At 33.5% G+C, this 72,089-nt stretch overlaps 1 protein-coding gene, 1 long non-coding RNA gene and 8 other non-coding genes across 10 annotated transcripts; all 10 read left to right on the top strand.

Annotated features, from left to right (window-relative positions):
- Nucleotides 1–144: 144 nt before the first annotated feature.
- LOC143237099 (uncharacterized) lies at nucleotides 145–10,573 on the top strand. Its single transcript, XR_013019868.1, has 3 exons — nucleotides 145–412; nucleotides 866–1,004; nucleotides 10,476–10,573. It is a non-coding gene; the product is annotated as an uncharacterized LOC143237099 (long non-coding RNA).
- A 685-nt stretch (nucleotides 10,574–11,258) lies between these two features.
- Nucleotides 11,259–12,944, top strand: LOC143240439 (uncharacterized). Its single transcript, XM_076482876.1, has 2 exons — nucleotides 11,259–11,445; nucleotides 12,562–12,944. The coding sequence occupies exons 1-2, from the start codon at nucleotides 11,274–11,276 to the stop codon at nucleotides 12,942–12,944; spliced, it is 555 nt and encodes a 184-aa protein (XP_076338991.1). The 5' UTR covers nucleotides 11,259–11,273.
- A 7,874-nt stretch (nucleotides 12,945–20,818) lies between these two features.
- TRNAS-GCU (transfer RNA serine (anticodon GCU)) lies at nucleotides 20,819–20,900 on the top strand. The gene has a single exon. It is a non-coding gene; the product is annotated as a tRNA-Ser (tRNA).
- Nucleotides 20,901–24,626: 3,726 nt separating this feature from the next.
- On the top strand, nucleotides 24,627–24,708 carry TRNAS-GCU (transfer RNA serine (anticodon GCU)). The gene has a single exon. It is a non-coding gene; the product is annotated as a tRNA-Ser (tRNA).
- A 3,744-nt stretch (nucleotides 24,709–28,452) lies between these two features.
- TRNAS-GCU (transfer RNA serine (anticodon GCU)) lies at nucleotides 28,453–28,534 on the top strand. The gene has a single exon. It is a non-coding gene; the product is annotated as a tRNA-Ser (tRNA).
- A 3,734-nt stretch (nucleotides 28,535–32,268) lies between these two features.
- Nucleotides 32,269–32,350, top strand: TRNAS-GCU (transfer RNA serine (anticodon GCU)). Its single transcript has one exon. It is a non-coding gene; the product is annotated as a tRNA-Ser (tRNA).
- Nucleotides 32,351–36,094: 3,744 nt separating this feature from the next.
- TRNAS-GCU (transfer RNA serine (anticodon GCU)) lies at nucleotides 36,095–36,176 on the top strand. The gene has a single exon. It is a non-coding gene; the product is annotated as a tRNA-Ser (tRNA).
- Nucleotides 36,177–39,928: 3,752 nt separating this feature from the next.
- On the top strand, nucleotides 39,929–40,010 carry TRNAS-GCU (transfer RNA serine (anticodon GCU)). The gene has a single exon. It is a non-coding gene; the product is annotated as a tRNA-Ser (tRNA).
- Nucleotides 40,011–43,753: 3,743 nt separating this feature from the next.
- On the top strand, nucleotides 43,754–43,835 carry TRNAS-GCU (transfer RNA serine (anticodon GCU)). Its single transcript has one exon. It is a non-coding gene; the product is annotated as a tRNA-Ser (tRNA).
- Nucleotides 43,836–47,573: 3,738 nt separating this feature from the next.
- On the top strand, nucleotides 47,574–47,655 carry TRNAS-GCU (transfer RNA serine (anticodon GCU)). Its single transcript has one exon. It is a non-coding gene; the product is annotated as a tRNA-Ser (tRNA).
- Nucleotides 47,656–72,089: the final 24,434 nt, after the last annotated feature.

The raw sequence follows: 72,089 nt of genomic DNA, 5'->3' as shown, positions 1-72,089 counted from the left end.
TGTAACAGGAATTACTATAGTTGATGTGTGGAATCATTAATCCATACAAAGTTCTTGCTTGATTTGACAACAAGAACCAAATGTAACAAAATTTTGTTAAAACAACTGAATGCAAACAGGAGAGAAACATCTTGTGAAAAAATGGAAAGACAAAATAGCACAATCATAAATAGTAGATACAAACAAGTTGTGCCAATCTAGAAAGTGAGGATTGAGTGCTAATAGCAGAAAGGAGTATAAGTGCTGAAGCTGGTGTCATGATAGCATTGGTGGTTAGTAGTTAAATGATATGTACATGATCAGTAGTAGAATCAAATTGGTGAAGTATATTGACTGGTGCACTGAGCACAAAATGTCTTTCAACAGTGCTTAGAGGGTAGAAAGAGATTCAGATTGCTTTGTGTATGGGAAGGTAGGACTGTGTTGGAATATTTGACAAAGTTTATTATTGTTTACTTTATCTTTCTACTCATGTGAAACACAAAACAGTTGATATATGTGCAGTGTTTATATTCATCATTAAAATACTTAATAAAATTTATACTATCTTTACAAGGTCTATATTATTGTTTATTTACATTATCTGTTTTGTAAAATATGTATATATAGTGGGGTAAAACCTACTGCTAGTCATGTTTAAACTACGTGAAACTTGGAAAAGATTGTCATGGTTTGTTTCTAAATATTTTGTTTTAAAAACAGTGTCAGATAAAGAGAACTTGTAACAGTTTAAAAGTAAAGTAGTTTATTAATTTACATAAAAACTATGAAGATAATGTGAATTTTTAAGTGAGTATTTAATTAAAACTGTAATATTTGTGAAGAATGTAAGTACTAATTCCTACTTGTTTTTTGTTTAAATTAGGTTTTGACAAGAATATAAAGATATAACCATGGAAGTATTAAAGATAAAAACTGAACCATTTTGTAGGATGATAAGCAGGATGCTTTGTTAGCTGTCAAACTGATGAGAAATGAAGATGAAACATTTACATTATCAAGTAGTAAGTATGTATCTTTAATAGTTAAATGTTTAGTGTGTTTTACAACACAGCCATTTTACTGATTCTATTGTGTGTCTAAATTTTTCATTTTATTGACTGTAAATAAACTATTTCATACATTTATGTTGTCCCAGAGATTTATTCAAGGTTGGGTAGTATTTTAGTCTTGATATCAGAAACTTAAACACAATGAAATTGTCATAATTATTGGCAAGGATAAACCTCAAAATGATAAGTGAGTGTTGCACTAACTAAGCTAAAAGATTAACCAGTTATCTACTGCTGGTAAAGCACTTTGTATAAACTGAAAGTGAAACATTTATTCCATGATATTTGTGTAGTTATCATAATTTCTTACCAATTACAATGTTGTTGTCAACAAGCAATTTCTGATTCAGTCAGAAAATATGACAGTCTTGATCGATATCTGGAAATCTGTAAGCCTAAGGTGAGGAATGTGGGTTACGATCCAAGGATAATTTTGCTGTTTTTTTTCTATTAGTTATTAAGATGTTTTTATACTACCAAAATGAGCCACCCCTTCATGTTATGGTCATGCTGTTCCACATTATTTTAGTATTTCTCTCTCATTTTTCCCTTGGTGTGGATTCCTGTACATGGTGAGGGGACATACCAGGAAGGTTCTGTTCTTTCAGTTTAACTCCTCTTGGATTTAAACATCCACCCACATGTTTGCTGTGTGTGGTGACATGTGAAGGGGAGGAGAGAATCCTGATAGTTGAGGGTTCAACTTTAACACCACTTTCATTTTGAATTCCTGTAGAAGGGCAGCTTTGGGGTGACCGCCATGGGTCAATTGGCTGGTCCATTTGGGCAAGGATCAACCAAGCACCAGTGTTGGATGTTCTCAACAGGTGTTGTGTACATTGTATCTGATGCTGGTGTTTTGGTATAGTGCTCATGAAATCCTGGCATTGCTGCAGTGTCCTTGTTTGGCATTGTAGTGTGTCCCCTTGTAGGGCTCCATGGTGGATGGGGTCAGTGGGCACTGAAATGTTCTTTTTATTATGGATCCTCCAAATAAAAACTTAAATAAAATGGTGAAAAACAGTCCATAGCTAAATGACCACGTCTTGAAGATTCTGAGCAGCAATCTTCAAAATCTGTAACACGTGTATCTCATTTTCTTACACTATATTCTCTTTCAGACAAACCTTTAGGCAGATGTCTCTTTTTCTCCTTCAGAAGGGACTAGAGGAACTTGCTGGCTCTCCAAAGTCAGTCAAAAAGCTTCTCTCTGGTGACATATTGGTGGAAATATCCACATCTCAACACAGTGAACTCCTTTTGCATTCATAGTCTATTGAAGATACACCTATTGAGATTACACCGCATGCTACTTTGAATTCATCATGATGAGTTATTGTTGAAAAGGATTTGAAGAACATTTCTGAGTCAGAGATTCTTGCTGGTTTCTCCACCCAAGGAGTTTCTGCAGTGAGGTGTATATCTCTAATCTCAAAGATAGAATTATGATGCCGACTAATGACCTCATTCTGACATTTACATCACCATATCCACCTGCCAGGTTATCTTAATTGCAAGGTACAACCATACATTCCAAACCCTCTCAGATGTTTCCAGTTTCAGCAGTTTGGTCACTCAAAGACATCATATTGTGGTTCCTTGAAGTGTGCTTGTTGTGGCAAGGACCATGATGCCTACAGGTGTGAAACAGACCCTCATTGTGTCAATTGCAGAAGCTCTCACCAATCCTACTTTCATTCTTGCCTTAAATGGTTGGAAGAAAAAAAGGTGCAGCATTTCAAAACAATTCAAAACATTACTTACACTGAGGCTCAAAAGTTGCTGTCCAAGATGGGAGTGCAGACACATCTCTCTGTGCCTCCAAATGAATCATTCTCAAATCAAATGAAAAGTCTTTGGACCTCCATGATTAAAAAAGTTGATGAACCAACATTAACACTCATCTCTGTCCCTAAGATACCTTCCAACAAACCCCAAGATTCACATTTTTTGGTTCCGGTACAGGCATTTCCTTGGTACATCTTCTTTTCCAACCCCAAGATGTGAAACGATCATTCTTTCATGTCCTCAGTCCCTGGAGTTCCTTTCCAACAACAAAGACATGCTCAATCAATCCAGGGCAGGATCCATGGAGGTTGATAGACCTCTCACGAATGAAGACAATAAAGATAAAAGACGTGGTTGTAAACAGAAGGGCTTTCCACTGAATTGGCCTACACATAAATAAATATGGCCACCTTGATACAATGAAACTGTTGAGGTTTATGTTGTATTCTGGATGACCTCAAAGCACTGATTGTTTCTTACCATCCTGTATGTCTCTCCTTACAGGAAACATTTCTGAAACCTGCCAGTACAGGCACTTTCTGCAGTTTTCTTTGTATAGAATTGACAGGCTGTGTGATGAACAAGTGCATGAAGGGTGGGTGGCACTGCTGGTTGATCAGCATGTGCCCACCCTTTTTTTGCCACTTGTCACACCTTTGGAGGCCATAGCCATCTGTGTTTCCTTGGGTCATATCATCACTGCTTGTTCTCTTTACCTGTTGCCTGGAGAGGAGAAACCTATGATCAATCATCCTTGATGCTCTCATTGAACAGTTGCCCTCTCCCTCTATAATCCTGGGAAGTGCTGATACTGATGGGAGGGGTCACTCCATACAGTGCATACTCTCTCTGATCACAACATTTCTCTTCTCAATAGTGGTTTTATACTTATTTTCATGCACCTAGTCTGTTCTTTACTGCTGTTGATCTCTCAGTTTGCTCCCCTTCACTATTATCCCACTTTTCATTGGAGGGTTGACAATAACCCATAAGGCAGTGATCATTTTCCTATAATTCTGAGAGAGGCTGGCTGTTGTAGATGCCACCCACCATGTGTGCCCCAGTGGAAACTGGATCAAGCAAACTGGTCCTCTTTCACTGCTCTCGCAGAACTTGATCCTGTCATCATCTGTAATCCATCAATAGACAACTGTGCAGCAGCAGTAACTGACTGTATTATACAGGCAGCTGCTCATTGTATTACTAAAACCTTGACACATTTTCCACGATATCCTTGTCCATGGTGAAATCCTGTCTGCCACATGGCATGGAAGGCTCAAAACGGGCCTGGGATACTTTTGTAAGTATCCCACACTCTCGCACCGCAATACTTTCCAGCAGGCCTGTGGATATGCTTGGTGGGTAAGACGTCAAAGCCAGAAGGACTCTTGAATTTTGTTCACAACCAGCATATTTTCTACCACCAGTTCCAAAGTGATATGGGACAAGATTCGAAATGTTACTGGGCAATATAATTTTGTCCCCCTCGCTATCTTGATATCTGATTGCCAGGAAGTAGCTGATACCCAGAGCATTGCTGATAATCTAGGTGAAAGCTTTGCCAGGTATCTAGAACTTCTGCTTCTTCCTCCACCTTCTTAGCCATCAAGACTCGGGCACCTCTTTCCTTTCGAAGTGATTGCCTCTATGACTATAATTGCCCCTTTAAGTACATTCATAAGTTTACCAAACCTGTACCCACAGACACATTTTTGCATACTATTTGTGGCACCTCTGCCACTGAAGACTCTTTATCTTTGGTAACATTTGTCTTTTTGAGCAGCAGTTGTGCTTTTGTAATTCCAAAGAACAGACACTTGGAAGTTGTAGCTTTAATGATGTCAAGAAAACCCACTTGTAGAGAAAAATATATATGTAAAAACGGCTCGTTTGAGTTCAGAAAATATTTTACGAGAAGAGCAACAACATTTGACCTTCTTCGGTCATCGCCAGGTTCACACAGAATGATGATGACCGAAGGAGTTGTGGCTTATTATTTTAGTAGTTTTTGTAGGTTCATAAGAATTGTGAGTGTTCTGTAGATGATGATCTGTGGCAATATTGCAAATGTTGTCTGAAAATATGTGATATAAAATATATCATATGCTGTAACAAAAGTCTCAAATCTGCTATACTTTAACCCTTTCAAACAGATCAAGGCTCAAAGGCCATGTCATCATGTTTGTTGACTTGCATTGAAAATTTTATTGAACTACTACTTTATAAACTTGTGTCAATAAGTTTTGTATGAAATTGTGCCTTATCACTCAGACTTTAATATTACAAGAGTTAATTTCTCAATTTAAAAGTAAATATTAAAAGAACTTAAATATACACTCAGTGGCCAAGTTATTAGGTACACCTATCTGGTACCAATTAGGACTCCCTTTGCTCCCAGAATAACAAGGATTCAAAAGGTGCTGGAAATATTCTGTAGTGATTTTGGTCAATGCTGCTTTGACAGTATCATGCAGTTCATGTAAATTTGTTGGCCGTATGTTCATGCTTTGAGCCTCCCATTCCATCTCATCCCAAAGGTGCTCTATTGGATTGAGACCTGGGGACTGTTCAGGCCATTGGAGAACACTGAAGTCAGTGTCATGAAAGTGGAACCATCTTTGGTTGAGGCATGCTCTGTGACATGATGCTTTATCCTACTGGAAGTAACCAATGGAAAACAGGTAGATTGTGGCCATACAAGGAACACGTGGTCAGCAAAATGCTAAAGTACACTGTGGTACAGTTACGACAGAAAATGTTTGTACCCCCGTCGTGAGTAGTTTTTTCTTCATAACTTAAAAGTATCACAATTAGGATAATGAAAGTATGGTATATTATAAATATTATACTAACACACATCTACATAACTTTTTATGAAAATTGAACAACAAATAAACTGTTTATAAACAAATAACCAAACATAGGAGGGGTAGAAAGTGTTCATGCATCTACTTTAATGGTCAGTTGTGTAGCCTTTCAGGTGAATTACTTGGTGCAATCTCTCCTCATAGCCCTCCATGATCGTTTGACAGTACTCGACTGGTATTTTTTTACCATTCTTCTTTACAGAAGGCCTCCAACTCTTGCATGTTTTTCAGATGACACTGATGAACCCTGGTCTTCAACTCATGCCAAACGTTTTCAATTGGGTTGAGATCAGGTGACTGCAATGGCCACTCCAGAATGCTTATATGGTTCCTCTGCAACCAGGATTGCACATATTTCGATGTGTGCTTAGAGTCATTGTCGTGCTGGAAAATCCAACGATGCACAAACTGCAAGTTCTGAGCATCATTCTTGATATAAGTGCCTAGTATATCAATGTACTCCTCTTTCTTCATGATTCCATTGATGCGGTGAAGGCTGCCTACACCAGAAGAGCTGAAGGAACCCCATAGCATGATGGAGCCACCTCCGTGTTTAACTGTAGGGATGGTGTTCTTTGAAGATTTCGCTTTCCCTTCCTACGGAAAATATTGCAAACATCATTGTGGCCAAAAGCTAGATTTTAGTCTCGTCTGACCAAAGAATACTCTTCTAATAGGTAAAGGGTTTATCTCCATGCTTTCTTGCATACCTCAATCGTGCTTCTAAATGAATAGGCTTTAAATATGGAGTTCTAAGAGGATGGCATGCTTTGAACCAAGAAGAGCGTAACATGTTCATAACTGTAGGTGCTTCTCTGAGTTAAGCTGTTAGAGTCTGTTCTATTAAGTTAAACGAAGCTTCCTACTAACTTCTTTGAGAACCTTCCTCTTGGTTCTCTTTTGGTGGGGCATCCGAATGAGGGAGGTTAGCAGTTGATCCTGTAAGCTTAAACTTTTCAGTTATGCTTTGAACAGTAGATTTTGGCACATTAAGTTGTGTAACAATACCGGAAAGAGACACACAAGACTTGTATTTTACAATAATTTGGTTTTTAAATCACTGGACAGTTGTTTCCTGTTTGCCATGATGACCAAACAGATAATGACGGACGGCATTAAATTGACGGAAGTACATTTTTTGCTGGCTAAATTCCAATAACTATGAACCCAATGTCTAGTTCTGGAATGGTATAATGTAGTTTATTCACCAAACTAAACAAAATTTTACAGGAATATCAGTTTTTCACATGTTCTTAAATGTATGAACACTTTCTGCTCCTCCTATTTTTGGTTATTTGTTTATAAACAGTTTATTTGTTTAATTTACATAAAATTTATGTAGATGTGAGTTAGTATAATATTTATAATATATGTCTATTAGCCTAATCATGATAATTTTAAGTTATAAAAAAAACTACTTGGAGCGTAGGGGTATGAACACTTTCTGTTGTAACTGTATGCAAATGAGGCTCAGTTGATATTAAGGGATCTAATTAATATGTGCCAAGACAAATCCTCCCAACACTATTACACCATCAGCCTATACCATTGAAATGAGGCAGGATTGACTCATGGATTCATGCTATTTATGCCAAATTCTGACTCTACCATCTGCAGGTCATTGCAGAAATCGAGATTTCAAACCAGGTAATGTTTTTTTGCAGTTGTAAATTGTCCAGTTTTGGTGTTCTCATGTCCACTGTAGCCTCATTTTAGCTGACAGAAATGGAATCTGACATGGTCTTCTTGTTGTAACCCATCCACTTCAAGGTTCAATGTGTTGTGCATTCAGAGATATCCTGCTGCATGTAACTGTTGTAAAAAAGTGGTTATTTAAGTATCTGGGGCCTTTCTGTTAGCTGTAATGAGACTGGCTAGTCTTCTCTGACCCTCTCATTAACAACCCCAATAAACTGCTGCTCATTGAATGTTTTTTTTTTTTGCACCATTCTCTGTGAACTCTAGAGATTATACTGCATGAAAATCCCAGTAGGTCAGCAGCTTTTGAGATACTGGAACCACCATGTCTGGTACTACGGTTAAAGTCACTTAGATCACACATCTTTCCCATTCTAATGTTTGGTCAAACAACAACTGAACCTCTTGACCAAGTCTACATTCTTTGTGTATTGAGTTGCAGCCACATGATTCACTGTTTGGCTACTGACATTAAAGAGCTGATGTACCTTATAAAGTGGCCACTGAGTGTAGATATTGGTGAGTTAAATAGTATGTTGAATGCAGTATTGTTTAAAATTAGAGTTTGTGATGTCAAAATACAAAGTCTGTAGGTTCATAGAAATTAGAAACTCAAAATACTAATATTAACAATCTAGTATATAAAATAATAACACCATATCTTTTTTATTTTGCTGAGATATGGCTTATGTACTGAATCAAATAAGATGGCCCTGTTCAACTCTTTCTGTTTTTTAAATGGTTCCTTACGTACACTTACTTCAATATGTGACATGTGAATAAGCAATTAACAGTTTAGAATGTACCCAGAGTGTTGTTTTGTCAAGAAAGTAGGTTGTGTCTTTAGTTGCTGAAAGTTTCATATTTTTTAAATCTAAAATCTTAGTTAATAAGCTTAATAAATTATAGTGAAATTCTTTGATATCAGTGTAGTTATTTATGACTTTGAAATTTATATACAGTGGAAAATCTGAGCTTTCAGTTGATAATAAATATGTAATAGAAAGCAATGGGTGTATTGTAAACAAGTATTTCCAAAAAGTGGAATGGCCACAGTGGTTGATTCTCTAAATATAATTATATATCAGCAAATGGAAAAGATGAGAAGTTCTTGTTTTATTTTATAGCTTGCAATATATGTAAACTGAGTTTCTAACTTGTAAGAAACTTTAGACATATTATAGGTATCATAAAATGTAATCTCATGAATCATACCATGTGATACACAAAATTTGATATTTAGAGTATTTGACTAATTGTAATACTAAAAGTGAATGCTAATCTGTAATTTGATGGTGAACAAAATAAAATAACAAAATGAGAACCTTCTCCTACCAACAATCCTTTTTTTACTAATGGTTATTCCTAACATTTAATACTATGTTATTTATAATCAATAGAACATAAAGTTCTAACCTACCAAATAATATTTTTTTATTGTGCTGTTTTCTGTACAAAGAATTATCTATTTTACTTCCAATTCAAACTTTATTCCCACAGGAAAAATGTTGATGCGCTTAGCTGAATTTCAACTGGCTCTTGTGTCAAAGTTAAAATGCTAGAAAAAATTGTTAATTACTGGTAATTGTCTGCATTGTTTTTTGCATTTTATTATTTTGTGTTCTTGGTGCATTATGTATTTAAATAAAAAATTATTTAGTGCAGTAGTACCATTACTATGAAAAAACATCATGATTGTGTTTTCTCAAAAGTCGATTGAGGAAATAAAAAATACCTGGGTAAGTATTATATATATACTTTTTTTTCATATGCATTCTGTATTTATTATTATGAAAGTAACTAAAATGTAAAAATTAGGTTAGGTAAAGTTACATTATGTTAAATAAAGAATAATTTTTCACAAGGTATGCTTGCAAGCAAACTACTTGTAGCATGGAGTTGCATAATTCAGTAAGGTTACATGAACTACACATTTGCCAAATGATTTGCAACTTGTATGGTAGGATTATTAGTTAGATACAGATTAAAGAGTAATAAAACAATAAAATGTAACTATTAATAGATGTATACTGTTAATAATTTATATTTATTTAGAATAAAGTAAAGCAATTTCAAGTTACAAAGATAAAAGGTTTAGATTTTCTCTTCGTGGTTATTGAAAATGATCAACCTTGTGTAGATTCATGATGAAAGAGCACTGTTGCCCTGAGGACAATTTTTGGTCATTTCACATCTTGTCAAAATTTACTATTAAAATTAATTTGAAAAAGGTACTTTCACACCCTCTCCTTCACAATGGCATCATGACATAAAACAAAATCTGGTTTATGGCAGGAAAAGTTGTGTATGTATCCTCTGCTGATAGAACTTATGCTGTGGAGAAAGTGGTAAAGTAGAGAACTTTGAGAAATATGATGGCACAAATTCCAGATCATTCAAATCAAACATCTTGTAGTTGTTAATAGAAGACAACTCAGTAATGTTATAAAAGGGTTACAATATTCTATCAGAAAGTATCACTTAAATTTAGACTTTTTAAAATGTACTTTAATATCTATCCTATGATGTGTCTCTCTCTGTTCGAGCAGAAAGTTAACCTTCGGCTGCAGCTGTCACATTTACAAGTCAGACTTTTTTTTATCTGTACACCATGGTTGTGTCTTATGGTATATCATTTTAAATTTTGAACGTAAACTCGTGTTCATGAGTGTTGAGGTGCTTCTCATCCACCCAAGCATTGTTGTCAATCAGTGATTTAATCATTTGTCTTTTCTCACCAATACTCCTTATAAACAAAATCTTGCATATGACACAGCTGAAGTGCACAGAATAAAAAGTACAACTTGTATGTATTATAGTAGATTGAATGATGTAAAGTTCCACTGTAAATATATACATCTTAGTTAATAAAACTTAGTGTGTATGAATAAAGACTGAATATTGATTTACTTGTGTTTCTTGTTTCATTGTATGTTTAGAATTATTCTCTGCACTTTGATGTTAATTAGTACTTACTGGTGGATGTTAGAGTATGTATAAACCACATCCAGTGAAGGATGATTTATATCCACACTTGTTGTGGATAAATGTACATTATTTATACCAACAGAAGAAGCTGGTTCCTTACAAGAAAGATCTTTAACTACCAATTTGAAGTCTGGTCTGGTAAAAGAAGAACAAGAAGACAAGTATGGAGTAACAGAAAAACTGAGGTAGTTTGTAGACTAAAGACTTTACAGTTTTATTATTGAAGTGATTGTTTAGCTGTAATGATGTATTTTAATTTGACTAGACCTGTATCATTGTTCAGATGTTTGTTGTTATAGTCTTAAGAAATTCATTAGAAATTTAGTAAACTGTTCAGTAGAGTTATCTTAGTGTCATTAATGATGGAAGTACACAGACAGTACTGTTCTTATTGTAACATTAATGTTAGCTGTCTACAGATGTTACACTGTTCTCATTGTAACAGTAATGTTAGTTGTTCACAGATGTTACACAGTTATCATTGTAACATTAATGTTAGCTATCCACAGATGTTACACTGTTCTTATTGTATCATTAATGTTAGTTGTTCACAGATGTTACACTGTTCTCATTGTAGCAGTAATGTTAGTTGTTCGCAAATGTTACAATGTTCTTATTGCAACTTTAATGTTGGTTATCTACAGATGTTTCACTCTTCTTATTAAAGTCGACTTATCCTAGATTTTTGATATGTTACTATGTCTTAATCTAAAACTATATATATTTTTAATACACACATAACTAATAATGAAGTCATAGTTTTATATCATTATATTTTACAGTAATATACTGGATATATGTACTTGTTAACCTTAATTATGCCACTAGTTGTTATTAACATGTTGAATGTATTGTTTGGATTTAGAACATATTTGTCACAATGAAAACAGAACAGTCTGATGATCTAACACAAAGTGAGGTTATATCAAAGTTCAGTAAAAGTACTGATGATGATTTGGATAGTTCAAAATGTGGTGTTATCAATGTGAAGATAGAAACTGAATTACAAGAAGATGTGCAGTGTGTTGATTCTAGATTGGAAAGTACATCTGGTAAGTAGAAACATCTAAAACTATATATTGATTGACACTGTCTTAATAGAAGTGTTTGATTTGTTGAAGTTGTTAACCTACATAAGACTGTTAATTATAGGTGTATCACATTTTTATATCTTGTGTTTTATACCTTTATTTATACTATGAGGAATATTTTGAAGTGAAAAGTAAAAGGAAAAAAATTTAAAATACACCAAAATTAAGATTGTCTGGAGAAGGACTTTACTATATAATGATGAAACAAACAGAAGAATGTTAACATTACATTTGAATGGAAATGGATGGAGAGAACAGTCATTGTTACTATAAAATGAAACAACCTTTTAACTTAGCAATTTGTCTGATGTTTATAGTTCTTTATGTATACACTTTGTGTGAGTAATGGTTGGAACCAGTTTATGTAGATTAGTATTTTAACATGTACAGAGGATTTACTGCTGTGATTGCTTTTTGTGTATTTCATTTTTTTAAACACTCGCACCTGAGAATTTGATGGTGATGAATCCAAAGTTTTCGTAATTTTCCATACTGAAGCAAATACTTACACTGTTTATAGTAAAAGTGATCCTAAACTTGATAGCAGAATAAAAAAACATTGATAAACAACTTCATTATGTGAAGGATTTGGAATTTCTAGGTAATTAACTTGCATATAGATCTCTTGAAGAGAAACATTAGGACATTGATGTCACTCAAAATGTTGAGGACAAAACATTAGGATATATTGTGATATTTATCTAGCTAAAGTAATAAGGTATTTATTAAATTTAAGTTGGTTCCATTATATATACAGTTTATTTTACACTTTGTCCATTATAAACCTTTTTGTTCAACAATTTGTTATACCCACGTTTCCATTACTGAATTGTACTACAGAGGTAATTATTTATTGTGTGTGGGACTATGAAAATTTCTTTATAATTGTTTTTAATATTGTCCTATTGATATTTTTTACTATATTAAACTTTTGAAATGAATTATGTATTATACATCTTTTGTTTCATGATTCTTCATGCTGAAAGTTGTAATAGATCAAATTAATTAAAAAACCTATGAAATAAATATATGTATTGTACTATTTTAACTTTGTTGTATCTTCTGTTTTGACCTTAGATGTAAAGAGCAGTGTGAACATCTGTTGTGGAAGTCAGTTTCCTGAAAATTATGTTTTAAAACAAGATGTTCATGGAAAAACAAACTTAAATGGAAACAACATAAAACAATCTGTTATACCTCAGGATGGTGATAAACCCCACAGTTATATAACATGTGGAAGAGAATCTGTAACAGTTTATAACCTAAAAGAACACAAGAGAACACCTACAAGAGAGAATCTGTATAATAGTGAATTGAATAAACAAATACATACTGGGGAGAAACCTTACAGTTGTGTGGTTTGTGGAAAACACTGTAGAACAAATACTGAATTAAATATACATCAAAGAATACACCTTGGAGAGAAATTACAGTTGTGCAGATTGTGGAAAAGAGTTTAAAACAAACAGTGGGTTAAAAAAGCATGAAAAAATTCACAATGATGTGAAACCTTACTGTTGTGCAATGTGTGAAAAACACTTTAGAACAAATACTGAATTAAAAATACATCAAAGAATACATACTGGGAGAAACCTTACAGTTGTGTTTGTGGAAAACAGTTTGGGAATAACTGTAACTTAAAGAAACATGAACGAGTACATACTGGGGAGAGACCTTACACTTGTGTTGTATGTAATAAACAGTTCACGACAACTAGTGCACTAAAGTATCATAAAAGAATACATACTGGGGAGAAACCTTACAGTTGTGGTATCTGTGGAAAAGACTTTAAAAGGAACGGGGAATTAAAAATGCACCAGAGAATACACACTGGTGAGAAACCTTACAGTTGTACTATTTGTGGAAAAAACTTTAGAACAAATGGTGATTTAAAAATACATCAGATGATACATACTGGTGAGAAACCTTACAGTTGTGATTTTTGTGGAAGACAGTTTGGAAGTAACTGTAACTTAAAAAAACATGAACGAATACATACTGGTGTGAAACCTTATATGTGTGTAGTATGTAATAAACAGTTTACAACAAATAGTGCATTAAAATATCATAAAAGAATACATGCTGAAGAGAAATCTTAGAATTGTGAAGTATGTGGAAAACATTTTCAAACAAAAATGGGTTTAAAATGCATGAAAACATTCACAGTGAGTGAAATTTTATAATTGTGTTGTACGTGGAAAAGACTTAAGAACAAATATTGTATTAAAAATACATCATAGTATACATAATGAAGAGAATCCTTACAACTGTGGCATTTGTGGAAAGGAATTTTGAAATAACTTGAAGATCAACAAATATATATATGCAGGAGTGACCTTGTGTTTATATAGTAAGTAATAAGTAGTTTAGAGCAAACAGTGCATTAAGATATCTAATAATAAAAAAAGAACATTCTATATTGTGACTTTCTGTAAATACACACCAACAGATTATAGTAAGAAACTGACACTCAATAGTAACTTGCATTATCTATAGAATCATAACCCAATTATTTGAGATAGACCTTTACTTTGCAGAAATTACCAGATTTTTAAAAATATATGGTAGTAGTTTTTATAGTAATGCCATGGAATTTAGATTAACAGTTTCTTATCATTACCCCATGCAGTAGGTAAAGCCCTGTCAAGCATCATTATGTGTGCTAATTGATTAAGCTAATATCTTGTTGTGTTAAAAGGTCTTTAATTAGGATAATTTCAAAATATTTTGTAAATTTGTGCTGAAAATTTGGTAATGAATAATCAAGAAAAATCATTCACCTGTATGACTTTTGACTCCAGTGTAGCACATGTACCAAAAATATTTGAAGTGTGGATTGCCACAGTCAAAATACAGAGGGTGAAAATTGCTAAACTATCGACATTAATAACGACAATGTGCCGTGTAGTAGTTTGTTTTGGTCACCCAACAAACTACCATGCATTTTGATAAAGGAATACATACTTGAGAAATACTACACAGTTTTGTAGTTTGTGATAAACTGTTTAGAACTAATAAGGAATTTAAACAATTTTCAGGTAACATACACCTGGGATATAAAACATACTGTTATTGTTTATGTTAAGAATTTGCAGTGACTGTTACAAAATGTTGTAGTTGCTTAAAAGTTGTTGATGCACAAGAAACAGGACCAAAATATATCGATCTTTGATGTATTTATGATGTTTGTAATTGTGAATTATTCTTTGTGTTTGACATGATAGAGTGACAAAAGAAAATTAAAAGATGTTAAAATTAAATTTGAGTGGAAATTGGCGGAAGTAACTTATTTTCTGATAACGGTGTTTTACCTCTTCCCACAGAAATAGCTATTGTAATATAGTGCAGTGCTATATATGGAAAATAATTTTTAACTGCCTTGAGCTCCCACATACTTCATGATTAACATGGGTCAACCAAGTTGATCATGTAAATCAACTTAATGATTTTTTTACATTTTCTTTCATGTTGATTCTGCTGTTTAGTTATTGCTTCTGAAGTGGAATTATTATTCAAATTTTTCATGAATATAAGATAACCTTTTTCTCTTAGTTTTCTTTTATTGTGTATTATGTGTGGTTATTAATCTTCAACAATGATTTCTGAAGTCCAAGTTACTACTGTGAAGATAATACCACCTACCAGCACACTTACTCAGGCTGCACATGTATTCAAGGTGTCTCTGTTTCCTCACTCAGTTGGACTCATTCACTGCTACCATGCTGTGATTGTTGGGGATAAACATGCAAGTTACTGTGGTTCTTTATCTTGTGCTATCCCTTGAGGATATTCATATACCAAGGATGTGCTGCAATATTTCCTATTTGATTGATTTTGAGTAGGATATTTCACCATACAATGACATCTTTCTTCTTATTGTTTGATGGTGGGTTCCTGGATCAATAGTTTTATCACTTTACTGTTATCACAGATTGGCAGGTGTGATATATTCCTCCAGTCTGTTGTACCCTTCCTACTTGCACCAGATGGCTTTGTTTTGGTTTGCAGTTAACTTGATACTAGTATGATACTGTTTCTGCATGGATGTCAGTTTTATATTATATGTGACTTGCAAATGGTATGATCCTAGTTCTACTCTTATATGGATTTTGGTTCCCAATGAATTGAATGAAGTTGACTTGCTGTGTATGGTACCTTGATACATATCCTTTTACTCTTACCCATATTACTGTCATCATATGGATTTAGTGTTCGATCACTACCCACCCATTGTTTTCTCTCATATAGATGTTCTTATTTTTCCCATTTCTTGGCACATCTTTCCACACCTGGTATAAAGTGAAGTTTCCAATGTATAATTGTTTACTGTGAGGATCTACCTTTTTCAGGTGTTATTTGGATGCTTTCAAAATATGCTTTTTCTTTCCCACACATGCTATTGCTTCTATGTGTGGATTCCAGCTATTTTTGTAAGAAGAGGTAAGGTACTATGTCAGAAGTTATAACTGAAAATGTGTTTCTGATAGATACTTAACTCTTTCCACCCTTCCATTGAAAACTGGTGCTTCCATTTTCTTCCAGTATCCAAAGTGATAACTTGATAGAATCAGTTAGAAGAAATCACATGCTTCAGGAGGGTGTGTAGCATTCCTGTTGCTGGAGGGTTATCCTGTTATGATCTTCATGCAAGACAGAATTGAACCACGCTAATCATTGGGTATGTGGGGCTGAAGGCCTGCAGCATGGAAAAATAGCATATAGAGGGTGGCACTATAAGACAATGGCTACTTCTATGAAAGGAGGCAAGTTCCTACTGGAAATACGTTTACAGTAAAGGAATATTAATATTTCCACTAACAAAAAAGAAACTATAGCTGACAGTTTCTCTTTCCTCCCTTTTTCATGTATTGATGGTGAGTATTGATTAGAACAAGTTTCCTTACATTAACATTTAAACATGGCTTTATGTACAGCTATGAATAACTTCTATGAATTTGATTTTCTGAACAGTTATAGACTTGGATTTAAAACTTAATGATTTAAAATTATACATCTCAACTTTTCATTCTGAAGAAAAATTGTACAATTTCTAGTAAAATTATTGTAAAGACTAAATAAAATATCACTACACTTTCATTTTGTTTAATGTTTGGTATTTGTGGATATTTAACCAGCATATTTATTTTTTGAGTAAAAAATGTAAAGTATTGATATGAGTTAACATATAAAGAGGACAAAGCATTAGAAGATTTTGTGGTAGTCACTCACTGAAACTAAAACCATAGAGTATTTCTTAAAATTAATAAATGAAATAGTGGTTGAAAGTAAAGTTTGTTGTTGCAATATTATACTTTCGTATTTACACAGTTGAATTTATCTATTCTTAACCCTTAAGTAAGGAGAACTTTGATAGCTCCCTTTATGTTTTAATACCTCTTTTGAACTAGGGAGAGAAGTTTAAAGTATGAATCTGTGTAAAATTTTGTTGTTGTTATTTTTACTGATAAATCTTGAATTTTCTTAAACTGATTTAATTCAAAAATGATTTAGAACTGTTTAACGAAGCATGATGCATAAAATGCACTGAATATAAGAAGGAATCAGAAACTAGGAAGGAAATTCAAATTTTTTAAGTTTGGAGTACCAGTAGAACTTCACTTAGATTAGGGATGGAACTTTGAACTTTTGGGTTAAAGGTTTCAGATACTTTGATCAAAAGACCATGTTCTGATAAGATAGTTGAAGGATGTGAGTGAACACTTATATCAGTTGATTATTTATGTGGATGAAGATAAGTGTAAGATCAAGTTTTTGTACTGTTACTAACAAGTGTGTACAGCAGTAAGTGAAGGTAACAACTAAGTAACTTAAAAGGAGAATTTGACAACTGAAAGTTGACTTCTTGAAGCCCATTGTTTGTGTTGAGAGCCCTTCCAGAGGATTAATAAAAATAGCCACTAAATTCCACTGACAACTTATCTAGAGAATATTAACATGTCATTAAATAAAAATATGAGAGGCCATCTCATCTCCATGACATAATCCAAAGAAAAGACACGTTAAGACTTGTTGCAATGAAATTTTACTTAAAGATTATTAAGGACTGTTCAAATTTAAGATTAATTTTGAGTATTTCTATAGCTTGTTTATAGCTGCAAAGTATTCAGAAACAAGAATAGTTAAAGTATTTTGAAATAACAAATGAGTATTGATTGAGTGACAATATTTTCTTGTATTCAGTTGGTAAGTTGTGTTTGAACTATCTTTAGTTATTTGTAAAATGTTTAAAATACATTGTACAAAATTGTGAAACAAGACTGTATACATTACAGAAAAATATAAACGAACATTACAATACAATAAGGTATAAAAACAGAACAAACAACTGTAGATACAATTGAATATCTTCAAGCATGTATACAAACATTCACGAACATTCATTCACTGTCTACTTTGATAATAGCTTCTACTATGAAAGTCACTAGTGTAACTGCACCAAATTAGGAATTCAGATCTTGCTACTGTACAAAGTATTATGACAAGTATTTACAGATCAGCAGTTAAAGTACACTATGACAAGTACTATCACCAGACTTTCAGTTTTTATTTCCTATGTATCACACTTGACACTTCAATTTGTAACAGTCCAATGCTCAAGAATATGGACTAACACGCTGCTATTTACATAATTAAATTAGAGCAGCTTACAATATTTATATTCACAGAAATGAAAACAAAATAATCACATATCTTTGGAAGACATCTCAAGCAATAAAACAAAATAAAAAAATTAAATTAGAAGAGAGTGCATCACAAATTGGAATCAAATCATCTGGCATTTGAATAAATGACCTAGACAACTCACATTACCCATCTGTGCTCCGAGCATTATTCCTAATTCATGATGAACACAATTTAGGTACTACAAAAGTGTTTCTATGAACTAATTGAAAACAAAACTGATCATTGATGTTTATACACTGAAAACACTTTGGTGTTTACACCTAATTTTGTTTCATATACATTCCTACGTGAACACCTGTTGCCTTTTACACATTACAAAAATTTGTCCAATTTAACTCTTCATGATGTCTCTTTCCTCTTGTTAAAATAACCTTAAGAATTATTTCTGAAAATTTGAATTCAAGCCTTCTCTAATCATTATCTTGTACCAAGCAAAAGTTTAATAAGCTTTAACTCAGAATACTTAATGTTTTCTGTCTTTTGATTTACACCATACACAAACTGTCAACAAAGGAAAAAGTCCAACATAACAATCTCAGTTCTGGTCTCTAATAAAATTCAAAACGTCATGAAAGGAGACGTTGTTTCTAGTTAAATAAAAACGTTTTCAAAACTCTTCTCATGACCTGAGAGCGTTGTTTGTAGTTAGCATAATCAGAAACGTTAGCTTTCAAAACTCTTCTCATGACCTGGAGAGCGTTGTTTGTAGTTAGCATGATCAGAAACGTTTTTCAACATATTTCTTTTCATACCAATCGCCGGTATATAATATTTTTCATATATTTTGTGAATATACATCACACTTCTCCTTACTGTGTAAATTTCCACTATGATTTAGCATCTACATATTTTAAATAATACGTATTCTTTCTATAAGAAAAGAAGAAAGTTTGACAGAGAAAATATTTAATTACATATTTTAATTTCTAAATTAATCACTTTTACGAACAATGAAACACTTTACTTTGAGATTAATAAGTCTAAGTTGCAACTGTGGTTTATGGAAAACTAAAAATTTAACTTAATGTTTAAAAATACTTACTAAAATATTAATTAACTATCAGTTTAGTTTTCACTAAATCACTTATAGTAAGCCAACATTTTAAGTTAATCCCCATTCTACATAATGACAATATATTAAGTAAGAATACATTAAGAGAAAGGAGGTTCTCTCTTTCATTGTTATTGGGATTAGTGTTTAACATCCAAGGGTCAGGTTTGTCAACCTGTTTCTTCCTTGTTTTAGCAACTGTCAAGTGTACTTATACATTGTAACTTTTAAGAGATACTTAATAAATTTCATGTACTATCTACATTGACTTGGTGCAAATAAATCATATCTCTTAATAGTAGCATAAATATTTGATTCTTAGATGTGGAGTGATGACAAAAAAATATAAATTTCTAACGGTATTAGAAACTATTAGTAAGCATGTTGAAAATATATATTTACTATGGAAAGGTTTTAGGAATCTTCATCATGTTTGTAGTATCTGTCTGTTCGCTTATAGTTCGTTGCCAATTTAAATAACATGTGTTGCTAGGAGTATATCTGTTATTTTTTTATTGTGTTTGTTTATGATGAACTCACAAAAAAAGTCGGGTATTTATAATTGATAAACACTTTATGTGTGAAATAATACCATCAAGAAACACCCAAAAGCGATTTAATTTGGACGAAAATTATGAACTCAAAATTTCGGCAAAACTGTAACCAACATTTAAATCACTGATAAGAAAATTTCGTCACATATTCAGTCCTTTGGTAGAGCCGCGTGTTTAGTGTTTACAAACGGAGCCTGATAAATGTATTTCCGTATTTCGGTGTAGTTAACTAATATTTATTTTGTTTGAAAGATACTCTATTAAATAATATTATTTCAGGTTTCAACATATGTGTGTAGTTGGTCACTGTTATATTTCAAATTGTTGACTATCATAGGAAAGTGTATATAGAAATATGATTATGTGATAATTACTTAAAAACAGTGAGCCCTTATGAACTAGAATTAAATTTATCTTGATTTCTATTTGGACAATGAGTGAACCCGTTTGATTCAGCTGATTCTAAATCGTCATTTGTAAACGCGTCTCTCTCTAAGTGTATTTAAAGTTGTTAAAAGGAGAGGCTTTAGCTCTCTCAATGCTCCTACGAGGAAGTGATTTGTTGTGGTGAAACGTCTACGACATGAGTATTGGAAGACACGTAACGAGTTATGTTTGTTAGTGAGTTTTTCTACAAATCGAGAATGTTTCTCTTTTCTAAATGCACTTTAATTAAAGAACGATCTGGAATTCTTAACGACGAGGTACACGAAATGAAATGAATATTGAATAGAAGCTTTAATGCGTAGCGGTAGTAACATACTCTTAATGTTTTAATTAAAGTCTCCGAGTAAAACGTTCCTAGTGATTATTTGAAAATTTCCTCAGCGAGAAAGTATGAGAACATGAGCTTCGTTTGCTGCACGTAGTTAAGGATGAATAGAAACTTTGTTTGTTATTATTCACTTACTTATTATCTCTTTCACAAATACAAAAACATCACATTTTAAGAAAGTGTAAAATACTTGACATGAGAAGGAAGGTGAATAATAAGTAACAGTTACTAAAAAAAGCTATGAAGGTGGACGAGGTGGCCGAGAGGTTAAGGCGATGGACTGCTAATCCATTGGGCAATGCCCGCGTGGGTTCGAATCCCATCCTCGTCGTACGTTGGAAGATAATTTTATAGAAAAATGTAGGTGATAAACGAAAAGGGAGTTCTTTGACCATTCACTGTTAATTTCCAAACAGAAATACACGTTAAGCAAGATGCAACGAAAAGTGCGAAAGAGAATAACACTGTCAAATTCAACATTACCTTTTGACCATATTTCGTCGGTTGTGTTATTACTCAAATACCAAAATATGTCTAGTTATCGTGTTGTTTTAATAACGATTAACGTACAATTGAGTTACACATATTTCTGTATTAGTTGGTGCTTTAGTTTGAAACGATATCTTTAGTTCACTACTAAAAAAGTGTAGGAATGGGGCGGATATACAAAACTTGCAACACAAACTCTTATACACATTAAAGAACCAAATATCAAATCTTCAAGCGGATTTGAGATACACCAGAAGGTGATAAAGACACACGAACCAAACAACAAGTCAGAAAGCCAATTGAAAACATCAAGGGAGCATATACTAAAAATTCACGAAAAACATTTCTCAGTCTCATTGACTGTCTCACTTTGATAAGAGCTTCTAGCGATGAAACTCACTGAAGTCATAACTGCACCAAATAGAGGAATTACATGATAATGCTACCGTAAAAAAGTTTATGAAATTATTTATCAACCACTGGTAGTTAACAAACCACAACGAAAATACATCATCCATTGACTTTTCACTCTTTCCATCCCATGCATAGCACACGTGCACACTTCAAATTTGCACACACGCCATAAGCGAAGAATATGTACTCAAACACGCTGCTATTTACACGTAACGTAAAATTACGACGCACATCCACAATAATGTTATACGTACAGTATATGAAAACAAATCATTGAAGGACGCATAAATCTTTGGAAGACAGCTCAAGACAATGAGAACAAAATATGTAAAGAAATTGAAAGTGTAGGACTGAGTGCATCAGAAATTGAGGAATCAAGTGGGAAAAGGCATTTTGTAATAAATCTTTCTATGTACAACCTCACACGTGACCCCTCTGTGCCTCCTTCGCTTTTCTGGGTTCATGATGTTACACAATTTATGGGTACGTACAAAAGTGTTTCTATGATATTTCTAATTTTGAAAGGACAGTAACTAATCAACGATGTTTATGCACTGAAAACACTTTGGGTGTTTTTCACCGCATTTTGATTCACCTACAAAGCTAAAGTACGAAATCCTGTTGCCTTTTCACGCCATTACAAGAGAAGTGACCAGAAGTTACGACTCTTCACGAATGTCTCGTTCTTCAAGCGTCGTATAAATATACCTTATAGTACATGTATTGCCTCTAAAATTTCGAATTCAAGGAGTCTCTAATCATTATATGACAAGCAAAAGAACGTTTAATAAGTTTAATTCATCTGACTTAATGTTTTCACAACTGGTAAAATAAACGAAAATAGGCAAAAACACGATGTTGGACACGTTCCACCGTTAGGTTGTACAAAGAAACTTTAATTACACCATGCTTATTCCTTCCTTTTAAAAAACACGTTTTATGTAACCATTCGTACACTTTCATATCTTTTAAACATCTTTTCCACTTTTGATAAATGTAGCTGATTCTGTGCGTAAATTCAAGCCGAACAAAGATATTAAAAGGTATTCACAAAATCTAATAAATTATACAATTTTGCAATATTCATTCGAACAGAAAGTCCAGTGCTGTAAGTAAAATGAAGCTCAGATATGTAGTACGGCCAAATCAACCTTCTGCACGCGCAGTTTGTTGGTAACTCGAGCCATAGATAAGCTTTATTTCACTTCTCTTTTTGAACGTACGTTAAAACAATCTGTCACACATTTTCTGTGAATGTACGATGCCCGAGTGTTTGTGAACGCAATAAATTTCCAGGCAACTGATTTATGGCATCTCCATATTTTTAGAGTTTCTTGCGCTTTCTTTCTGTATGAAAGAAAAGAACTGAAACTGTGTTTGACAGAGAAACATATTTAACCTTTACATTTTTTAAATTTCTTTTCAAATTAATTACACTTTCTCTTTAATCAATGAATGAGCTTCACTTTGTGTTAATATTAGTCTCAGGTGCAAAGTTGTATTAGGAAAACGAACAAATTTGAAGATAATGTTTGAAAAAGGCTTACTCAAATATTAATGTGAACTATCGGTCTTACGTTTTCACTACAACTCGACGTAGGAGTAAGCGCGAACATTTTAAGTTAATCCCCATTCTGACATAAGGACAGCTGATTTTAAGTAACAAAACTATTAAGAGAAAAGACTTGCCGTTTCATCAGTATTGGTTAGTCTAAGCAAACAACACTTGAAGTTTCTAGCTGGAGTTTTAAAACAATCGTAAGAGCGGACGGTTTTTCTTTGCAAACTTTTCAAGAGATATTTAATAAATTTCATGAAAATATCCTAATTGAAGAGCGTTTAAATTCTCGTCATATCAACTTAAGCTACTGGCATAAATATCGATTCTTGATGTCGGAGTGATGACAAAAAAATATAAATTTCGTGACGGTATTAGAAAGCAAGTAGTAAGCACTGTATGAGAAAGAAATATCTACCATTATACATTTTAACGAATCTTGTTAGTATTGTAAAGTCAGGTGTGTTCGGTATAATATCGTTGCGAATTTAAAGCTAACGTGTGTTGCTAGCGAGTATCACTCTCTTATTTTTTATTGTGATTTGTTGGTGATAACTGACAAAAAAAGTCGAGATATATAATCGAAAACACCTTATGTGTGAAATAAGTACCGATCAAGAAACACCCAAAAGCGATTTAATGTGGGACGTATAGCTATGAACTCAAAATTTCGGCAAAACTGTAACCAACATTTAAATCACTGATAAGAAAATTTCGTCACATATTCAGTCCTTTGGTAGAGAGGCCGCGTGTTTAGTGTTTACAAACGGAGCCTGATAAATGTATTTCCGTATTTTGGTGTAGTTAACTAATATCTATTTTGTTTGAAAGATACTCTATTAAATAATATTATTTCAGGTTCAACATATGTGTGTAGTTGGTCACTGTTATATTTCAAATTGTTGACTATCATAGGAAAGTGTATATAGAAATATGATTATGTGATAATTACTTAAAACAGTGAGCCCTTATGAACGAATTAAATTTATCTTGATTTCTATTTGGACAATGAGTGAACCCGTTGGATTCAGCTGATTCTAAATCGTCATTTGTAAACGCGTCTCTCTCTAAGTGTATTTAAAGCGTTAAAAGGAGAGGCTTTAGCTCTCTCAGTGCTCCTACGAGGAAGTGATTTGCTGTGGTGAAACGTCTACGACATGAGTATTGGAAGACACGTAACGAGTTATGTTTGTTAGTGAGTTTTTCTCTACAAATCGAGAATGTTTCTCTTCTAAATGCACTTTAATTAAAGAACGATCTGGAATTCTTAACGACGAGGTACACGAAATGAAATGAATATTGAATAGAAGCTTTAATGCGTAGGGGTAGTAACATACTCTTAATGTTTTAATAAAGTCTCCGAGTAAAACGTTCCTAGTGATTATTTGAAAATTTCCTCAGCGAGAAAGTATGAGAACATGAGCTTCGTTTGCTGCACGTAGTTAAGGATGAATAGAAACTTTGTTTGTTATTATTCACTTACTTATTATCTCTTTCACAAATACAAAAACATCACATTTTAAGAAAGTGTAAAATACTTGACATGAGAAGGAAGGTGAATAATAAGTAACAGTTACTAAAAAAACTATGAAGGTGGACGAGGTGGCCGAGAGGTTAAGGCGATGGACTGCTAATCCATTGGGCAATGCCCGCGTGGGTTCGAATCCCATCCTCGTCGGACGTTGGAAAATAATTTTATAGAAAAAGTAGGTGATCAACGAAAAGGGATGTTCTTTGACCATTTACTGTTAATTTCCAAACAGAAATACACGTTAAGCAAGATGCAACGAAAAAGTGCGAAAGAGAATAACACTTTCAAATTCATCATTACCTTTTTGACCATATTTCTTCGGTTGTGTTATTACTCAAATACCAAAATATGTCTAGTTATCGTGTTGTTTTAATAACGATTAACGTACAATTGAGTTACACATATTTCTGTATTAGTTGGTCCTTTGGTTTGAAACGATATCTTTAGTTCACTACTAAAAGTGTAGGAATGGGGCGGATATACAAAACTTGCAACACAAACTCTTATACACATTAAAGAACCAAATATCAAATCTTCAAGCGGATTTGAGATACACCAGAAGGTGATAAAGACACACGAACCAAACAACAAGTCAGAAAGCCAATTGAAAACATCAAGGGAGCATATACTAAAAATTCACGAAAAAACATTTCTCAGTCTCATTGACTGTCTCACTTTGATAAGAGCTTCTAGCGATGAAACTCACTGAAGTCATAACTGCACCAAATAGAGGAATTACATGATAATGCTACCGTAAAAAAGTTTATGAAATTATTTATCAACCACTGGTAGTTAACAAACCACAACGAAAATACATCATCCATTGACTTTTCACTCTTTTCATCCCATGCATAGCACACGTGCACACTTCAAATTTGCACACACGCCATAAGCGAAGAATATGTACTCAAACACGCTGCTATTTACACGTAACGTAAAATTACGACGCACATCCACAATAATGTTATACGTACAGTATATGAAAACAAATCATTGAAGGACGCATAAATGTTTGGAAGACAGCTCAAGACAATGAGAACAAAATATGTAAAGAAATTGAAAGTGTAGGACTGAGTGCATCAGAAATTGAGGAATCCAAGTGGGAAAAGGCATTTTGTAATAAATCTTCCTATGTACAACCTCACACGTGAATACGTCCAATAGCCGCTCTGTGCCTCCTTCGCTTTTCTGGGTTCATGATGTTACACAATTTATGGGTACGTACAAAAGTGTTTCTATGATATTTCTAATTTTGAAAGGACAGTAACTAATCAACGATGTTTATGCACTGAAAACACTTTGGGTGTTTTTCACCGCATTTTGATTCACCTACAATGCTAACGTTCGAAATCCTGTTGCCTTTTCACGCCATTACAAGAGAAGTGACCAGAAGTTACGACTCTTCACGAATGTCTCGTTCTTCAAGCGTCGTATAAATATACCTTATAGTACATGTACTGCCTCTAAAATTTCGAATTCAAGGAGTCTCTAATCATTATATGACAAGCAAAAGAACGTTTAATAAGTTTAATTCATCTGACTTAATGTTTTCACAACTGGTAAAATAAACGAAAATAGGCAAAAACACGATGTTGGACACGTTCCACCGTCAGGTTCTACAAAGAAACTTTAATTACACCATGCTTATTCCTTCCTTTTAAAACACGTTTTATGTAACCATTCGTACACTTTCATATCTTTTAAACATCTTTTCCACTTTTGATAAATGTAGCTGACTCTGTGCGTAAATTCAAGCCGAACAAAGATATTAAAGGTATTCACAAAATCTAATAAATTATACAATTTTTCAATATTCATTCGAACAGAAAGACCAGTGCTGTAAGTAAAATGAAGCTCAGATATGTAGTACGGCCAAATCAACCTTCTGCACGCGCAGTTTGTTGGTAACTCGAGCCATAGATAAGCTTTATTTCACTTCTCTTTTTGAACGTACGTTAAAACAATCTGTCACACATTTCCTGTGAATGTACGATGCCCGAGTGTTTGTGAACGCAATAAATTTCCAGGCAACTGATTTATGTCATCTCCATATTTTTAGAGTTTCTTGCGCTTTCTTTCTGTATGAAAGAAAAGAACTGAAACTGTGTTTGACAGAGAAACATATTTAACCTTTACATTTTTTAAAATTCCTTTTCAAATTAATTACACTTTCTCTTTTAATCAATGAATGAGCTTCACTTTGTGTTAATATTAGTCTCAGGTGCAAAGTTGTATTAGGAAAACGAACAAATTTGAAGATAATGTTTGAAAAAGGCTTACTCAAATATTAATGTGAACTATCGGTCTTACGTTTTCACTACAACTCGACGTAGGAGTAAGCGCGAACATTTTAAGTTAATCCCCATTCTGACATAAGGACAACTGATTTTAAGTAACAAAACTATTAAGAGAAAAGACTTGCCGTTTCATCAGTATTGGTTAGTCTAAGCAAACAACACTTGAAGTTTCTAGCTGGAGTTTTAAAACAATCGTAAGAGCGGACGGTTTTCTTTGCAAACTTTTCAAGAGATATTTAATAAATTTCATGAAAATATCCTAATTGAAGAGCGTTTAAATTCTCGTCATATCAACTTAAGCTACTGGCATAAATATAGATTCTTGATGTCGGAGTGATGCCAAAAAAATATATAAATTTCGTGACGGTATTAGAAAGCAAGTAGTAAGCACTGTATGAGAAAGAAATATCTACCATTATACATTTTAACGAATCTTGTTAGTATTGTAAAGTCAGGTGTGTTCGGTATAATATCGTTGCGAATTTAAAGCTAACGTGTGTTGCTAGCGAGTATCACTCTCTTATTTTTTTATTGTGATTTCTTGGTGATAACTGACAAAAAAAGTCGAGATATATAATCGAAAACACTTTATGTGTGAAATAAGTACCGATCAAGAAACACCCAAAAGCGATTCAATGTGGGACGTATAGCTGTGAACTCAAAATTTCGGCAAAACTGTAACCAACATTTAAATCACTGATAAGAAAATTTCGTCACATATTCAGTCCTTTGGTAGAGAGGCCGCGTGTTTAGTGTTTACAAACGGAGCCTGATAAATGTATTTCCGTATTTTGGTGTAGTTAACTAATATCTATTTTGTTTGAAAGATACTCTATTAAATAATATTATTTCAGGTTCAACATATGTGTGTAGTTGGTCACTGTTATATTTCAAATTGTTGACTATCATAGGAAAGTGTATATAGAAATATGATTATGTGATAATTACTTAAAAACAGTGAGCCCTTATGAACGAATTAAATTTATCTTGATTTCTATTTGGACAATGAGTGAACCCGTTGGATTCAGCTGATTCTAAATCGTCATTTGTAAACGCGTCTCTCTCTAAGTGTATTTAAAGCGTTAAAAGGAGAGGCTTTAGCTCTCTCAGTGCTCCTACGAGGAAGTGATTTGCTGTGGTGAAACGTCTACGACATGAGTATTGGAAGACACGTAACGAGTTATGTTTGTTAGTGAGTTTTTCTCTACAAATCGAGAATGTTTCTCTTCTAAATGCACTTTAATTAAAGAACGATCTGGAATTCTTAACGACGAGGTACACGAAATGAAATGAATATTGAATAGAAGCTTTAATGCGTAGGGGTAGTAACATACTCTTAATGTTTTTAATAAAGTCTCCGAGTAAAACGTTCCTAGTGATTATTTGAAAATTTCCTCAGCGAGAAAGTATGAGAACATGAGCTTCGTTTGCTGCACGTAGTTAAGGATGAATAGAAACTTTGTTTGTTATTATTCACTTACTTATTATCTCTTTCACAAATACAAAAACATCACATTTTAAGAAAGTGTAAAATACTTGACATGAGAAGGAAGGTGAATAATAAGTAACAGTTACTAAAAAAACAATGAAGGTGGACGAGGTGGCCGAGAGGTTAAGGCGATGGACTGCTAATCCATTGGGCAATGCCCGCGTGGGTTCGAATCCCATCCTCGTCGGACGTTGGAAAATAATTTTATAGAAAAAGTAGGTGATAAACGAAAGGGGAGTTCTTTGACCATTTACTGTTAATTTCCAAACAGAAATACACGTTAAGCAAGATGCAACGAAAAAGTGCGAAAGAGAATAACACTTTCAAATTCATCATTACCTTTTTGACCATATTTCTTCGGTTGTGTTATTACTCAAATACCAAAATATGTCTAGTTATCGTGTTGTTTTAATAACGATTAACGTACAATTGAGTTACACATATTTCTGTATTAGTTGGTCCTTTGGTTTGAAACGATATCTTTAGTTCACTACTAAAAGTGTAGGAATGGGGCGGATATACAAAACTTGCAACACAAACTCTTATACACATTAAAGAACCAAATATCAAATCTTCAAGCGGATTTGAGATACACCAGAAGGTGATAAAGACACACGAACCAAACAACAAGTCAGAAAGCCAATTGAAAACATCAAGGGAGCATATACTAAAATTGACGAAAAAACATTTCTCAGTCTCATTGACTGTCTCACTTTGATAAGAGCTTCTAGGGATGAAACTCACTGAAGTCATAACTGCACCAAATAGAGGAATTACATGATAATGCTACCGTAAAAAAGTTTATGAAATTATTTATCAACCACTGGTAGTTAACAAACCACAACGAAAATACATCATCCATTGACTTTTCACTCTTTTCATCCCATGCATAGCACACGTGCACACTTCAAATTTGCACACACGCCATAAGCGAAGAATATGTACTCAAACACGCTGCTATTTACACGTAACGTAAAATTACGACGCACATCCACAATAATGTTATACGTACAGTATATGAAAACAAATCATTTAAGGACGCATAAATGTTTGGAAGACAGCTCAAGACAATGAGAACAAAATATGTAAAGAAATTGAAAGTGTAGGACTGAGTGCATCAGAAATTGAGGAATCCAAGTGGGAAAAGGCATTTTGTAATAAATCTTCCTATGTACAACCTCACACGTGAATACGTCCAATAGCCGCTCTGTGCCTCCTTCGCTTTTCTGGGTTCATGATGTTACACAATTTATGGGTACGTACAAAAGTGTTTCTATGATATTTCTAATTTTGAAAGGACAGTAACTAATCAACGATGTTTATGCACTGAAAACACTTTGGGTGTTTTCACCGCATTTTGATTCACCTACAATGCTAACGTTCGAAATCCTATTGCCTTTTCACGCCATTACAAGAGAAGTGACCAGAAGTTACGACTCTTCACGAATGTCTCGTTCTTCAAGCGTCGTATAAATATACCTTATAGTACATGTACTGCCTCTAAAATTTCGAATTCAAGGAGTCTCTAATCATTATATGACAAGCAAAAGAACGTTTAATAAGCTTAATTCATCTGACTTAATGTTTTCACAACTGGTAAAATAAACGAAAATAGGCAAAAACACGATGTTGGACACGTTCCACCGTCAGGTTCTACAAAGAAACTTTAATTACACCATGCTTATTCCTTCCTTTTAAAAACACGTTTTATGTAACCATTCGTACACTTTCATATCTTTTTAAACATCTTTTCCACTTTTGATAAATGTAGCTGACTCTGTGCGTAAATTCAAGCCGAACAAAGATATTAAAAGGTATTCACAAAATCTAATATATTTTACAATTTTGCAATATTCATTCGAACAGAAAGACCAGTGCTGTAAGTAAAATGAAGCTCAGATATGTAGTACGGCCAAATCAACCTTCTGCACGCGCAGTTTGTTGGTAACTCGAGCCATAGATAAGCTTTATTTCACTTCTCTTTTTGAACGTACGTTAAAACAATCTGTCACACATTTCCTGTGAATGTACGATGCCCGAGTGTTTGTGAACGCAATAAATTTCCAGGCAACTGATTTATGTCATCTCCATATTTTTAGAGTTTCTTGCGCTTTCTTTCTGTATGAAAGAAAAGAACTGAAACTGTGTTTGACAGAGAAACATATTTAACCTTTACATTTTTTAAATTCCTTTTCAAATTAATTACACTTTCTCTTTTAATCAATGAATGAGCTTCACTTTGTGTTAATATTAGTCTCAGGTGCAAAGTTGTATTAGGAAAACGAACAAATTTGAAGATAATGTTTGAAAAAGGCTTACTCAAATATTAATGTGAACTATCGATCTTACGTTTTCACTACAACTAGGGAGTAAGCGCGAACATTTTAAGTTAATCCCCATTCTGACATAAGGACAACTGATTTTAAGTAACAAAACTATTAAGAGAAAAGACTTGCCGTTTCATCAGTATTGGTTAGTCTAAGCAAAAACACTTGAAGTTTCTAGCTGGAGTTTTAAAACAATCGTAAGAGCGGACGGTTTTCTTTGCAAACTTTTCAAGAGATATCTTAATAAATTTCATGAAAATATGCTAATTGAAGAGCGTTTAAATTCTCGTCATATCAACTTAAGCTACTGGCATAAATATAGATTCTTGATGTCGGAGTGATGCCAAAAAAATATAAATTTCGTGACGGTATTAGAAAGCAAGTAGTAAGCACTGTATGAGAAAGAAATATCTACCATTATACATTTTAACGAATCTTGTTAGTATTGTAAAGTCAGGTGTGTTCGGTATAATATCGTTGCGAATTTAAAGCTAACGTGTGTTGCTAGCGAGTATCACTCTCTTATTTTTATTGTGATTTCTTGGTGATAACTGACAAAAAAAGTCGAGATATATAATCGAAAACACTTTATGTGTGAAATAAGTACCGATCAAGAAACACCCAAAAGCGATTCAATGTGGGACGTATAGCTGTGAACTCAAAATTTCGGCAAAACTGTAACCAACATTTAAATCACTGATAAGAAAATTTCGTCACATATTCAGTCCTTTGGTAGAGAGGCCGCGTGTTTAGTGTTTACAAACGGAGCCTGATAAATGTATTTCCGTATTTTGGTGTAGTTAACTAATATCTATTTTGTTTGAAAGATACTCTATTAAATAATATTATTTCAGGTTCAACATATGTGTGTAGTTGGTCACTGTTATATTTCAAATTGTTGACTATCATAGGAAAGTGTATATAGAAATATGATTATGTGATAATTACTTAAAAACAGTGAGCCCTTATGAACGAATTAAATTTATCTTGATTTCTATTTGGACAATGAGTGAACCCGTTGGATTCAGCTGATTCTAAATCGTCATTTGTAAACGCGTCTCTCTCTAAGTGTATTTAAAGCGTTAAAAGGAGAGGCTTTAGCTCTCTCAGTGCTCCTACGAGGAAGTGATTTGCTGTGGTGAAACGTCTACGACATGAGTATTGGAAGACACGTAACGAGTTATGTTTGTTAGTGAGTTTTTCTCTACAAATCGAGAATGTTTCTCTTCTAAATGCACTTTAATTAAAGAACGATCTGGAATTCTTAACGACGAGGTACACGAAATGAAATGGATATTGAATAGAAGCTTTAATGCGTAGGGTAGTAACATACTCTTAATGTTTTTAATAAAAGTCTCCGAGTAAAACGTTCCTAGTGATTAATTGAAAATTTCCTCAGCGAGAAAGTATGAGAGCATGAGCTTCGTTTGCTGCACGTAGTTAAGGATGAATAGAAACTTTGTTTGTTATTATTCACTTACTTATTATCTCTTTCACAAATACAAAAACATCACATTTTAAGAAAGTGTAAAATACTTGACATGAGAAGGAAGGTGAATAATAAGTAACAGTTACTAAAAAAACAATGAAGGTGGACGAGGTGGCCGAGAGGTTAAGGCGATGGACTGCTAATCCATTGGGCAATGCCCGCGTGGGTTCGAATCCCATCCTCGTCGGACGTTGGAAAATAATTTTATAGAAAAAGTAGGTGATAAACGAAAAGGGAGTTCTTTGACCATTTACTGTTAATTTCCAAACAGAAATACACGTTAAGCAAGATGCAACGAAAAAGTGCGAAAGAGAATAACACTTTCAAATTCATCATTACCTTTTTGACCATATTTCTTCGGTTGTGTTATTACTCAAATACCAAAATATGTCTAGTTATCGTGTTGTTTTAATAACGATTAACGTACAATTGAGTTACACATATTTCTGTATTAGTTGGTCCTTTGGTTTGAAACGATATCTTTAGTTCACTACTAAAAGTGTAGGAATGGGGCGGATATACAAAACTTGCAACACAAACTCTTATACACATTAAAGAACCAAATATCAAATCTTCAAGCGGATTTGAGATACACCAGAAGGTGATAAAGACACACGAACCAAACAACAAGTCAGAAAGCCAATTGAAAACATCAAGGGAGCATATACTAAAATTGACGAAAAACATTTCTCAGTCTCATTGACTGTCTCACTTTGATAAGAGCTTCTAGGGATGAAACTCACTGAAGTCATAACTGCACCAAATAGAGGAATTACATGATAATGCTACCGTAAAAAGTTTATGAAATTATTTATCAACCACTGGTAGTTAACAAACCACAACGAAAATACATCATCCATTGACTTTTCACTCTTTTCATCCCATGCATAGCACACGTGCACACTTCAAATTTGCACACACGCCATAAGCGAAGAATATGTACTCAAACACGCTGCTATTTACACGTAACGTAAAATTACGACGCACATCCACAATAATGTTATACGTACAGTATATGAAAACAAATCATTTAAGGACGCATAAATGTTTGGAAGACAGCTCAAGACAATGAGAACAAAATATGTAAAGAAATTGAAAGTGTAGGACTGAGTGCATCAGAAATTGAGGAATCCAAGTGGGAAAAGGCATTTTGTAATAAATCTTCCTTTGTACAACCTCACACGTGAATACGTCCAATAGCCGCTCTGTGCCTCCTTCGCTTTTCTGGGTTCATGATGTTACACAATTTATGGGTACGTACAAAAGTGTTTCTATGATATTTCTAATTTTGAAAGGACAGTAACTAATCAACGATGTTTATGCACTGAAAACACTTTGGGTGTTTTTCACCGCATTTTGATTCACCTACAATGCTAACGTTCGAAATCCTATTGCCTTTTCACGCCATTACAAGAGAAGTGACCAGAAGTTACGACTCTTCACGAATGTCTCGTTCTTCAAGCGTCGTATAAATATACCTTATAGTACATGTACTGCCTCTAAAATTTCGAATTCAAGGAGTCTCTAATCATTATATGACAAGCAAAAGAACGTTTAATAAGCTTAATTCATCTGACTTAATGTTTTCACAACTGGTAAAATAAACGAAAATAGGCAAAAACACGATGTTGGACACGTTCCACCGTCAGGTTGTACAAAGAAACTTTAATTACACCATGCTTATTCCTTCCTTTTAAAAACACGTTTTTATGTAACCATTCGTACACTTTCATATCTTTTTAAACATCTTTTCCACTTTTGATAAATGTAGCTGACTCTGTGCGTAAATTCAAGCCGAACAAAGATATTAAAAGGTATTCACAAAATCTAATAAATTATACAACTTTTCAATATTCATTCGAACAGAAAGACCAGTGCTGTAAGTAAAATGAAGCTCAGATATGTAGTACGGCCAAATCAACCTTCTGCACGCGCAGTTTGTTGGTAACTCGAGCCATAGATAAGCTTTATTTCACTTCTCTTTTTGAACGTACGTTAAAACAATCTGTCACACATTTCCTGTGAATGTACGATGCCCGAGTGTTTGTGAACGCAATAAATTTCCAGGCAACTGATTTATGTCATCTCCATATTTTTAGAGTTTCTTGCGCTTTCTTTCTGTATGAAAGAAAAGAACTGAAACTGTGTTTGACAGAGAAACATATTTAACCTTTACATTTTTTAAAATTCCTTTTCAAATTAATTACACTTTCTCTTTTAATCAATGAATGAGCTTCACTTTGTGTTAATATTAGTCTCAGGTGCAAAGTTGTATTAGGAAAACGAACAAATTTGAAGATAATGTTTGAAAAAGGCTTACTCAAATATTAATGTGAACTATCGATCTTACGTTTTCACTACAACTCGACGTAGGAGTAAGCGCGAACATTTTAAGTTAGTCCCCATTCTGACATAAGGACAACTGATTTTTAAGTAACAAAACTATTAAGAGAAAAGACTTGCCGTTTCATCAGTATTGGTTAGTCTAAGCAAAAACACTTGAAGTTTCTAGCTGGAGTTTTTAAAACAATCGTAAGAGCGGACGGTTTTTCTTTGCAAACTTTTCAAGAGATATCTAATAAATTTCATGAAAATATGCTAATTGAAGAGCGTTTAAATTCTCGTCATATCAACTTAAGCTACTGGCATAAATATAGATTCTTGATGTCGGAGTGATGCCAAAAAAATATATAAATTTCGTGACGGTATTAGAAAGCAAGTAGTAAGCACTGTATGAGAAAGAAATATCTACCATTATACATTTTAACGAATCTTGTTAGTATTGTAAAGTCAGGTGTGTTCGGTATAATATCGTTGCGAATTTAAAGCTAACGTGTGTTGCTAGCGAGTATCACTCTCTTATTTTTTTATTGTGATTTCTTGGTGATAACTGACAAAAAAGTCGAGATATATAATCGAAAACACTTTATGTGTGAAATAAGTACCGATCAAGAAACACCCAAAAGCGATTCAATGTGGGACGTATAGCTGTGAACTCAAAATTTCGGCAAAACTGTAACCAACATTTAAATCACTGATAAGAAAATTTCGTCACATATTCAGTCCTTTGGTAGAGAGGCCGCGTGTTTAGTGTTTACAAACGGAGCCTGATAAATGTATTTCCGTATTTTGGTGTAGTTAACTAATATCTATTTTGTTTGAAAGATACTCTATTAAATAATATTATTTCAGGTTCAACATATGTGTGTAGTTGGTCACTGTTATATTTCAAATTGTTGACTATCATAGGAAAGTGTATATAGAAATATGATTATGTGATAATTACTTAAAAACAGTGAGCCCTTATGAACGAATTAAATTTATCTTGATTTCTATTTGGACAATGAGTGAACCCGTTGGATTCAGCTGATTCTAAATCGTCATTTGTAAACGCGTCTCTCTCTAAGTGTATTTAAAGCGTTAAAAGGAGAGGCTTTAGCTCTCTCAGTGCTCCTACGAGGAAGTGATTTGCTGTGGTGAAACGTCTACGACATGAGTATTGGAAGACACGTAACGAGTTATGTTTGTTAGTGAGTTTTTCTCTACAAATCGAGAATGTTTCTCTTCTAAATGCACTTTAATTAAAGAACGATCTGGAATTCTTAACGACGAGGTACACGAAATGAAATGGATATTGAATAGAAGCTTTAATGCGTAGGGTAGTAACATACTCTTAATGTTTTAATAAAAGTCTCCGAGTAAAACGTTCCTAGTGATTAATTGAAAATTTCCTCAGCGAGAAAGTATGAGAGCATGAGCTTCGTTTGCTGCACGTAGTTAAGGATGAATAGAAACTTTGTTTGTTATTATTCACTTACTTATTATCTCTTTCACAAATACAAAAACATCACATTTTAAGAAAGTGTAAAATACTTGACATGAGAAGGAAGGTGAATAATAAGTAACAGTTACTAAAAAAACAATGAAGGTGGACGAGGTGGCCGAGAGGTTAAGGCGATGGACTGCTAATCCATTGGGCAATGCCCGCGTGGGTTCGAATCCCATCCTCGTCGGACGTTGGAAAATAATTTTATAGAAAAAGTAGGTGATAAACGAAAAGGGGAGTTCTTTGACCATTTACTGTTAATTTCCAAACAGAAATACACGTTAAGCAAGATGCAACGAAAAAGTGCGAAAGAGAATAACACTTTCAAATTCATCATTACCTTTTTGACCATATTTCTTCGGTTGTGTTATTACTCAAATACCAAAATATGTCTAGTTATCGTGTTGTTTTAATAACGATTAACGTACAATTGAGTTACACATATTTCTGTATTAGTTGGTCCTTTGGTTTGAAACGATATCTTTAGTTCACTACTAAAAGTGTAGGAATGGGGCGGATATACAAAACTTGCAACACAAACTCTTATACACATTAAAGAACCAAATATCAAATCTTCAAGCGGATTTGAGATACACCAGAAGGTGATAAAGACACACGAACCAAACAACAAGTCAGAAAGCCAATTGAAAACATCAAGGGAGCATATACTAAAATTGACGAAAAACATTTCTCAGTCTCATTGACTGTCTCACTTTGATAAGAGCTTCTAGGGATGAAACTCACTGAAGTCATAACTGCACCAAATAGAGGAATTACATGATAATGCTACCGTAAAAAAGTTTATGAAATTATTTATCAACCACTGGTAGTTAACAAACCACAACGAAAAATACATCATCCATTGACTTTTCACTCTTTTCATCCCATGCATAGCACACGTGCACACTTCAAATTTGCACACACGCCATAAGCGAAGAATATGTACTCAAACACGCTGCTATTTACACGTAACGTAAAATTACGACGCACATCCACAATAATGTTATACGTACAGTATATGAAAACAAATCATTTAAGGACGCATAAATGTTTGGAAGACAGCTCAAGACAATGAGAACAAAATATGTAAAGAAATTGAAAGTGTAGGACTGAGTGCATCAGAAATTGAGGAATCCAAGTGGGAAAAGGCATTTTGTAATAAATCTTCCTTTGTACAACCTCACACGTGAATACGTCCAATAGCCGCTCTGTGCCTCCTTCGCTTTTCTGGGTTCATGATGTTACACAATTTATGGGTACGTACAAAAGTGTTTCTATGATATTTCTAATTTTGAAAGGACAGTAACTAATCAACGATGTTTATGCACTGAAAACACTTTGGGTGTTTTTCACCGCATTTTGATTCACCTACAATGCTAACGTTCGAAATCCTATTGCCTTTTCACGCCATTACAAGAGAAGTGACCAGAAGTTACGACTCTTCACGAATGTCTCGTTCTTCAAGCGTCGTATAAATATACCTTATAGTACATGTACTGCCTCTAAAATTTCGAATTCAAGGAGTCTCTAATCATTATATGACAAGCAAAAGAACGTTTAATAAGCTTAATTCATCTGACTTAATGTTTTCACAACTGGTAAAATAAACGAAAATAGGCAAAAACACGATGTTGGACACGTTCCACCGTCAGGTTGTACAAAGAAACTTTAATTACACCATGCTTATTCCTTCCTTTTAAAAACACGTTTTTATGTAACCATTCGTACACTTTCATATCTTTTTAAACATCTTTTCCACTTTTGATAAATGTAGCTGACTCTGTGCGTAAATTCAAGCCGAACAAAGATATTAAAAGGTATTCACAAAATCTAATAAATTATACAACTTTTCAATATTCATTCGAACAGAAAGACCAGTGCTGTAAGTAAAATGAAGCTCAGATATGTAGTACGGCCAAATCAACCTTCTGCACGCGCAGTTTGTTGGTAACTCGAGCCATAGATAAGCTTTATTTCACTTCTCTTTTTGAACGTACGTTAAAACAATCTGTCACACATTTCCTGTGAATGTACGATGCCCGAGTGTTTGTGAACGCAATAAATTTCCAGGCAACTGATTTATGTCATCTCCATATTTTTAGAGTTTCTTGCGCTTTCTTTCTGTATGAAAGAAAAGAACTGAAACTGTGTTTGACAGAGAAACATATTTAACCTTTACATTTTTTAAAATTCCTTTTCAAATTAATTACACTTTCTCTTTTAATCAATGAATGAGCTTCACTTTGTGTTAATATTAGTCTCAGGTGCAAAGTTGTATTAGGAAAACGAACAAATTTGAAGATAATGTTTGAAAAAGGCTTACTCAAATATTAATGTGAACTATCGATCTTACGTTTTCACTACAACTCGACGTAGGAGTAAGCGCGAACATTTTAAGTTAGTCCCCATTCTGACATAAGGACAACTGATTTTTAAGTAACAAAACTATTAAGAGAAAAGACTTGCCGTTTCATCAGTATTGGTTAGTCTAAGCAAAAAACACTTGAAGTTTCTAGCTGGAGTTTTAAAACAATCGTAAGAGCGGACGGTTTTCTTTGCAAACTTTTCAAGAGATATCTAATAAATTTCATGAAAATATGCTAATTGAAGAGCGTTTAAATTCTCGTCATATCAACTTAAGCTACTGGCATAAATATAGATTCTTGATGTCGGAGTGATGCCAAAAAATATATAAATTTCGTGACGGTATTAGAAAGCAAGTAGTAAGCACTGTATGAGAAAGAAATATCTACCATTATACATTTTAACGAATCTTGTTAGTATTGTAAAGTCAGGTGTGTTCGGTATAATATCGTTGCGAATTTAAAGCTAACGTGTGTTGCTAGCGAGTATCACTCTCTTATTTTTTATTGTGATTTCTTGGTGATAACTGACAAAAAAAGTCGAGATATATAATCGAAAACACTTTATGTGTGAAATAAGTACCGATCAAGAAACACCCAAAAGCGATTCAATGTGGGACGTATAGCTGTGAACTCAAAATTTCGGCAAAACTGTAACCAACATTTAAATCACTGATAAGAAAATTTCGTCACATATTCAGTCCTTTGGTAGAGAGGCCGCGTGTTTAGTGTTTACAAACGGAGCCTGATAAATGTATTTCCGTATTTTGGTGTAGTTAACTAATATCTATTTTGTTTGAAAGATACTCTATTAAATAATATTATTTCAGGTTCAACATATGTGTGTAGTTGGTCACTGTTATATTTCAAATTGTTGACTATCATAGGAAAGTGTATATAGAAATATGATTATGTGATAATTACTTAAAAACAGTGAGCCCTTATGAACGAATTAAATTTATCTTGATTTCTATTTGGACAATGAGTGAACCCGTTGGATTCAGCTGATTCTAAATCGTCATTTGTAAACGCGTCTCTCTCTCTAAGTGTATTTAAAGCGTTAAAAGGAGAGGCTTTAGCTCTCTCAGTGCTCCTACGAGGAAGTGATTTGCTGTGGTGAAACGTCTACGACATGAGTATTGGAAGACACGTAACGAGTTATGTTTGTTAGTGAGTTTTTCTCTACAAATCGAGAATGTTTCTCTTCCTAAATGCACTTTAATTAAAGAACGATCTGGAATTCTTAACGACGAGGTACACGAAATGAAATGGATATTGAATAGAAGCTTTAATGCGTAGGGGTAGTAACATACTCTTAATGTTTTTAATAAAAGTCTCCGAGTAAAACGTTCCTAGTGATTAATTGAAAATTTCCTCAGCGAGAAAGTATGAGAGCATGAGCTTCGTTTGCTGCACGTAGTTAAGGATGAATAGAAACTTTGTTTGTTATTATTCACTTACTTATTATCTCTTTCACAAATACAAAAAAACATCACATTTTAAGAAAGTGTAAAATACTTGACATGAGAAGGAAGGTGAATAATAAGTAACAGTTACTAAAAAAACAATGAAGGTGGACGAGGTGGCCGAGAGGTTAAGGCGATGGACTGCTAATCCATTGGGCAATGCCCGCGTGGGTTCGAATCCCATCCTCGTCGGACGTTGGAAAATAATTTTATAGAAAAAGTAGGTGATAAACGAAAGGGGAGTTCTTTGACCATTTACTGTTAATTTCCAAACAGAAATACACGTTAAGCAAGATGCAACGAAAAAGTGCGAAAGAGAATAACACTTTCAAATTCATCATTACCTTTTTGACCATATTTCTTCGGTTGTGTTATTACTCAAATACCAAAATATGTCTAGTTATCGTGTTGTTTTAATAACGATTAACGTACAATTGAGTTACACATATTTCTGTATTAGTTGGTCCTTTGGTTTGAAACGATATCTTTAGTTCACTACTAAAAGTGTAGGAATGGGGCGGATATACAAAACTTGCAACACAAACTCTTATACACATTAAAGAACCAAATATCAAATCTTCAAGCGGATTTGAGATACACCAGAAGGTGATAAAGACACACGAACCAAACAACAAGTCAGAAAGCCAATTGAAAACATCAAGGGAGCATATACTAAAATTGACGAAAAACATTTCTCAGTCTCATTGACTGTCTCACTTTGATAAGAGCTTCTAGGGATGAAACTCACTGAAGTCATAACTGCACCAAATAGAGGAATTACATGATAATGCTACCGTAAAAAGTTTATGAAATTATTTATCAACCACTGGTAGTTAACAAACCACAACGAAAATACATCATCCATTGACTTTTCACTCTTTTCATCCCATGCATAGCACACGTGCACACTTCAAATTTGCACACACGCCATAAGCGAAGAATATGTACTCAAACACGCTGCTATTTACACGTAACGTAAAATTACGACGCACATCCACAATAATGTTATACGTACAGTATATGAAAACAAATCATTTAAGGACGCATAAATGTTTGGAAGACAGCTCAAGACAATGAGAACAAAATATGTAAAGAAATTGAAAGTGTAGGACTGAGTGCATCAGAAATTGAGGAATCCAAGTGGGAAAAGGCATTTTGTAATAAATCTTCCTTTGTACAACCTCACACGTGAATACGTCCAATAGCCGCTCTGTGCCTCCTTCGCTTTTCTGGGTTCATGATGTTACACAATTTATGGGTACGTACAAAAGTGTTTCTATGATATTTCTAATTTTGAAAGGACAGTAACTAATCAACGATGTTTATGCACTGAAAACACTTTGGGTGTTTTCACCGCATTTTGATTCACCTACAATGCTAACGTTCGAAATCCTATTGCCTTTTCACGCCATTACAAGAGAAGTGACCAGAAGTTACGACTCTTCACGAATGTCTCGTTCTTCAAGCGTCGTATAAATATACCTTATAGTACATGTACTGCCTCTAAAATTTCGAATTCAAGGAGTCTCTAATCATTATATGACAAGCAAAAGAACGTTTAATAAGCTTAATTCATCTGACTTAATGTTTTCACAACTGGTAAAATAAACGAAAATAGGCAAAAACACGATGTTGGACACGTTCCACCGTCAGGTTGTACAAAGAAACTTTAATTACACCATGCTTATTCCTTCCTTTTAAAACACGTTTTTATGTAACCATTCGTACACTTTCATATCTTTTAAACATCTTTTCCACTTTTGATAAATGTAGCTGACTCTGTGCGTAAATTCAAGCCGAACAAAGATATTAAAAGGTATTCACAAAATCTAATAAATTATACAACTTTTCAATATTCATTCGAACAGAAAGACCAGTGCTGTAAGTAAAATGAAGCTCAGATATGTAGTACGGCCAAATCAACCTTCTGCACGCGCAGTTTGTTGGTAACTCGAGCCATAGATAAGCTTTATTTCACTTCTCTTTTTGAACGTACGTTAAAACAATCTGTCACACATTTCCTGTGAATGTACGATGCCCGAGTGTTTGTGAACGCAATAAATTTCCAGGCAACTGATTTATGTCATCTCCATATTTTTAGAGTTTCTTGCGCTTTCTTTCTGTATGAAAGAAAAGAACTGAAACTGTGTTTGACAGAGAAACATATTTAACCTTTACATTTTTAAAATTCCTTTTCAAATTAATTACACTTTCTCTTTTAATCAATGAATGAGCTTCACTTTATGTTAATATTAGTCTCAGGTGCAAAGTTGTATTAGGAAAACGAACAAATTTGAAGATAATGTTTGAAAAAGGCTTACTCAAATATTAATGTGAACTATCGATCTTACGTTTTCACTACAACTCGACGTAGGAGTAAGCGCGAACATTTTAAGTTAGTCCCCATTCTGACATAAGGACAACTGATTTTTAAGTAACAAAACTATTAAGAGAAAAGACTTGCCGTTTCATCAGTATTGGTTAGTCTAAGCAAAAAACACTTGAAGTTTCTAGCTGGAGTTTTTAAAACAATCGTAAGAGCGGACGGTTTTTCTTTGCAAACTTTTCAAGAGATATCTAATAAATTTCATGAAAATATGCTAATTGAAGAGCGTTTAAATTCTCGTCATATCAACTTAAGCTACTGGCATAAATATAGATTCTTGATGTCGGAGTGATGCCAAAAAATATATAAATTTCGTGACGGTATTAGAAAGCAAGTAGTAAGCACTGTATGAGAAAGAAATATCTACCATTATACATTTTAACGAATCTTGTTAGTATTGTAAAGTCAGGTGTGTTCGGTATAATATCGTTGCGAATTTAAAGCTAACGTGTGTTGCTAGCGAGTATCACTCTCTTATTTTTTATTGTGATTTCTTGGTGATAACTGACAAAAAAAGTCGAGATATATAATCGAAAACACTTTATGTGTGAAATAAGTACCGATCAAGAAACACCCAAAAGCGATTCAATGTGGGACGTATAGCTGTGAACTCAAAATTTCGGCAAAACTGTAACCAACATTTAAATCACTGATAAGAAAATTTCGTCACATATTCAGTCCTTTGGTAGAGAGGCCGCGTGTTTAGTGTTTACAAACGGAGCCTGATAAATGTATTTCCGTATTTTGGTGTAGTTAACTAATATCTATTTTGTTTGAAAGATACTCTATTAAATAATATTATTTCAGGTTCAACATATGTGTGTAGTTGGTCACTGTTATATTTCAAATTGTTGACTATCATAGGAAAGTGTATATAGAAATATGATTATGTGATAATTACTTAAAAACAGTGAGCCCTTATGAACGAATTAAATTTATCTTGATTTCTATTTGGACAATGAGTGAACCCGTTGATTCAGCTGATTCTAAATCGTCATTTGTAAACGCGTCTCTCTCTAAGTGTATTTAAAGCGTTAAAAGGAGAGGCTTTAGCTCTCTCAGTGCTCCTACGAGGAAGTGATTTGCTGTGGTGAAACGTCTACGACATGAGTATTGGAAGACACGTAACGAGTTATGTTTGTTAGTGAGTTTTTCTCTACAAATCGAGAATGTTTCTCTTCCTAAATGCACTTTAATTAAAGAACGATCTGGAATTCTTAACGACGAGGTACACGAAATGAAATGGATATTGAATAGAAGCTTTAATGCGTAGGGGTAGTAACATACTCTTAATGTTTTTAATAAAAGTCTCCGAGTAAAACGTTCCTAGTGATTAATTGAAAATTTCCTCAGCGAGAAAGTATGAGAGCATGAGCTTCGTTTGCTGCACGTAGTTAAGGATGAATAGAAACTTTGTTTGTTATTATTCACTTACTTATTATCTCTTTCACAAATACAAAAAACATCACATTTTAAGAAAGTGTAAAATACTTGACATGAGAAGGAAGGTGAATAATAAGTAACAGTTACTAAAAAAACAATGAAGGTGGACGAGGTGGCCGAGAGGTTAAGGCGATGGACTGCTAATCCATTGGGCAATGCCCGCGTGGGTTCGAATCCCATCCTCGTCGGACGTTGGAAAATAATTTTATAGAAAAAGTAGGTGATAAACGAAAAGGGGAGTTCTTTGACCATTTACTGTTAATTTCCAAACAGAAATACACGTTAAGCAAGATGCAACGAAAAAGTGCGAAAGAGAATAACACTTTCAAATTCATCATTACCTTTTTGACCATATTTCTTCGGTTGTGTTATTACTCAAATACCAAAATATGTCTAGTTATCGTGTTGTTTTAATAACGATTAACGTACAATTGAGTTACACATATTTCTGTATTAGTTGGTCCTTTGGTTTGAAACGATATCTTTAGTTCACTACTAAAAAGTGTAGGAATGGGGCGGATATACAAAACTTGCAACACAAACTCTTATACACATTAAAGAACCAAATATCAAATCTTCAAGCGGATTTGAGATACACCAGAAGGTGATAAAGACACACGAACCAAACAACAAGTCAGAAAGCCAATTGAAAACATCAAGGGAGCATATACTAAAATTGACGAAAAACATTTCTCAGTCTCATTGACTGTCTCACTTTGATAAGAGCTTCTAGGGATGAAACTCACTGAAGTCATAACTGCACCAAATAGAGGAATTACATGATAATGCTACCGTAAAAAAGTTTATGAAATTATTTATCAACCACTGGTAGTTAACAAACCACAACGAAAAATACATCATCCATTGACTTTTCACTCTTTTCATCCCATGCATAGCACACGTGCACACTTCAAATTTGCACACACGCCATAAGCGAAGAATATGTACTCAAACACGCTGCTATTTACACGTAACGTAAAATTACGACGCACATCCACAATAATGTTATACGTACAGTATATGAAAACAAATCATTGAAGGACGCATAAATGTTTGGAAGACAGCTCAAGACAATGAGAACAAAATATGTAAAGAAATTGAAAGTGTAGGACTGAGTGCATCAGAAATTGAGGAATCCAAGTGGGAAAAGGCATTTTGTAATAAATCTTCCTTTGTACAACCTCACACGTGAATACGTCCAATAGCCGCTCTGTGCCTCCTTCGCTTTTCTGGGTTCATGATGTTACACAATTTATGGGTACGTACAAAAGTGTTTCTATGATATTTCTAATTTTGAAAGGACAGTAACTAATCAACGATGTTTATGCACTGAAAACACTTTGGGTGTTTTTCACCGCATTTTGATTCACCTACAATGCTAACGTTCGAAATCCTGTTGCCTTTTCACGCCATTACAAGAGAAGTGACCAGAAGTTACGACTCTTCACGAATGTCTCGTTCTTCAAGCGTCGTATAAATATACCTTATAGTACATGTATTGCCTCTAAAATTTCGAATTCAAGGAGTCTCTAATCATTATATGACAAGCAAAAGAACGTTTAATAAGCTTAATTCATCTGACTTAATGTTTTCACAACTGGTAAAATAAACGAAAATAGGCAAAAACACGATGTTGGACACGTTCCACCGTCAGGTTGTACAAAGAAACTTTAATTACACCATGCTTATTCCTTCCTTTTAAAACACGTTTTTATGTAACCATTCGTACACTTTCATATCTTTTAAACATCTTTTCCACTTTTGATAAATGTAGCTGACTCTGTGCGTAAATTCAAGCCGAACAAAGATATTAAAAGGTATTCACAAAATCTAATAAATTATACAACTTTTCAATATTCATTCGAACAGAAAGACCAGTGCTGTAAGTAAAATGAAGCTCAGATATGTAGTACGGCCAAATCAACCTTCTGCACGCGCAGTTTGTTGGTAACTCGAGCCATAGATAAGCTTTATTTCACTTCTCTTTTTGAACGTACGTTAAAACAATCTGTCACACATTTCCTGTGAATGTACGATGCCCGAGTGTTTGTGAACGCAATAAATTTCCAGGCAACTGATTTATGTCATCTCCATATTTTTAGAGTTTCTTGCGCTTTCTTTCTGTATGAAAGAAAAGAACTGAAACTGTGTTTGACAGAGAAACATATTTAACCTTTACATTTTTTAAATTTCTTTTCAAATTAATTACACTTTCTCTTTTAATCAATGAATGAGCTTCACTTTGTGTTAATATTAGTCTCAGGTGCAAAGTTGTATTAGGAAAACGAACAAATTTGAAGATAATGTTTGAAAAAGGCTTACTCAAATATTAATGTGAACTATCGATCTTACGTTTTCACTACAACTCGACGTAGGCGCGCGACATTTTAAGTTAATCCCCATTCTGACATAAGGACAGCTGATTTTAAGTAACAAAACTATTAAGAGAAAAGACTTGCCGTTTCATTAGTATTGGTTAGTCTAAGCAAAAAACACTTGAAGTTTCTAGCTGGAGTTTTAAAACAATCGTAAGAGCGGACGGTTTTTCTTTGCAAACTTTTCAAGAGATATTTAATAAATTTCATGAAAATATCCTAATTGAAGAGCGTTTAAATTCTCGTCATATCAACTTAAGCTACTGGCATAAATATCGATTCTTGATGTCGGAGTGATGACAAAAAATATATAAATTTCGTGACGGTATTAGAAAGCAAGTAGTAAGCACTGTATGAGAAAGAAATATCTACCATTATACATTTTAACGAATCTTGTTAGTATTGTAAAGTCAGGTGTGTTCGGTATAATATCGTTGCGAATTTAAAGCTAACGTGTGTTGCTAGCGAGTATCACTCTCTTATTTTTTTATTGTGATTTGTTGGTGATAACTGACAAAAAAGTCGAGATATATAATCGAAAACACTTTATGTGTGAAATAAGTACCGATCAAGAAACACCCAAAAGCGATTTAATGTGGGACGTATAGCTATGAACTCAAAATTTCGGCAAAACTGTAACCAACATTTAAATCACTGATAAGAAAATTTCGTCACATATTCAGTCCTTTGGTAGAGAGGCCGCGTGTTTAGTGTTTACAAACGGAGCCTGATAAATGTATTTCCGTATTTTGGTGTAGTTAACTAATATCTATTTTGTTTGAAAGATACTCTATTAAATAATATTATTTCAGGTTCAACATATGTGTGTAGTTGGTCACTGTTATATTTCAAATTGTTGACTATCATAGGAAAGTGTATATAGAAATATGATTATGTGATAATTACTTAAAACAGTGAGCCCTTATGAACGAATTAAATTTATCTTGATTTCTATTTGGACAATGAGTGAACCCGTTGGATTCAGCTGATTCTAAATCGTCCTTTGTAAACGCGTCTCTCTCTAAGTGTATTTAAAGCGTTAAAAGGAGAGGCTTTAGCTCTCTCAATGCTCCTACGAGGAAGTGATTTGCTGTGGTGAAACGTCTACGACATGAGTATTGGAAGACACGTAACGAGTTATGTTTGTTAGTGAGTTTTTCTCTACAAATCGAGAATGTTTCTCTTCTAAATGCACTTTAATTAAAGAACGATCTGGAATTCTTAACGACGAGGTACACGAAATGAAATGAATATTGAATAGAAGCTTTAATGCGTAGGGTAGTAACATACTCTTAATGTTTTTAATAAAAGTCTCCGAGTAAAACGTTCCTAGTGATTATTTGAAAATTTCCTCAGCGAGAAAGTATGAGAACATGAGCTTCGTTTGCTGCACGTAGTTAAGGATGAATAGAAACTTTGTTTGTTATTATTCACTTACTTATTATCTCTTTCACAAATACAAAAACATCACATTTTAAGAAAGTGTAAAATACTTGACATGAGAAGGAAGGTGAATAATAAGTAACAGTTACTAAAAAAACAATGAAGGTGGACGAGGTGGCCGAGAGGTTAAGGCGATGGACTGCTAATCCATTGGGCAATGCCCGCGTGGGTTCGAATCCCATCCTCGTCGGACGTTGGAAAATAATTTTATAGAAAAATGTAGGTGATAAACGAAAAGGGGAGTTCTTTGACCATTCACTGTTAATTTCCAAACAGAAATACACGTTAAGCAAGATGCAACGAAAAGTGCGAAAGAGAATAACACTTTCAAATTCAACATTACCTTTTGACCATATTTCTTCGGTTGTGTTATTACTCAAATACCAAAATATGTCTAGTTATCGTGTTGTTTTAATAACGATTAACGTACAATTGAGTTACACATATTTCTGTATTAGTTGGTGCTTTAGTTTGAAACGATATCTTTAGTTCACTACTAAAAGTGTAGGAATGGGGCGGATATACAAAACTTGCAACACAAACTCTTATACACATTAAAGAACCAAATATCAAATCTTCAAGCGGATTTGAGATACACCAGAAGGTGATAAAGACACACGAACCAAACAACAAGTCAGAAAGCCAATTGAAAACATCAAGGGAGCATATACTAAAATTCACGAAAAACATTTCTCAGTCTCATTGACTGTCTCACTTTGATAAGAGCTTCTAGGGATGAAACTCACTGAAGTCATAACTGCACCAAATAGAGGAATTACATGATAATGCTACCGTAAAAAAGTTTATGAAATTATTTATCAACCACTGGTAGTTAACAAACCACAACGAAAATACATCATCCATTGACTTTTCACTCTTTCCATCCCATGCATAGCACACGTGCACACTTCAAATTTGCACACACGCCATAAGCGAAGAATATGTACTCAAACACGCTGCTATTTACACGTAACGTAAAATTACGACGCACATCCACAATAATGTTATACGTACAGTATATGAAAACAAATCATTGAAGGACGCATAAATCTTTGGAAGACAGCTCAAGACAATGAGAACAAAATATGTAAAGAAATTGAAAGTGTAGGACTGAGTGCATCAGAAATTGAGGAATCCAAGTGGGAAAAGGCATTTTGTAATAAATCTTCCTATGTACAACCTCACACGTGAATACGTCCAATAGCCGCTCTGTGCCTCCTTCGCTTTTCTGGGTTCATGATGTTACACAATTTATGGGTACGTACAAAAGTGTTTCTATGATATTTCTAATTTTGAAAGGACAGTAACTAATCAACGATGTTTATGCACTAAAAACACTTTGGGTGTTTTTCACCGCATTTTGATTCACCTACAAAGCTAACGTACGAAATCCTGTTGCCTTTTCACGCCATTACAAGAGAAGTGACCAGAAGTTACGACTCTTCACGAATGTCTCGTTCTTCAAGCGTCGTATAAATATACCTTATAGTACATGTATTGCCTCTAAAATTTCGAATTCAAGGAGTCTCTAATCATTATATGACAAGCAAAAGAACGTTTAATAAGTTTAATTCATCTGACTTAATGTTTTCACAACTGGTAAAATAAACGAAAATAGGCAAAAACACGATGTTGGACACGTTCCACCGATAGGTTGTACAAAGAAACTTTAATTACACCATGCTTATTCCTTCCTTTTAAAAACACGTTTTATGTAACCATTCGTACACTTTCATATCTTTTAAACATCTTTTCCACTTTTGATAAATGTAGCTGACTCTGTGCGTAAATTCAAGCCGAACAAAGATATTAAAAGGTATTCACAAAATCTAATATATTTTACAATTTTGCAATATTCATTCGAACAGAAAGACCAGTGCTGTAAGTAAAATGAAGCTCAGATATGTAGTACGGCCAAATCAACCTTCTGCACGCGCAGTTTGTTGGTAACTCGAGCCATAGATAAGCTTTATTTCACTTCTCTTTTTGAACGTACGTTAAAACAATCTGTCACACATTTCCTGTGGATGTACGATGCCCGAGTGTTTGTGAACGCAATAAATTTCCAGGCAACTGATTTATGGCATCTCCATATTTTAGAGTTTCTTGCGCTTTCTTTCTGTATGAAAGAAAAGAACTGAAACTGTGTTTGACAGAGAAACATATTTAACCTTTACATTTTTTAAAATTTCTTTTCAAATTAATTACACTTTCTCTTTTAATCAATGAATGAGCTTCACTTTGTGTTAATATTAGTCTCAGGTGCAAAGTTGTATTAGGAAAACGAACAAATTTGAAGATAATGTTTGAAAAAGGCTTACTCAAATATTAATGTGAACTATCGGTCTTACGTTTTCACTACAACTCGACGTAGGAGTAAGCGCGAACATTTTAAGTTAATCCCCATTCTGACATAAGGACAGCTGATTTTAAGTAACAAAACTATTAAGAGAAAAGACTTGCCGTTTCATCAGTATTGGTTAGTCTAAGCAAAAAACACTTGAAGTTTCTAGCTGGAGTTTTAAAACAATCGTAAGAGCGGACGGTTTTTCTTTGCAAACTTTTCAAGAGATATTTAATAAATTTCATGAAAATATCCTAATTGAAGAGCGTTTAAATTCTCGTCATATCAACTTAACCTACTGGCATAAATATCGATTCTTGATGTCGGAGTGATGACAAAAAAATATATAAATTTCGTGACGGTATTAGAAAGCAAGTAGTAAGCACTGTATGAGAAAGAAATATCTACCATTATACATTTTAACGAATCTTGTTAGTATTGTAAAGTCAGGTGTGTTCGGTATAATATCGTTGCGAATTTAAAGCTAACGTGTGTTGCTAGCGAGTATCACTCTCTTATTTTTTATTGTGATTTGTTGGTGATAACTGACAAAAAAGTCGAGATATATAATCGAAAACACTTTATGTGTGAAATAAGTACCGATCAAGAAACACCCAAAAGCGATTTAATGTGGGACGTATAGCTATGAACTCAAAATTTCGGCAAAACTGTAACCAACATTTAAATCACTGATAAGAAAATTTCGTCACATATTCAGTCCTTTGGTAGAGAGGCCGCGTGTTTAGTGTTTACAAACGGAGCCTGATAAATGTATTTCCGTATTTTGGTGTAGTTAACTAATATTTATTTTGTTTGAAAGATACTCTATTAAATAATATTATTTCAGGTTCAACATATGTGTGTAGTTGGTCACTGTTATATTTCAAATTGTTGACTATCATAGGAAAGTGTATATAGAAATATGATTATGTGATAATTACTTAAAAACAGTGAGCCCTTATGAACGAATTAAATTTATCTTGATTTCTATTTGGACAATGAGTGAACCCGTTTGATTCAGCTGATTCTAAATCGTCATTTGTAAACGCGTCTCTCTCTAAGTGTATTTAAAGCGTTAAAAGGAGAGGCTTTAGCTCTCTCAATGCTCCTACGAGGAAGTGATTTGCTGTGGTGAAACGTCTACGACATGAGTATTGGAAGACACGTAACGAGTTATGTTTGTTAGTGAGTTTTTCTCTACAAATCGAGAATGTTTCTCTTTCTAAATGCACTTTAATTAAAGAACGATCTGGAATTCTTAACGACGAGGTACACGAAATGAAATGAATATTGAATAGAAGCTTTAATGCGTAGGGGTAGTAACATACTCTTAATGTTTTTAATAAAAGTCTCCGAGTAAAACGTTCCTAGTGATTATTTGAAAATTTCCTCAGCGAGAAAGTATGAGAACATGAGCTTCGTTTGCTGCACGTAGTTAAGGATGAATAGAAACTTTGTTTGTTATTATTCACTTACTTATTATCTCTTTCACAAATACAAAAAACATCACATTTTAAGAAAGTGTAAAATACTTGACATGAGAAGGAAGGTGAATAATAAGTAACAGTTACTAAAAAAACAATGAAGGTGGACGAGGTGGCCGAGAGGTTAAGGCGATGGACTGCTAATCCATTGGGCAATGCCCGCGTGGGTTCGAATCTCGTCGTACGTTGGAAGATAATTTTATAGAAAAATGTAGGTGATAAACGAAAAGGGGAGTTCTTTGACCATTCACTGTTAATTTCCAAACAGAAATACACGTTAAGCAAGATGCAACGAAAAAGTGCGAAAGAGAATAACACTGTCAAATTCAACATTACCTTTTGACCATATTTCTTCGGTTGTGTTATTACTCAAATACCAAAATATGTCTAGTTATCGTGTTGTTTTAATAACGATTAACGTACAATTGAGTTACACATATTTCTGTATTAGTTGGTCCTTTGGTTTGAAACGATATCTTTAGTTCACTACTAAAAAGTGTAGGAATGGGGCGGATATACAAAACTTGCAACACAAACTCTTATACACATTAAAGAACCAAATATCAAATCTTCAAGCGGATTTGAGATACACCAGAAGGTGATAAAGACACACGAACCAAACAACAAGTCAGAAAGCCAATTGAAAACATCAAGGGAGCATATACTAAAATTGACGAAAAACATTTCTCAGTCTCATTGACTGTCTCACTTTGATAAGAGCTTCTAGCGATGAAACTCACTGAAGTCATAACTGCACCAAATAGAGGAATTACATGATAATGCTACCGTAAAAAAGTTTATGAAATTATTTATCAACCACTGGTAGTTAACAAACCACAACGAAAAATACATCATCCATTGACTTTTCACTCTTTCCATCCCATGCATAGCACACGTGCACACTTCAAATTTGCACACACGCCATAAGCGAAGAATATGTACTCAAACACGCTGCTATTTACACGTAACGTAAAATTACGACGCACATCCACAATAATGTTATACGTACAGTATATGAAAACAAATCATTGAAGGACGCATAAATCTTTGGAAGACAGCTCAAGACAATGAGAACAAAATATGTAAAGAAATTGAAAGTGTAGGACTGAGTGCATCAGAAATTGAGGAATCCAAGTGGGAAAAGGCATTTTGTAATAAATCTTCCTATGTACAACCTCACACGTGACCGCTCTGTGCCTCCTTCGCTTTTCTGGGTTCATGATGTTACACAATTTATGGGTACGTACAAAAGTGTTTCTATGATATTTCTAATTTTGAAAGGACAGTAACTAATCAACGATGTTTATGCACTGAAAACACTTTGGGTGTTTTTCACCGCATTTTGATTCACCTACAAAGCTAACGTACGAAATCCTGTTGCCTTTTCACGCCATTACAAGAGAAGTGACCAGAAGTTACGACTCTTCACGAATGTCTCGTTCTTCAAGCGTCGTATAAATATACCTTATAGTACATGTACTGCCTCTAATATTTCGAATTCAAGGAGTCTCTAATCATTATATGACAAGCAAAAGAACGTTTAATAAGTTTAATTCATCTGACTTTATGTTTTCACAACTGGTAAATGAGAGAAGAGGAAAGACCTAGAAAAAAATATTGTAATTCTCATACTAGGGGATATTAAGAGTGGTTTTAAATGTTTTCTTATAAAAGTAAAATCTTAAGACTTGATGTTTAACTATGTTTTGATGCCAAGTTTATTCATATACATTGATACTAAAGTTTAATTAAATTTTAAATGTTACTGTTGGAGGTTGTGAAATTTAGTTTTGATCTGTTTGTACATCAGTTATGAGTATATGAACCTGTATCACATTGCTACTGACATTTATTTCCATCATATGTGAAGGATTACATCCAGAAACCATTCAATATACCATGTTAGAGCAGCTTGGAAATTCTGGTAATATGCTGTGGACTATATTAACTATTCTTTAGATGACTGGGGAACAATAGCAGCAGTGTGCTACCTCAAGTAGGGAGCTTTTCTCCAGTACCTTTTAATCTCTCTGAATCCTTTGAAGGTGCAGTGGACTGATTACCCAGAAATCTGACCTTGTACTTCAGACCTATGTGTAGTACAAGTGTGTGTGTAGATAGCTGGACTTATGCCTGTGACTGTTGATCTTGAAGTACAGTTTGGGTGATATGTGGTTCAGAATGTTACATTTGTTATTGTTTACATCTTTGTAATAGACATTTTGAACCTTGAACGACCTCAATGATATTTTATGAAGGTTGGCTCACAACACCTTATTTTATATCACTATTAGAAACAATTATTTTCCTCTATTTCTGTATTATTTACCTGTGAATGTTCTTCAAAATCTGTATGTTCCTGACAATAAACATTTAATATAAAGATTGGGCTGGTACTGTTATGCTTTGTGTAATAAAGTAATTGCTGTGTACTTGAAACAGAACTGTATAAAAAGGTTTTTAGCTTTTTAATTGGTGTTTGATTTATACAGTATTGGAAGTCATTATTAAATTAATGAATAACGTGTGTATAAAATGCAATTATTATTGATTGTTTCCTCCTTTTCCATGAAAATAACCAACACCTCAGGACAGTTATGCTTCCTAATACATTGCCAGCTTTCAGTATTTAAATGGTAACTTGTATACTACATGAATAAATAGCATTACATTGAATCTCTTGTGTCTCATCCATTCCAGCTGATGAGTTCTGATATTAAACAAAATGCTTATTATGTTGTAAGATGAGGAAGACAGAAATTAAATCTGAACTGCTGTTCATTGCATCTATCTGACTTCAAACCACAATGTATAAAGTAAGTAGAATATGAAAACAAAATATTGAAGTTAACTTGTTTTTTGTATATAAACAATAGTTTTTTCAGTGATACAGAGGAAAACATTTTTTATTGACAATGTTCCCTGTAATTTTTCAATTCATCTGCAGAATGATTTCTTTTAATGTACACCAGCATCAGAGTAATGTGTGGATGTGCACTATCAGCTGGTTATTTAAGTTTTAAGCCTATCAACTGCCAGGGTTATTGAGATTTTTCACTATTACTGAGGATGTGCATGGCTGGAATTACTAATTGTGCATCATTTGACTGGTTGTTGTTTGTTCATGCATCATAGAAGGAATTCTGATTATAATCAACATAAAATAGCTATAACAGTGGGCTATGTATCATCCAGTAGTGTTGGAAATCGATACAAAATTGATGACACCCATATTACTTACAGATGAAGGTCAATTCTAACCTCTCATCATCTCATGCAGGGATTATTCTTCCTCTAGTAAGACAAATATCCCAAACTTTCACCAAATGTTATATAGGGTAATATGTGAAAATAAAAGATGTTGATGAATTGTAAGTTAGCTTTGTTAAAGTTGTGATATGATTGTTATTAAAATATGTCAGTTTTCATAGAAACTGAGATCAAACACTAAACAAAAATTAGGCTAAACTGTTGAGAGTAATATATGACATTTTGAACAGTATTCATTGTCATATATTAATAAAAATATGTCATATAGTGAGATCAAACATAAACAAAAATTAGGCTAAACTGTTGAGTGCAATGCTATTGTTTAATGTAAATTCAAAATGCTAAAATATTGACTTATTTGCTTAAATTCACCAAGTTATTTGCTTTCACCAAGTAGAATGATACTTACGATAAATTTCATTCAGTTGTAATAACTCATTGTATGGAAATCACCTGTATTCTTACACAATGCATGAATATTTTGTCTAAAATGTTTCTTTAAAGCTATGCTAAATAACCTGTTTATTTTATCTTCATGATAATTTTTATATGCTGTAGTTATATATTCTCAATTTCCTTCTTGCTGTTTTAAGTAGGCATCATGGTAATTTAATACTAAACATAAAGTAACATTTAATACCATCTACAAAACAATAAAAAAATTCTTTAATTACCAAATAACATTGATAAATTCTATTTAATTTCATATCATGCATTTGTTTTTTAGTTTAACTTAACCTTTTTCTCCTGGAGGTACAAAGGTGGCTTTTCAATACATACTTCTGTCTTATCTTTTTCTTCACACTGTTTGGTAATGTGTTAGGTACCATCTTCAAACTAAATTAATGTTACATTATACATTTTTTGGTTCAAGGGAATTCTTGTAATTGTTGGAACAAAACTTCCAAGTTCATGTTACTGGACAAGAAAACAAATTTAATTGCTTGATTTTTGTACATTGTGCCTGTGGAGTAATAAGATGTATAATTACTAGACTTTGCAAGGTGATTTCCTGTCCCTAAGATTTTGTTTTTAAGTTGTTACTTTTGAAACTTGAAGCAATACACTTTGTTTCAAAATAGTATTGCCTTTATGATGCCTGTTTGATTTACAGATTCTATTCACTTGAAATTGATATAAAATTTCATTATCTGTGTTGTCTCTTACAAAATTAGTTTGACTAATGTAATCAAGGTTTCCCAAACAATTTAGAAAAATTAGTTCGGAAAAAAAAACCTTTCTGTACCATTAAAAATTGTAAAAAAATAATGTTTGTAAATTTTTGAAATATAATTGTGTAAAATTAAACAATGTGCTGTAGTTGAACTAACTAAAATAATATCTTTGTTTTATTTTATAAACATGAAGTACTTCCAAGAACTGTTGAATTGTAAATAGTGATATGAAAACATATTTGGTCATATTAAGTCAATGATTGACAACGGGACCCAAGAAGACCTTAGATAGTTTAATTGTGGAAGTTATCATGGTGTTTATGTATACTTTATATATTATTTTAAGAAATTTATTAAATATAAGTACAGCTATGTGGGAATCAAACAAGCTCTCTGAAGGTCTAAACTAATAGAGCCCAGTAATTAACTGATTACATTCATGTGTAGGTATTTGCATGCTTTTGAGTTTCTTTATAACATGCAACTTATTTACATGTAAAATGTGTATGCTGACCTTACATTCTTATGTTGCAAAAAACAGATTTGAAACAATACATCCACATTAACATTTTGGTTTTGTTTAAGTTGCAGTGATCTATGGTGTTATATAAAAATGTATCTCATACAGTGTATATGTTGGTTATAAGATGTTTTTTCTCTACAAGTGGGTTTCTCGTCATCACTGTTCATAAGATGACCTGTTATGTAAATATGTATCTCATACAGTGTACAAGTTGGTTATAAGATGACCAGCTGAGAACTTGAGCTTTATCAACTTGCTCATCATCCTTCCTATGTCTATGTAGAATAGTGTATGCTGGGTGCTATGAAGCTAAAGTCCATCAACCACCTTTCCTCACTTTAAAAAAAAAAATGTAAATGCTAGATGTATTCATGAAAAATGTACTTTTATTATCAAACTTTCATGATTAAGTTAAAAGAATATAACTCAAATATGATATAGATTTTGCAAAGTGTAAAGTGTTAAAACTTCAGTTTTTCTTACTAAAGTATATTATGCTTCTTCACATGAACAGTTATCCAACCTTAGAATTGCAATATTTTTTTCTTCTAAGAATTAATCATTAGTCCACACTGTTCATGGGAAATGATTCAGATTTTTTAGTGTAACAGAGTTTAATTATTTAATAAACAAAAATCTGTTAATCTTGCATATTTCTTTGCATGGTTATGATCTCCATGTACTTTTACTTTGTGGCAAGTAGGTTGTAATTTACTGTAGTATTGAATCATTTTAATTGTGCTGCCATAATAAAATGTAGTCTAGAAACACGTATCAAGAATGAAAGCAGAAATAAGTTAGTAGAGACTTATCCACTTGTTTACAGTTTATATAATTATTTACCTGAGAATTGTAATTGGAGTATTTGGTATTTAACAACTTTTTGAAAATATTTATATACCAAATAGTTTTAGATCCATGATCTTGTTTATATAGGTCTCTCAAAAAATATCTCACCCAAAATCATGAAAACAAAAACATAGTAATGCTTCAAATAATCACACTAACCACTGATATTTTACAGATAAAATGAGTGATTTAACCCAAATTTGTTTGATGCTTTCTTTACATTGAGTTTTGTAACAACCAAAAACAAGTTATTAAGTTGAGGAAGAAATTTATTCAATCCTAAAAGAACAAAATAGTCTTTAATGCAACACCAAACTGATATATTTGAATTAGAAAACTTTGGTCCTTGAAATTAATACTTATGGGTGTAAATATCCCATGAACTAGGTATATACATGTTCCTAACATTAGAAAGAGCCATGTCATGAGTGAAAATATTTTGGGAATTAACCATATTTTCATAATGTCAGATAACTAAATATTGTCCATTTTAACAAAAGATCATTAAGTCAGTTGTAATAATGCTAGCTACTGTGAATAAGATCACATTCCAGTCATGTCAGAAAGCAAGAATTTCTGGGCAGCCACAACTAACAGAATGAACTCTTAATGCTGTGAAAATAAGCATGGAAAGTAGTGGAGCTCAGATGGCCACTAGTGTTGCAGTACCAGGTATAAACATGCCTCAGTACCATCAAAAGTTACTTTTTTAGCATGGGTTACAATGACAGGGCAACTGGACAGAAGCTACTCTTCACTTCAGACAGTATTGTACCTTGACAGCAGAAGACTAAGCAGATGTTATCACACACTCCTTTATTTTTGGACAATGTAATTTTTTTCTCTGAGTCCCAATTTCTATAGTTTTATGACAGTTGACAAAGGACACACCTAGGATTAGTGAATATTTTTCTAGAAACTTTTGTTGAATCATCTGCAAGTTATGACAACAGAATTCTCTCAGTTAGTGCATAAGGTGTTATTTAAATATTATGACAGTGACAGCTCAGTATGTGTAGGCCCAGTTACTGTTGCTTAATACATTGGAGTTCTAGAGCAGAACCTTATATTTGCCTATATCAGTAACCACCTTACTACACAAGATGGTGTTTTTCATACAAGGTAAAACTTGTGCTCAGTTCAACTCATAAAATAATTCCTTGAATGTATCACCACTGTTTTGTGGACAAGCCACTCATCAAATGTGAGCTTTTTTAAACACATGTAACCTGTTCTTTATTATTTTCTGTGAACAATGAACTTCTTGGGTCATCTTCATCAGATTCTTTGTTGAGACTGGGTTGTATTCTCAGGTTTCAGATTTTGTGCATAAAATGTGTAACCACGTTTGTCTTGAATATTGCAAAGGACAGATTTATTAGATGTTAATGGTAACTTCATATACCTAGTTTCATATTGGTTTATTTAATGAAATGTTTTTATTTCCAGAGTGGCTCTCTACTTGTAGGTAAGATGTAAATCTGTAAGTAAAGGAACAGTATGATCGATTTTACACAAAAGTTAATAACAGATCTGGAATGCTGTTAAGAGAATACCACAGAAAACAATATTTACAAATACGTGCTTTCAATGAGCTTTTCTACTGAAGAAACGAGTGAACTCTAAAACTTGTCATATATTACTTTGGTTAAGAAAGGTTACTCACAATATGTTCTTATATCAACAAAATGTTTTGTCAAAAACATTGAAACTATTTACAATATATTTTATGTAATTTTTAGAAAAAAAAGTTTTCAGTGCTTGCTTTTTATTCCTTGTTTCATAAGACCAAAATTATAACAGCTGAATTATTTTGAAAGGGCTGAACACCCTTAAAGAAATATTTAAGTATAAATTTCTTTTCTCACTGCAGATTTTACAGACTTGTCAGATAACTGCCCAGGAGATACAAGTGAAGATCATCTGTAACCAGAAATTCTTTTATCTATGTTTATTGATATATTTATTTGTACAGCAGGCATGACAATGTATTATACATTTAATGCACTGCACTAAGAAGCACTGTATTATATGCATTTTACTTTAAGTAATGTGATTTTGATCACAACTGCAAATTATTAATTTCTATTTGGTTTATAGTTGTTATGAGTATTTCATTTACTTAAGATAAAGTATATTGAATGCTTTTCTGAATTTACAAAAAGAAATGCATAAACTCTGCACATGTAAAAACGATATTTAGTGTTTGTGGAATCATATTTTGCTGGAAATTTATAAAATAATATTAACCAATGAAAGGGGCAGAATATTGTGTTGCTATTTCAAAGAAATTATGTAGAAGTAAATTTCTTTTTTGTAAAACTGTTTCAGAGTTCTCTATGATAGATATTCAGAGCTATGTAATCTACAACACTGTGAAGCATGAATGAACACAATAGTTTATCTAGCATCTGTTTGAAGAATGCCTTGAACTTTGTGTAAATCTTGTATCCACAGTGTACATTATTTTAATATACACGTGTTACAGGGGCATTCTTGTATATCTCATAAACTTTACCTAAAATAAAAATAAGTTACTGTTCTAGAGCAAATGTTTTATTGAGTTATATTTGTTGAAAAAAAATATAGTACTATCTGTTTTATATCCATGTAACTACTTTGCAAGGTGTGAATGGATTTTCACACAAATTGGTAGGGAGGTTCATTATGTCTGTGCATTGGGTACAAACAGATTTTCAGCTTTGTACTTTTATTGGGTGTTTTTGTATTCTTTTAGCACTACTTCACCCGTCTATATATATCTTTGCCAAATTTGGTATGGAGGTTTATTGGGTACATGGAGAAGATACAAATTTTAACTTTTGTTGTCAAATGAGCATTTTTCCATTTTTTATGACAACTTCAACCTCTGTTGATGGATCTTCACCAAATTTGACGCTACTATTTTACCAACGAATAGTGGATTAACCGTCACATTATAATGCCCCCCCACAGCTGAAAGGGGGAGCATGTTTGGTGCGACGGGGATTCAAACCCGCGACCCTTGGATTACGAGTCGAACGCCTTAACCCACCTGGCCATGCCGGGCCTGTGTATAGATAAACATATCATACTGTAAGTGTTAATGACATAAACTCTCTTGAGGTGTACTTAGTGATTAACTAGGGTTTTAAATTATATATATTAATTTGCTAAACTGTTAGATTGCATTTCTATATTAATTAGTTTTTTCTTTTTTTGAAAATTTCATGATTGCCTACATTTAACTTGATATAATTTCACTTGCAGAAATGTTTAAGAAACATGGCGTCTTTCGCGTGTGCAAGCATTAATGAAAGAATTTGTGGACGACCTTTGCCCAAAAATAACTACACAACATCATCGGTTTACATTGGCAGGAACAAGTTATCATACCTGCAACAAGAATAAAGGATAAAGACTGGAAAGGAAAATTTTAAATAAAGTATGAGAAAAAAAGAGATTAAAAATATTATAGTAACATTTAAAACATATTTTCATTTCTTAAACTTAATCATTTGTACTTTGTTAATAATACATAGACTTAATGATATAATAGAGAATATGGGAAATAAAATATAAATATTCACTTCAAAAGTCATTTGATATTCATTTAGGAAGTTCTACAGATTATACAAATGAAATGTGAAGACTATAATATAATAAAATGAAAATCACTTTGCATGTAAACTATTCAAAGTCTGAGAATACATAAATACATTAAATAACGAATGTTTATTATAAATAGTGGAAAAACCAAATAAAATGTCATTTTTCTAGAACTACATAACCTTAGGATCGTTTAAAACAAAACTATTTCATCCACCATTGGGATTGATTTAAGTTTTCATTAGCATTGTAAATGATGGGGACTGCTGTAAACCAGGACAGAAGTTAAAAAAGGATAGAAGGCTTGGATGATAGGTAGTGGTAACTAAATGTTCCAAGGAAGGCATAGGAGACCATGGCTGTGGCGAAGTAATGCGTTCTTGGATTATGTGGCTACAGCTTACGAGAGAACAAACTGTGATTTGTCATAACAGTAACTTCATGGCGATAATTTTGGTGGGGGAGAGTATCCAGAAATAATCCACTTTCACGGCCAAAATAGAATACTCTGACGATGCTTGAAAGTAACTGAAAAAGAAATTAAAGTTGATAAATCTTAAGAAGTATTTTATACATTTGATGGGATAAAATTAAAAATATTAAAACATGATCGGATGGATCACTTGGGAAGGAAGAAGGCATCATGGTCATTGTCAGAGTTGTTATCGTAAGATACAGACGGTTTCAGGAGCGTGCTGGAACGGTGGAACAGCTGGGTGAAGGATGACTGGATATATTATTGACCATGTACTGAAATCAGGAATCTGTGGTCAACATCATCTTGTTGATCCACGGTCTAGAGATGTTTGTCTTTCTTAACGGATTTGCATCTGTTGACAGAATGTTGGCTGATTGTTCATTGAGGACGTCATGTTGGCTGTCGTCATACGTATGGTGTGGGCCTGGGCCGTGGTAGTTGTCAACTTAAGGACTGGTTGTTTTTGTCGGTAGACTAACGCATGTGATACTCTTCGTGGAGTTGTTTTTTGGGAGAATTAAAGTTATATTAATTAGAGGTGAGACTGTGCACTGCGTGGGTCTCCTTGATAGATGTGGTTGTAAGTTGCTGGATTTGTAGAAATGTAGCGACGATCGATGATAGGGGGGCATCGGCTCCAAAGTGAAAGAAATGTTGTCAGCCATTGGTTTGTATGTGGTTACTACTTTCATGAACTGGGCAAAGAGGCCTGTAATTCTGGATTGGATCCGGTGATATAGAGATTAGATTCGGTGGCTGCTTCGATAGAGTGCTGGATATCTGATGGGTAGATGGAAGAGTGGATGCTCCTAAGAAAAACATGAAAGAAATTAATTTGGCTTTTATGGGTGGAACACCTGACATTTGTATCGGCATTTCAGGTCCACGGAGATAAGTTAAGTCGGTCACAGCTCGAAGAAAACTCCGCCTCGACGAAGGATTCTGATCTTTCGCTGGCGACAGACACCCTGGTTTTGCAATGATCGATAAAGGATGTAATATGGCGTGGGGTGAAATCCAGCGATAGTCCATCAAAAATACCATAGAAATCGACGAATAACTTGTTGACTACGGAGACTTCTTGGCAGCAATAATGTCACACATCTGGATAGTTCAGTTGAAGAAATGTCCACATAATGGAATCATTAACATCTTAAAACCAATTTCTTGAAGATACAAAACGAATATCACAGTTGAGTGTAAAAGTTTAATTACTTAAACTGCAAATGTAACTTCAACAGCTGTTTGCTGATTTTTTAATTAATTAATTAATTAACATAAGTGAATGAAAGATCCATAAGATCATGTCACCTAGTGTAAAGAAAGTGCACGATAATGTAGACAAAAATATCTAAAGAAATTGAAAGTGTAGGAATAGATGCATTACAAAGTGAGGAATCAAGGAGGGAATGGGTATTGTGTAATAAAACTTCCAATGTACAGCCTCACAAGTGGATATGTCAAACACTACCTATGTACAACCTCACAAGTGGATGTGTCAAACATCCGCTCTGTGCCTTCTTCGTTTCTACTATGTTCATGATTTTATGCATCTTATGGGTACATACTCTGATTCTTCCAATTTTGTACGGATAGTAACATACTACTTGTGGCTTCACACGAATATCTGATTCTTCAAGTGTCGTATAAAGAGACGTTATAGTATATGTATTGTATTGCCTCCAAAAACGACCTTCAGAAGTCTCTAATCATTATACGATAATAAAAACAAAGTTTGGTTATTTTACTTCACCTGGCTTATTGTACACAAGATTGATGAAGTAAACGAAATAGGCAAAGACAAGATGTTGGACACACTCCATCATGAGATATCACTATCAGATCTTTTTCCACCTTTGATAAATTTAACTTACCCTATACGTAAATTGGAGCCCAACAACGATATTAAAGGTATTCCTAAAAATTAATAAAATGATATAATTTTGCTATATTCATTCGAACAGAAAGTGAAGATCAAAGCTGTAAGAAATTCGTGATGACGAGAAATCCACTTGAAGTGAAAATGTACCTCAGGTTAACCTGAAGATGACCTAAGAAGGTCGAAACGTTGTTCATTGCTTTATTTTGGTGAAAGTGTAAATACCCATACCTGACATCCTGAGACACAACGCTGTAAGAAGTGTAACTAGGTATATCATACGGCCAAACCAACCTTTTGGACACACAGTGTGTTAGTAACAGGAGTGATAGATTAGCTATTTTTCACCTTTTGTTTCTCAAACTACGTTAATAAAATCTAACACATATTTGCTGTGGAATTACGCTATGGTAGCCTTAGTTCACGAATCAAATTTCACGACAACGTATTAAGAAATAGCTGATATATAACATCTCCAATTTTATTACAGTTTTTACCTATTTTTTTTTCTCCGTACTACAAGTACGGAAGCTTTGAGAGAAAAACATACCTAACTTTTATGTATTTTTATCTCTTTTTCAAATTCATTACGCTTATAGTTTGTTTGTTTTTTTCAATAAAGAGCTTCAATTTGTGTATATATAAGCCACGAGTGCAAAGTTATTCTGGGAAAACAAACACATTCCACGAAAATATTTGCAAACGCCTATGAAAAAATTAACTATCGATCTTAGATTTTTATTACGACTTGACCTTGGAGTAAACGCAGCCATTTTAAGATTTTCCTCATTCTGATTAAAGACAATTGATTTAAAATAACAAAACTATTAATGAAAGACTTGCAGATACATCAGTGTTGGATAGGCTAAGCAATTTCTAGCAGATGTTTCCAAACCAATTATAAGAGTGGACTGTTTTTCATTGCAAACTTTTCAAGAAATATTTAATAAATTTTATGAAAATATCCTAATTGAAGAGCGTTTAACGTCACGTCATATGAACTTAAGCTACTAGCATAAATAACGATTCTTGATGTCGGGGTGATGAGACGAAAAATCTGAATTTCATGACGGTATTAGAGAGCAAGTAGTTAGCACTGTTTCAGAAAGAATTATCCACCATCACATATTTTAAAGAATCTTGTTTGCCCTGTAAAAGAAAGGTCTGTTCCGCATAAAATACCGTTGCGATTTTAAGGCTAATGTGTGTTACTAGCGAGTATAACTTTCTTATTTGCTGTGATTTGTTGATTTTAGTGACAAAAAATTTTGTGATATGTAATCCAAAACACCTCAGGTACGAAAGAAGATGTGGTTAAAAAAATAGCCTCCGAATGTTTATTTATATTAACTTACCAGCATCTGTTTAGGAATGCAATATATGAAATAATCATTAATAGGATGTGTCAAGCTTGTCTTTTGTTTCTCACTAAGCTAAAGTGAAAACTACATTCACCCTTTTAGCTCTTAATTTGTCTTTTCTAGCCTTACTTGCGTTTTAGCTGTTGGTGTTGAAGCTGGTTTCTCATCAGGAAGTATAAACATGCTAACACTTCTGAACGTTTTACAAATCTTCCATCTTGAAAGAGCAAAAAAAAAATGAATATAGATAAAACTATTAGTTTGATCTTCACCTGTGTAGTTGGGTAAAAGCCGGTTACTTTGATCTTCACCCTGTGTGGTTGGGGTAAAATCCGGTTGCGTTGATTTTCATCTGTGTGTGGTTGGGGTAAAAGTTTGTTACTTTGATTTTCACCCTGTGTGGTTGTGGTAAAAGCCGGTTACATAAACAACAACAGCATAACAAGATCGTCTTTCTTTAATTTTATTTCGATTATATAACTCCTGCCCTGTCTGATAAAGTGGCACTTTTGAATATCCCCAGATTGTATTCGTTTAGCAACCGTAATCTGTTATTTATAATTTAAGAACTCATGAGTGAGTTTGTTTGTTTTGGAATTTCGCACAAAGCTACTCGAGGGCTATCTGTGCTAGCCGTCCCTAATTTAGTAGTGTAAGACTAGAGGGAAGGCAGCTAGTCATCACCACCCACCGCCAACTCTTGGGCTACTCTTTTACCAACGAATAGTGGGATTGACCGTCACATTATAACGCCCCCACGGCTGGGAGGGCGAGCATGTTTGGCGCGACTCGGGCGCGAACCCGCGACTCTCAGATTACGAAGCGCACGCCTTAACGCGCTAGGCCATGCCAGGCCCTCATGAGTGAGAGGGAAGATTTTTAAAAGAATAACAATGTTATAGTTTTGACACAACTTGGACGGGCAGGCAAAGCATTTTCCGTAGATCATCATATGGAGGAATTAAAACCCACAGCAGGATAACTTGATTATATCAGACGACCAGATGATAAATTTTAAGTTCTACTCGTTTTACGTAAAAACGAATAACTCACGAAGTGTTGAGAAGCTGCGTTATCTGAACAGATAAGAGGTTGTTGTTATCAACCACCCAGAGCGTGTTAGAGATATGCTATTCAGCTCTCTATGTGAAGATAACGAAAGTGGCTACCAAAACGACTGGACGCTCTGGTAAACTCTGGTGTAACCATTGTGTTATCAATTCACATTGGTACATCATTTGCGAAATTAACGAACCGATAATGTATGATTATTTCCAAATACTCTCCCTCTCATACATACAGTCCTTCCGTTAAACACCAACCGTGTATTTATTTGTCTCACACATGTTAAATGTGAAATGTTGTTCAGCTCCAGCCGTGTGTCTATCACAAATTTTATTGTCCTTCACACACTAAACATGAAATTTTGTTAAGTGCCAATTTTAGGTTTGGAGACGCAACGACGGGACTGCTGTTAATCACGAAGACATTCAGCCAGTAGGAACCGTCGCTGAAAGAGTATAGTTTATAAAACGACATTACTATTCGAACCCTAGAGACATTCATCTGCTTCTTGACAAGCTAAAACCTAGAACGCTCTCTGCTCAACTGATGAGATAGATATTTTACATCAATAATTGTTTTTTATCAAGAATTATTCTAGAAATAACTTTTGAAACATTACAAATAAACGAATGATTCTATCACGAAAATGTGATATGTAAATCCCCTTAACCATCTGCTTTCCCTCTAATCTATCGGTTGAAAATGACGAACGGTTAGCGTAGAAACCTTTGTATAGCTTTGCAAGAATATCCGAAACATGTAAAATTAGCATTTCAAAATGCTGTGGAAAAAAAAGTAGCTTTAACTACTATTGTTAATCTGCGCTACTGCGCCATTCTTTTAACTTTTCTCCTCATTTATTTACATGACTATATAAATATTGTGTACAGTTACAGGTAACTATATACATGTTCTAATCAACTTTATGTTTTATAATCTTGCAACTGAAAGAGTTTTATCTTTGTTAATATGTGCTTGTTAATCGGAAAACAGTGTAGGCAACAGAAATAAATAAAACTTCCATGTGGTGATTTGTAACCAGGACCATTACTAAATAAATCACCAACAATAAAGGCTACATTTGCCTTTTGTTCCCGGTAGGTCAGGGGCAAGTTTACTGACTTACAATACTAAAATTCGACCTAGACAGAGTGCGGAAAGCCCATGGAGTATTTTGTACTTGAACAAAATAATACTCATAATTATTTATCTTTAATATAACAGTTGAAATTGATTTCCAATTCTAGACTACTGTGAATACAAGTTGATTAGAGATGAGCAAAATAATTAACTTGAAGGCATTAGCTCATAAAACATTTTGCTGACATAATATAGACATTTTCTACGCATATTTATGGGTTTTGAAATCTGTCTTGCGTATTAAGAGCACTGTGAGTTTGTTTATATGTTATCTATCATCATTCTTGTAACGTTTGATTTATTGTCAATTTCGCACAAACCAACTCAAGGGCTATCTGAGCTTGCAGTCCCAAATTTAACAGAGGGAAGGCGGCTAGGCTCAACACCGTCCATCGACAGCTCTTAGGCTACTCTTTTCCCAACGAATAGTCGGATTGATAGCACATTAAAATTCCTCCATGGCTGAAAGGAAGAGCATGCTCAGCGAGTGGGATTCCACCTGCAGATTGAAGTCTAAACTACTTTGCCACTCTATTAGAACCTAAAGTATTTATGTTTCGCTGGTATCTTTATTACTTATATTTATATTAAAATTCGTTAATGAATAAACATTCTACTTTATAAGCAGCATCTTCCAAATGTTTCTCTGTTTAATCAGTTTCAACTTGATTGCAGTTTATTCTAAAAAGAAAAGAAATATCTAGTCTGTATAGTATCAGAAATACTGATAAACAGAACTTAAGTACAAAGCTTATAAGTAAATATTATTATTTTTATACAACTGTCCCGCCCTATCAAACAAATGAAGGGATACAACAAACTGAAACGTTGTTTTTGCGTAACTCGCAACAGTGGCTAAAAGCATTATAAACCAACAGCTCACTTTTTAAAGTATTTCTTACATCACAAGATTGCATTTAATACATGTCATTACTTACTATAAGAATGATGTATTTTTTATAATTAACAAGCGCCAGGCCTTATTTTTTTATAAGAATTGACCATTTTATACACACTGTTTCAATATTTAATTGTATATCTAAGTTTTATAACATTTGTATTAACAGTGATTCAGTTGACAATGTTTTGTTCATTTGAACTATATAAAATAACATGAAGTTGGTAAACAAATTCTTATTTTCTACATTTAGATATAACGTTCCAATACACCTTAACTTACATGATTTTATGAAATCCAACCTTAATCTTATTACACATACTTGCAGGTCTAAGATTCAGCTGTGTTGGATCTTAACACATTTGGAAGTCTGAAAAGTTTGCTCTTATCCATCAGTATTGTACTTTGCTCTTATCCATCAGTATTGTACTTTGCTCCTATCCATCAGTATTGTACTTTGCTCCTATCCATCAGTATTGTACTTTGCTCTTATCCATCAGTATTGTACTTTGCTCTTATCCATCAGTATTGTACTTCCTTCTACCCCTATTTCTTTATGTTTCTTTACTTACTTACAAGTGTCAAAGTTTGGCTCATGTCTTAGTGACGTCTTCAATGGACTGTTTTCATACCTTACTGTCACCTTGTCAATGGAGTCCTTTTCACTTTGTAGTATCTTACCCTCTGCTCCCATTTTCAACTATGTCCGCTACGCTTTGTAAGTATAACTCAGGAAAAGAGAGTCAGTTGGAAGGGACAAGACATGCACTAATCCTCGTGCCTCGCAAATAGAAATGCACCTGCATTCTGCTGGAAAAGTTTCGTGCCTAAATGAAGAGCTACATTGTTGAAAGTGTACTTACTATTCAGCCTTAATCCACGTTTTTATAAAGATTTAGGGTTTCAGCACAGAAAATCTCCGAATGGAAATTATAGTGAGGAATTTTTCTAAAACTTAAGAGAAACTTGGTTAAAAGTGTAAACGTCACCTGTTACAGAACTTTACATTTGTAAGAAGCAAAAGTATAGGAATGCAATGATTCTGATATGAATAGTTCCTTGTATTAGAATTTAACAAATGAAATTGTGATTCTATATAATAAACCTTTACACGTGAGTAAACTTTATATGTTTGAGTTTCTTAGCGTATTAATGAAACAGGAATTATACGTACATTGAAAATGCCTTCCACATTTACTGAAGCGAACAATGAACACGCAGATGTTAAAGTATACTAATGAACTCCTTAAACATTTACAATAATACAACTTCTGCATAACGTTGAATCATGAAACATATTTTTAGACAGATGTTATAAGTGCACAATTCAGAATGTGTCATATGCTATGTCTGACACAGGATTTGGAATCAGTGCTTATGAGTCATGAATTCTAATCACGTACTAAAAAACTGTGAAAGGCTCATAATAATTTCATTTTGTTACTATTGCGTGAAGGCTCTTCATTTCGTAAGACGTATTTAAACTTAAATCGCTTTATAATGAAGAAACGTGCAATAATATTATATACGTTTTGAACTATTATATTCTGATATTCAGTGCTGGAATCATTTCACATTCACATGAGTTTTATTATGTGTTTTACCTTCTAACAATAGAATCTGTTATTAGAAATAAACATCACGATTGCATATGCCCTTATGTATAAATATAAGAGACAAGATGTAACAGTAATCCTTGTAAGCTACATTTACCCCATATATCATATTTCTTTAGAACCTACCTGTAACGCAGTGTTAAACAGTATCAAAATTTGAAGGAAATGGTATAAATGTAAATAATTAATTCGATTTTAAACAGTTTGCGTGTTTAAAATTTAATACTGTTTTAAAAGTGGAAAAATAGTGTGTTTTTTACACAATTTTTATCTGCAAGTTAACCAACTATAGCGTATATGGCACTAATGAATTTTTACAGAGTTATTAGAAACATCTTTGTATAAGAACTAACTTAACAAGTATCGCGGCTCTACGCGATCTGCGGCTCACGAGCTCGAATACCCAGCACTGAACGTGGTGCTCGCCCTTTCAGCCGTGAAAGTGGGGAAGGATGGGGAAGGAGGGGGGCCAAATGGGACGGTAAATCCAACTCTTCATAGGTAAGAGAGAAGCTCAAGAGTTGGTGCTGACTTGCTGTCTTCTTCCCAATATATAACTGTTAACTTAGGGAAAACTATCAAAGATATCCCCCCGTGTAGCTTTGTGCGAAACACAAAGGCATACTAACCAAACACGTGGTTCCGGATTAAAATATAGTCAGTATTATAATAATGACACATATTTGTTCTTTACGATTATTAGAGTTATCCTGAACATAGTTATTTAAATATAAATACAAAGTATTTTTATTGTATTTCTAAAGCTGATTTTCTGAATCTAACAAAGTGAGCCTGGATAGGATAATGCTATTTCATTTTTTAAAGCTCCTGTGGATATGTGTGTGATTTTGTGTAATACCATCACACATATCGTGGTTAACTGCATTACCACGTATTCCTCCAACTTAATTCGAAACCTGATGATTACTTTCCTGCTTAAGATCTGTAAAATGCCCCTGATTTTTCTATGGAGGATTAAGCAAATGAAGCTCTGAGGAAAATTTCAGAACATTCAACAGGAAGACAGGTACTTTCAAGGAAGTATAGAGTAACATCTAAGAAAACTGTCCTCAATTCAGTTTGCTGATTTTGTGTTTATATTTTACTTTGCAACATCTGGTACAAATATCAAAGTTGTTTGGGTTTACAACTTGTTCAGAAATGTTCATAACAAAATATTTTGCAGAGAACACTTTCACATTGTTCATAAGAAAAGAACAACAACAAATGGATATTATTCTTGTATCAATACTCACAGAAAATGCTTTAAAGGCATCATGAAAAACTGAATAAGAAAAATACTAGGGATTATTGTAAGGTGTACAAACAGTTTTATTACAGAAAGTCGTTGATTGATGGTATTCACAATGAATTTCCTAAAATGAAAACAAAACCTTCAGAATGAGTAGCTTAAAAAGTTATTTTCGTATTTATTAGTTACAGATAAGAAGACAAAACTTAATAATTATTAATTGAGAAAATTAGTTTATATTTAGTTGAAATAATGTGAATATCTACATTCGTTATTATAGCTAATATGCTGTAATTCATTACACATTCAAAATAAAATAATGTTATTGTGAATTTAAATTTTTAATGTTATTATGGATTTAAATAGAATAGCTAATGAAATAGTTCGTAAGACTTTTCATTTTATATATAAATATAAATTAATAATTATTTTGCTAAAATAAATTTATTCGCGAAAATGAATAAATCATATTTAAAGTGTATTTTGAATTTATATATATTTAAAATTACATTTATTGCTTATGTTTTGTAGGTACAAAAAAGCAAAAGTACTTTTAACAGTATCTAACCAGAAAATATATAATAAAGAGAAAGATCAGACCGTAAATCATACTAAATACTGCGACTCACATAAGTTATATATAAAAAGGTACTTAACAATACAGCTGTGGCATGTGTTGAGTATAAGAACTTTGTTAGCCGATATGGACACTAAGATGCACTCATAAGTTAAATATGGTAAGTAAAATGCGAAGGTATTATACTATAGAACATGATGTAGACATAATAATAATAATACGTGTGTCAAATATCAAACCATTGTTAGAACACATACTATGCAACAAAAATAGAATAATATATTGTTGTTGAAATTCTAAGATCATGCAAGATATTGTGACAATAGCATTCAAATAAATAAACGGAAGACTTTGTACCAATTACGTAAGTAGACATTGTTAAACCTTTGCAGTAATGCCAACAGTTACATTTGAGAACATTCATAAACTATATTAGAAACTGCTACAGTAACATTTCTTAAGTAAAAAACAGGTTATAGTTTTAATTAATAATAAACTTTCTAACATAACCTTCATACTTCGCTGGAATGTGTGTGTTTCGAAACGTTCGAACGTTGTAAATATGTTTTGTTTTATCGACCTCTTTCATCTTTGTTATTAAAAACTTTATATCATAACATACGATATACACAACAAAACAGCATACAATGAGTTAAAGACAACTACACTCAACGAAGATTTTATAAGCTATAGATGTGAAGATTTTAAGTTTATAGAAACTTTAACATGTACTAAGTATAAATAGAAAATTCAAAAATACATTTAAACAGAAACACAGTGGTATACGGGAACATGTTTAGGCTGTAACGTTACAAGAATAATGTAGTTACTTGAATATTTTTAGATCGTATCACACACTGCAACAGTAATATACGCCAAATATAATAACAACATTTTGACAACACCATGCAGTGAAACAATAAATAACTGCGCACGAGAACATTCTTCGATTATTATATAGACGAAACGACAGTAACATCAGTCAGAACTGTTGGGGCACTCAGTAGAATGCATACCTCTTCCACAAGGTTCGGTTCTCAAAAGATACTAAAATATGTCCGTATATCCATTTTTTATGAACGGACGTAGGCCTTTTTGGTACGATAGTGAGGAATAATGCTCTAC

This window comes from Tachypleus tridentatus, chromosome 13 (assembly GCF_004210375.1).
Source record: "Tachypleus tridentatus isolate NWPU-2018 chromosome 13, ASM421037v1, whole genome shotgun sequence".
Classification (NCBI taxonomy): domain Eukaryota; kingdom Metazoa; phylum Arthropoda; class Merostomata; order Xiphosura; family Limulidae; genus Tachypleus; species Tachypleus tridentatus.
Note: the sequence above shows the minus strand (reverse complement) of the source record. Positions and strands in the feature narration are given on the sequence as shown.

Bases quoted from the DNA above. Each gene is read 5' to 3' on its own strand.
- LOC143240439 (XM_076482876.1), top strand. From the start codon at position 11,274: ATGAAAACAGAACAGTCTGATGATCTAACACAAAGTGAGGTTATATCA. The intron at 11,446-12,561 runs GTAAGTAGAAAC...TTTTGACCTTAG, and splicing joins TAGATTGGAAAGTACATCTG to ATGTAAAGAGCAGTGTGAAC.